Source organism: Nematolebias whitei, chromosome 3 (genome assembly GCF_014905685.2).
Source record: "Nematolebias whitei isolate Nwh7 chromosome 3, NemWhi1, whole genome shotgun sequence".
Lineage (NCBI taxonomy): Eukaryota > Metazoa > Chordata > Actinopteri > Cyprinodontiformes > Rivulidae > Nematolebias > Nematolebias whitei.
Genome location: NC_056500.1, coordinates 21,070,331 through 21,142,419, shown reverse-complemented (window position 1 = coordinate 21,142,419; position 72,089 = coordinate 21,070,331). Strand labels below are relative to the sequence as shown.

At 37.5% G+C, this 72,089-nt stretch overlaps 1 protein-coding gene across 1 annotated transcript; it reads left to right on the top strand.

The window, feature by feature from the left end:
• The first annotated feature begins 35,771 nt into the window (after nucleotides 1-35,771).
• cep350 (centrosomal protein 350) lies at nucleotides 35,772-65,428 on the top strand. Its single transcript, XM_037698088.1, has 38 exons — nucleotides 35,772-36,128; nucleotides 38,270-38,358; nucleotides 38,532-38,575; nucleotides 38,722-38,830; nucleotides 38,981-39,143; nucleotides 40,524-41,113; nucleotides 41,264-41,377; nucleotides 41,623-41,751; nucleotides 44,073-44,192; nucleotides 45,587-46,296; nucleotides 46,415-46,533; nucleotides 47,716-48,716; nucleotides 49,001-49,148; nucleotides 49,440-49,513; nucleotides 49,690-49,864; nucleotides 51,334-51,485; nucleotides 51,581-51,744; nucleotides 52,071-52,181; nucleotides 52,302-52,442; nucleotides 52,635-52,768; nucleotides 53,060-53,158; nucleotides 53,246-53,466; nucleotides 53,694-53,911; nucleotides 54,020-54,298; nucleotides 54,411-54,560; nucleotides 54,691-54,854; nucleotides 56,298-56,420; nucleotides 57,976-58,232; nucleotides 58,791-58,987; nucleotides 59,333-59,477; nucleotides 60,092-60,252; nucleotides 60,404-60,537; nucleotides 60,671-60,732; nucleotides 60,842-62,721; nucleotides 63,076-63,606; nucleotides 63,757-63,903; nucleotides 64,618-64,740; nucleotides 65,079-65,428. The coding sequence occupies exons 2-38, from the start codon at nucleotides 38,274-38,276 to the stop codon at nucleotides 65,244-65,246; spliced, it is 9,342 nt and encodes a 3,113-aa protein (XP_037554016.1). The 5' UTR covers nucleotides 35,772-36,128; nucleotides 38,270-38,273; the 3' UTR covers nucleotides 65,247-65,428.
• Nucleotides 65,429-72,089: the final 6,661 nt, after the last annotated feature.

Below are 72,089 nucleotides of genomic sequence, written 5' to 3'. Positions count from 1 at the left end.
ACAGAATCAAGTTTTTGCCTTAATCTTTACTGACAGCAAAGAGTGACAAGAACAAGGAGACATCCAAGCAAACACATTAAACATGTGCTTTTTAATTAAAATACCACAATTTTAGTAATATCGTTATGGTGGCAGGTGGTAACCACCATCATCTCCTGACAGATCTCACATCTTTGGAAGTCATTATCTCTGTCTGTCTCTGTGATGATGATCGACAGTGTCAGCTTTCAACAATTTGACATCCAAACACATTGAAACAGACAGCAAAGAGAAGAAGAAAGTAAGCAGCGACAAAAAGTTATAGAGTAAATGCAAGGGCTTTTTTAGTCTTTTAACAAACAGCAAACAACAACAAAGCTTTGTCATAAAACAAACCTGAATGACACTAAATGAATCCTGTGGAGTGTCTGAGTGAGCAAACAGCATTAAACAACTGCTTATTCTGCCTCAACAACACCACCCTCTCTTTTCTGTATTTGGTTTGACAGACACATGGTTTTGTGGAAAGGAAAAGGGCTTTTCAGTGTGTCATCATTAATAATTCAAATGTGACAAACAGCTCTGACATTTACACTGCGCTGGGGTGTCTGTCTGACACTGACAGGGAGACAATAATGAAGGAGAAGAAGACGGAAATGGATCAACACTGACTCTTTCTCTCTCTCTCTCTTTCAGCTCTGCGTTACAGCAATTAGAAAGATTTAGACCTTAAAAGTGTTGAATTTTGCTTTGAAAACACAGACGGAGGAAGCCAAGATGACCTTTATACATCATGCACTGTCCTCCAGTCGAGAGTAAAACTACACTTAAGAGCTCTAAAAACAAGAGTGGGTCAGCTGAAGTGAAACTGGGATGAATGAGCAAACAGGTTTCCAGGACATTTAGATTTTATCCTGTCCAGTGTGGTTTCTCTTTACAGTCTCATGCACATTATCATCTTTTAAGGAACAAATGGCAATCTGCAGACAGACCTTATTTTTAAACACTTGTTTGTCCCATCATGGGTATTTGTAGATCTGTATTTAAAAAAATAACTGAGTGAAAACTGATGAGTGAGGGTCTCTGAGGGCAGAAAAATGTACTTTCTAAGAGTTAAATTGTTTTTTGTGTCATATGACAGCCGAGAGATACAAACTAAGTAAAGATCCACTGATGTGCATCTACACCTGATTAAGTTTTGCTGTCGACCTGATTCAAGATGACCACCACAGCAAAGCAGTCTTAGCAAACACAACAATGGCTATTGCCCCTGGTAGGGTCTGTCAAAGCAGATTGGGGACAGGCCAAACAAAGTGATTCCAAAAACTCAAATGGACATAAAACAGCAAGGAGCTCAGTATCCCTTGCCCAGATGTGGGTTACCAGGGCCCCAGCCTGGAGCCAGGCCTGGGGGAGGGGCTCATCGGTGAGTGCCTGGTGACCGACTACACCTGAGGCCAGGTCAGTCCTGGTGGGGCCTGGTCAGTCTCAGCCTGAACTGGTAACATGGGTTTGCCTTCCTGTGGGTCCACTGCAAAAGGGGCCATACAAATCAGGTGCATGACTCCATGGGCAGTGGCCAAAGGCGGGGGGCCTTGGTGCTCTGACTCTGACTTACCAAAGCTGGCTCTGGGGACATGGAATGTAACCTCTCTGGTGGGGAATGAGCCTGAGCTTGTGCATGAAGTTGAGATGTACCAACTAGATATAGTTGGGCTCACTTCGACACACAGCATGAGCTCTGGAATCAATCTCCTTGAGAGGGGCTGGATCTTATTCCACTCTGGAGTTGCCCATGGTGAGAGGCTCCGAGCTGGTGTGGGTCTATTTTTAGCCCAACGACTTGGTGCCTGTCTGTTGGAGTTTTCCCCTATAGATGAGACGTAGCTTCCCTGCGCTGTTGGGTGCGGGAATGATCTCTGACAGTTGTTTGTGCCTACATGCCAAATGGCAGTTCAAAATATCCAGCTTTCTTAGAGTCCTTAGCAATGGTGTTGGAAGGTACTCCAACTAGGTAGTCCTTTATTCTGTTGGGGGACTTCAATGCCCATGTAGGTGATGCCAGTGTGACTTGGAGGGGTGTGATTGGGAGGAATGGTCTCTCTGATCTGAACCGGAGCGGTGTTTTGTTATTGGATTTCTGTACTCGTCATGGTTTCTCAATCATGAACACCATGTTTGAACATAAAGTTGTCTAAAAGTGCACTTGGCACCAGGACACCATTAGTTGTAGATTGAGGATTGACTTTATGTCATCTGATTTGAGGCTGTTTGTATTGGACACTCAGGTGAAGAGAGGAGCTGAGCTGTCAAATGATCACCACCTGGTAGTGAATTGGACCAGATGGCGGGAGAAGATGCCAGACAGACCAGGTAGACTCAGATGTGTAGTGAGGGTTTGCTGAGAACTCATTACAGAAGAACCCATCAGAAAGATCTTCCACTCACACCTCCAGGAGAGGTTTAAGAGTTCAGTGAGGCCTTGGATAGAGACTCTCGATTGGCTCTGAGGAGATTCTGGTAAACCATCAGACAGCTAAGGAGGGGAAAGCAGCACTTTACTAACATTGTTCAGTGAAGGTGGGGTGCTGTTGACCTCAACAATTGATGTTATCACCAAGTGTAAGGAATGCTTATCAGACTTTCTCAATCCCACCAGCACATCTTCCATGGAGGAAGCAGAGTCAGGGGACTTCGGGGTTAGTCTGTCCATAATCGTGGCTGAGGTTGCTGAGGTAATTAAAAAGTGCCATGGTGGCAGGGCTCCAGGGGTGAATGAGAGCCACCCTGATTTCCTTAAGTCTCTGGATGTGTGGAGGATTCTTGGCTGACATACCTTTGCAACTTTGCATGGACATTGGGGGCAGTACCACTGAATTGGAAAACTGTGGTGGTGGTTCCCCACTTCAAAAAGGGGGACTGGGGTGTGTACTCCAATTATAAGGGCATCACTCTGCTTAGTGTCCCTGGTTAGATCTATGCAGGCGTACTAGAGAAGTGAGTACAATCATTGGTAGAACCTCAGATCCAGGATGAACAATGTAGGTTCTATCCTGGCCCTAGAACACTGGAACAGCTCTTTACCTTCACTAGGGTCCTCTAGGGGTCATGGGAGTTTGCCCATTCAGTCTACATGTGTTTTGTGGACTTGGAGAAGGGACCCATTGCTATGGGCTGTTTGGTCCCTATACAAGTGGTGTAAGAGTTTGGTTCACACTGCTGGCAGTAAGTCGGACCTCTTCAGGGTGGGAGTTGGACTCCACAAGTGCTGCTCGTTGTCACAGATTCTGTTCACAACTTTTATGGACAGAGTTTTTCTGTGCAGCCAATGGGTGGAGGGACTCCAGTTTGGTGGCCTCAGGATTCCTTCTCTGCAATTTGTGGATGATGTGGTCCTGTTGGCTTCATCATGTCGTGATCTTCAGCTCTCGCTGGAGTGGTTTGCAGCTGATTGTGAAGCAGCTGGGATGAAAACTAGCACCTCCAAACCTGAGACTATGGTCCTCAGTCAGAAAAGGGTGGATTGCTCTCTTCAGGTCAAGGGTGAATTTATGCCTTAAGTGGAGGGGTTCAAGAATCTTGGAGTTTTGTTCACGAGTGAGGGAAGAATGGAGCGTGAGACTGACAGACAGATTAGTGCAGCATGTGCCAGTCCATTGTGGTAGAGGGAGCTGAGCTGTACGGTGACACTCTTTGTTTACTGGTTGATCTATGTTCCCACCCTCACTAACGGTCACGAACTCTGGGTAGTGACTGAAAGAACGAGATCACAGATACAGGCAGTTGAAAAGAGTTTTCTCCACAGGGCAGCTGGACTCTCCCTTAGAGATAGGGTGAGAAGTTCAGTTATCCAGGAGAGACTCTGAGTAGGACCACTGCTCCTCCACATTAAGAGGAGCCAGTTGAGGTGGTTCAGGCATCTGGTAAGGATGCTCCCTGGGCACCTTTCTAGGGAGGTGATTTGGGCATGTCCGACTGGAAGGAGACCCCGCGGAAGACCAATAACACACTGGAGAGACTATATCTCTTGGCTAACCTGGAAACACTTTGAAATCCTCCCAGAAGAGCTGAAAGAGGCAGGTGAGGAAAGAGATGTCTGGGCCTCCCTCCTTAACCTGCTGCTCCTGCGACCTGAACAACAAGAAGCGGAAGATAATGGAAGGATGGATGGATGAATTTTCTAAAGTAACGTAACATGATTTTTCTTCAGTATTTCAGTGTTTAATAAATGTCTTTCGAAGCGGAAACAGTTTTCTCCATTTTGCTCCGCATGCTGTCAGAGACCAAGTTTCTGTGAAGTCTTGAAAGAATCCACAGTGTACACATGGACTTTGTTTTATCAAAATATACAATAATATTTACAGTTATACAAATAGGCTAGGCTTACAGTTGAGCATGTTGAGATTCTCAATTCTTCAAAAAGTTTTTACATAATTTGTGTTCATTTCTGTCAAACTATATTAGCTTTTAAAATTTCAACAGAGCCTTATTATCTCATGATTCAGTGTCGCAGGAACAACAATCGGAAGTCCGCTGTCCACTGAAAACCTTTTTTTATACTTGTTGTCTTCTAAACAGTTAGAGAAATAAAAATAAAAATTAGTTTTATGACAATATTTCTTTACTGGTAGTCAGAAGGCTATGACAGTAAGGCAGGTTATGAAAGTTAGCGTATAAATTTACTTACATTCACACATTCACATAACTGCAACTCATTATATATAATGTCTTTGAATTCATTTTGTGCTGTTTGTGTATATCTGTGTTAGAACGAGAACAACAACAACCACTAGCATAGTTAAAATATTTGATTTTATTACAGCCTCATGTTGAAGTGCTTCACCTCGACTGTAATTGAAGTAAAATATAAAGAATCTCCTTTATTCGGTTTGCTGGTGGGTAAATAATGAGGCTTGTATTTTGTGTGTAAAGAGACAGACTTTGAATCTGCAGCTTGGATCAGTGAGAACAGTTGGACACTTTACGGACGGCCAAAGACACAGTAGGTTTGCTCCAATCAGACCGTGATCACAAGAAACACGATCACAGTTTATCCAACATAAACACACTGCTGTCAAAACTGCACCAACAAATGACACACACACAGTCACACACACACAGTCACAAACATGATGGCTCCAGCACTGATGCTCTGCTGATGTCTTCATGTTTCATCAATAACATCAGAAAACTGCAAGATTTCCAGAACGCAGCTCCGGTGAAGCATTACAGGCATTAGTGATGTGGCATCCCTCGGTAAGTTTTCAGTGTTCAGATTTTAAATGTGTTTTTTGTGAGGCTACCTTCATAGCAAGATCCAGCATGCTGGGTCAATGACAAATGCATACACTTCCCTCATGAATGCTCACACTGGTTATTAGTTGGGATTGAAAAGTTGATGTGGGGTTATTTTGATTAAAATAAAAGGGGAATTCTATTTTAAATTGGTGTAAAACTGAAAAACAGTCTGTATTTTCAGCTGATTGCGATCAGCTGTGTTGTTTTTTTTGGAATGAGAGTTTTTTTTTTTTATGAACATCCTGCCGGTTCCACCACATGAGCTGTCAAAAAATTGAGAATGATGTACATATGGCCCATTTTTATACATAAAACAATACTTTTAGGAAAACGGTTAACAAATTAACTAAAGCAGGCCATTTCTGATCAATTTGTGTGGGCTAAAGAAGGAAAATAAAATGACCAATTCCGCTCCCCTCACAGTAACAACACTTAGCATAATTAACTCAAACTGATTCTGTCGTGAGCTGCTTTTGCGTTTTGTCACAGTGCTTAGCAGGTTTCATCTCATTTCTCCTGCATCATGTTTGCTGCAAAGTAATGCTGAGGGGCGGCACTGTGGCACAGTTGGTAGAGTTGCTGCATCTCAGTGAGGTCACTGGTTCAAATCCCACCTTTTTGGGTGGAGTTTGCATGTTCTCTCCGTGCATGTGTGGATTTTCTCCGGTTTCCTCCCACAGGCCAAAAACATGCATGTTAGACTGATTGATAACTAAATTGTACCTTGGTGTGAGTGAGAGAGTGAATGGTTGTTTCTCGTTTGTCTCTATGTGGCCCTGTGAAGAACTTGCGACCTCCGCCTCTGTCACAGTGACTGCTGGATATAAGCAACAGACACCCGTGACCTGAATAGGAAGAAGTGGGTAACAGATAATGGATGGATGGATATGCTGAGAAGTTTTTGTAAGAGCTCTCAAACAGAAGAGCTCTTAAAAAACAGAAAAAAGATACATGGCACGCAAATGCTGGTGTGACATCTGGGAACTCGTACGATCTGAAATCGTTTCAAATCAAAAAAATAATTCAAAACACAACCCCGCACCTTACGTGGAGTGTGCACACACATGCCACCTGCATTAATCGTTGTTCCTTCAACAAAGCAAACACTGTCACCTGGAAACTGGTCTTGTACGTTTGCTGGAAGGTCTCGCATTTCTCCCAGAAGTCAGCCCTGTCGTACTTTCAAAGTTCGGCTTAATGACTCATGGATGTAACATATGCTGCCAGTAGTTTAACAGCTCTAACTGCCTTGAATCTCTGCCTCGCAGCATTTAAATGAACCTTGACTCCCACACAACCAGCAGCTTTCTCTTATTGTTTCTTTCTTTCTTTCAAGTGGCACCATTTGGGAAATTAGACCTCTGTCTGCACCTGACATGAGTCTGGTGCAGAAAGTCTGTCCAGGACATCACTGGAAAGTCAAAGTGAATTATTACATAACTTTTTCAAGCACTGTGTATCTTATATCATTATTATCAGATGTTAGTAGTTAAATTACATATTTCTTTATTTGTTTCAAAGTTTAAGCTTAAGGTTTGTGGCATGCAACTTATTTTTTTATATAAAAGTGAACTGTTTCTACGCGGCGAGGACAGATGGATGGAAGCGTCCTGTCATGTAACAACAGTAATAGTGGGCAAAATACATAAAGGTCAGCAAAGAAGCTTACTTAGCATCAAACCAAACAACAAACAGTAAATACAGGAAAATATGAAGAAGTTGTTTTAACAAGCAAATCAACGTTTTTGAGGCATATTTAAACCAAATTCTCAAATAAACAGCTCAACAATGACGGTGCACTGAGTCAAAAATTCTCATCTTATTTTTTATTTACATATTTGCCAGAATGCATTTATTTAAAGCCATTTCTACTAGTTTAAAACAAGAACAATAATGAAATAAAAATTGTTTTTTTATTTTTTATTGTATCTGTTCATGTGGATCTTTTGTTTCTGTTTATGGTAGTTTAGTTTTTCAGACAGTACTTCGATCTGTTTTCGTTATCATTATTATCATTATTATAATCATTATCAACATTATCATTATCATCATCATTATCATCATCATCATCATCATTGCTATTGATATTATTATCATCATCATCGTTGTTGTCGTCATTGTCATCATCATCATTATTGTCATATCATCATTGCTATTGATATTATTTTCATCATCATTATCATCATCGTTGTCATCGTCGTTGTAGTCATCATCATTATTGTCATACTCCTCCTCCTCATCATTGTCATGCACATTGTCATCATCATTATTGTCATAATCATCATCATCATCGTTATCATTCTCATCATCATCATAATCATCATCATCATTATTGCTATTGATATTATTATCATAATCATCATTGTTGTTGTCGTTGTCGTCATCATCATTATTGTCATAATCATTGTCATCATCATTATTGTCATCATCGTTATCATTGTCATCATCATCACAATCATCATCATCACCATCATCATTGCTATTGATATTATTATCATCATCATTATCATCATCGTCATCATCATTGTTGTCGTCATCATCATTATTGTCATACTCCTCCTCATCATCATTGTCATGCACATAGTCATCATCATTATTGTCATAATCATCGTCATCATCATCGTTATTCTCATCATCATCATAATCATTATCATTGTCATCATCATCCCTATTATTATTATTATTATTAGTATAAGTATTAATATTAGTATTATTAGTAGTATTAGTATTAGTATTAGTATTAATATTAGTATTAGTAGTATTAGTATTAATAGTAGTAGTAGTGGTAGTTGTTGTAGTAGTAGTAGTAGTAGTAGTAGTAGTAGTAGTAGTAGTATTAGTTGTATTATTATTATTATTATTATTATTAGTTGTAGTAGTAGTATGATTGTTATTATTATTATTATTAGCAGTAGTATTATTAGTAGTAGTAGTATGATGATGATGATTATTATTATTATTATTATTATTATTATTATTATTATTATTAGTAGTAGTAGTAGTAGTAGTAGTAGTAGTAGTAGTAGTAGTCTTTTTGACACATTTTGTCAGCATTTTCTTCATGACTTCACAGATAACAACAAAAAAAGGTCAAATGTTTTGCCGCTCCTGTCGGTTTGTGACCAGCTGTAGTCAAAATGCCAGATTGGTTCAGTCTGATTACAATCATCAGAGCTCCGCAGATGCCATCTCCAAACACAGCTGTTTGAAAATGCATTTCTGGAAGGACGCTGTTATTTAGATCCTAAATGTTAAGTGTTACAAATGTACACAGACATGCATGTATACATAGAGAGAAAACACAATTCACCAACAGCTAAAACATAAATACAAACACTGGATGCTAAAAATAAATAAAAAAAGCTAATTTATAGAAGCTGAAATTGCTACTAAGCATCAGATTAACAAATAGCAGTAGATAACTTCCTGAATATGGCTCATTCTGGATCAGCTTTTCTTCTGAGGAGCATGAAACACTTGAAACATCAGTCAGGCTACAGTGCTCTAAACTAGATGTGAATATCAATTTCAGAGTACCAAACATGTATAAATCACAAGATCACTAAAGGGAATACAATTTAACCCCCTGGGGAACGAGAATATCCATAACAAATTTCTACTCTCAGTTTATCTTCCATACAACACTGACAATTTGCCCCAAGTGTGTGATAGAGAGAAGAGCATGTGAAGGCCAAATTAGAAAGAGACTCCCCGGGCGCCGAAAGGTATTCAATACAGGCAACGACACATTTTTTTAGAAGTCTGACTTGATGATGATGATGTTCTAAAATAGGAAGAATTGCAAATAAGTTTCTTCTGAGAGTCATGAATGATTTAAATAGACATAATGGCAACCTGGACGTTTACTTTTAGGATAGTACCGTAATTTTCGGACTATAAGGCGCACTTAAATCCTTTAATTTTCTCAAAAATTTACAGTCAGCCTTATAATCAGGTGCACCTTCTGAATTAGTTCTGCTTGTGCTTATTGACCTTGAACCAATTTTTTGTGGTACAACTGAACAAAGTTGAGTTATTGTGAATGAGTTGAATAAAGTTTGACTTATCTGACTGTTTTATTTCACTTAATACGCCTTAAAGTCAGGTGCGCCTCATGGACTGAAAAATACGGTATGTGCAACAAAAATATATGGTCTGCAGTGGCTCATTGGTCAGTGCCACGGTCTTGTAATCCCGACGCTACAGGTTCGAGCCCAGGTTCCATCAGGGAGGGTACCCGGTGTAAAACAGTTGCCAAATATGAGTTTGCTCACTGTGGCAACCCTTGCAGCTGGGAACAGGCTAAAATAAAAACAACACGTGAAACTCACAATTCAGAATTTTTAACCAAGTGCAGCTGAAATGAATCCATGTGCCAAGTTGGCTTGAAAAATAATCCAAGCAGCTCACAATTACAAGGTTTTTTTTTTGCATTACTAGACAGTTTAGTTTTGCCAGAAATCAAAATAGTTTCCTTTTGAAAAAACTACAACAGGTGCAACAGTTGGCTCTGGGTCAACCTCTCACTGTTAATACTCTTGTCAGGTAGCTGAGGTTTGCTGCTAAGTGGCCATGAGAGGTGGATGTGTACGGTTGTAATGCATTCTGACTCACTGTGGTCACTGTCCCCTCAGCAGCTGAAGTCTTCATCAGCCATGACGTACTGTAATAATTATATTAGGCAGAGCAGTGGACATTTATTCTAGTCCATGGCCAACCATCTTCACAGGCCTGATGATCCACAAATCAACTACTTATACACCACTATCACAGGAAACTTGATATCAAATGCAGTTTGAATCACTAAAAGTTCTCATTCATTCTCTTTCTCCTCATCTCCTCCCCTTCGTTTAATGTACGTCATATCCTCCCCGTCTCTCATCCAACATCCCACTCTTTCATTGTAATCAGTCTCCACCAACCTCCAGCACTTTATACTGAGCTCAGGGGAGAAAATGTGGCATCCTGTACCTGTGGTGAAAAAAGAGGGGGAACAGAGGGGGCCAACACTGCCAGAGTCGAGGCTCAGGATTCAGCGGGAAAAGACAGCAGGAACATCTCAGCTAAAAATTCCAGCACGCTGCAGGACAGGAAGCCAGTAAACACACACACACTCGTGTTTAGCTCCTGAACTAACCATTTCAATTACAACACAGCTCAGTTATCTTAACAAGCATCAATCTACAGATTGCTGATGAATTGTCATTTGTTTTGTTGCAATGGAAACATAAATAAGTACTTAGACATTCAATATTAATATTTTATTGATGTCTTAGCCAATAAAATTACTCAGTGCTTATCCTGAACAAATAGTGCAGATTGAAAGAAATGATTCCAGTAGTTTTTCAGCCATACTGAATGAAATTCTGAAATGCGGGTCCACATTCCACATCAACAAGGCACTCAGCTGATTGGCCAAAACCAAAAAATAATAATAATAAAAGAATAAAAATAAATAAATAAATAAATAAATAAACAAATAAATAAATAGACCTATAACTTTAGTTTACTTTAGCTGTTTCCATAGGTAAACAAGCACATATTATATTATGTAGAATTTGTAAATCAAATAGTTATTTACACAGAAGACTGTCCATGCTACAAACACAATTTGGGTCAATTTGGTAAAAAATTTCTATGATGAACATTGTTTTACAAGAAAACTGTGTTAGGTTTATCTGGTCAGATGCAAAGGTGATGCCAGGTTAAAAAATATTTTACACCCTGAACACATTCTGCTGATTTTAGTGCATTGATATGACCACTAATAAATGGCCCATGATCGTTAATGAAAGGTCTTGTAATACTGAGTTTGCAAGTTCGAGCTCTGGGTGAAACTTTAATGAAAATTGATAAAAGCTATGCATAATAATTTTCTTTACTATTTTTTTTAAATATATATATATAATTACTTCACATGTGTTTTTTCCCCAATTTAACTTTGTTCATCTGGAGTAACATTGCAGAATTATTACTTCTAAACAAATTATAAACCCAATCCAGAAACATGTCCATCTGTTTTGCTTCACACAGGTAAAATTAAAACTATTCATGTTTTAAGTGAGAATAGATGTGGGTGTGTGGAGTGTCTGTTTCTTTGATTTATTTATTGGCCTAGACTGTTTTTACAAGACACAACCTTGACCCGTGGGAGGGAGAATAAAAAGCTGACACCTTTGTCCAAAAAAGGCAATAACAGTATAGTTTTTGCTTTACAGAAAATGTTAAACAAAAATTAAATAAAATTTGTATGGTCATTGATTCAGGAAATGAATATCCGCCCCACTAATATTTATGCTCAGGAGCCGCTGCTGACATCCACTATAAAACATTTGAGGCTTGAGGCAAACTGAGATATCTCTGCTGTGCACTACAAGCGTGACACCATAAGAACTCCTCAGACCTGTTTCAAAATCTCTGAACTGTCTTTTTATAGTGTAGGGGTGAGATTTTACATGGAAACCAGTAGCTGCCATATTTAAATCTAAGCCTAATTAAAACTTTCAGCAGCAGATATGCCACTGTAGAATTAAAAAAAATCTTGTACAGCATATTAAAATCTGATGTTTCTGGTTTCTAAAGAAAAAAAACCTTTTTGCTGCAAAGACTTCGGAAAAGTAAAATGGACAAGCCTAAGAAACAAAAAAAAAAAATACTGACGAGTGTTTCAATCAATCTACCAGTTTTAACAGCGACAAGTGTAAATAAATAGAATGTACTTATATAGCACCTTTCTATCTTATCAGGAAACTCAAAGCTCTTTACAACACATTTACCCATTCATACAGCACTCTACTAGATCTCTACAAAGCTAATCTGAATTTGTAGAGACTAATCAGTGCTAATGAGAGGTTCAGTGTCTTGCCCAGGGACACTTCAACATGTGGCTGCTGGTGGAATCGAACCCCCAACTCTCTCATTGGAGAGCGGCTGCTCTAACCACTCAGCCACATCTGCCCAGTGTAACACCTTCATGAAATAACTGGATTAAACTGTACAAAATAGATGTTAAAAACAAACCTGACAAGCTAAATAAGTTTTACAATAAAACAAAATTATCCTTGTGCCATTAAAACATAATTTGGTTTCATGCAACATCTCTGCTTACAGAAAGACACTTGGTGGCTCAGAGGTAGATTTTCCCAAACAAATCTCACCCAGTTTTAAAATCAAGCCAAACTGGCTGAATGTTGAAAACTGGAACAACACAACAAGAAAACTTGTAGCTCACAATCAACCCAGAATAATCTACAATTCAAGGTATAATTCTGGGTTGTGAAATGCATGGTGCACTGTCCTTTGTTATTTAAAATGTCAAAGATTTACTCATTTAAGAGTTGTAAACTGATATGAGATTTCAGAGTAGCTTCTTTCTCTGAGGAAACCTTGCCAGGTAAAGACAGAATTGAAAGAGTCATGGTTCTGAACCAGTAATACTTACTCCCACTCTTTGCGCCTCGCCTGGGGTGTGCTGTGTATCTTATGGGCCTGGTGTGCTTTGATAATGTCTCTTTGCTCAATCAGGCCGCCCCGTCGTCTCTTGATTACATTAGGGCTGACTGCCAAATCTCCATCCACCCCCAGCATCCCAGCTCCACCGTCAAAACTCTGGGCCACATCGAGAGATAGTTCCAGTCGGTTTAGGTGGAGAGAAGGAACCTGGCCAGGTGTCACGTGAGGGAGGTAGAGGGTGTCATAGCTGGTGGACAAACTCTGGGGCTCCAGGAGAGAGTGGGCTTCAGAATACAGCGCTGAACCTCCAGCCAGGCCAGTGCGATGCTTCTGCCAGCTCTCACAGTCAGTTGGTGATGACTGCAGGATGTGTCGTCTGGGCGTGCTGCTACTGCACATCGCTGACATGCCCATACCAGTGACCAGACGCTCAGGCCCTCCTGGGGACTGAGGTAGCCCCGAGGCATTGTGGTCATCTGTCAGAGACTGAGAGCTGACCGAACATGAGCCCAGTTCCAGCATGGTGGTGAAGCTGCCCACAATCTCAGCATACTGCTGCAGGAGGGGAAGAAGAAAAGAGAAACAGTAACAAATATGATAATGATTTCTCAGCATGTAACATGAGATCATCTAAATGAAAAATGTTCCTCCTCTTTAGAAGTCACACATGATCACTGAAATTAAAGCTATTGCAAAATTAGAAAATTAGCTACTTAGAAAATATGAAATTAGAAAATGTCTCATGATGATAGAAATAGAGCTACATTTAATATCACCAATTTATTGAGACATTACAAATCCAAACTCGGGGCTGAGTACACCAAGTTCACTCAGGTAACTCTCAGCAGTAGTATGGCTAAGCAACAAACTTTAGAGGAAATTCTAAATAGAAGAGACAAGTTTCCATAAGGTCAAAATGATTACAGAGCGGGTGACTGAGTTTATCACTGAATGACAAGCCTATCACTGCTATGGAGAAAATGGGGTTTTATCGCCTTTTGGAGCTGTTGGAGCCACAGCACATCAAGCTGTTTTATTAAGTGTGCCTTCATCTGTTTTTTTTTTTCTTGCTGATAATAAAAAACAATATATAAACATATATTGTTTTATTTGCAGTGATGTAGATGCACATGATGGCATTGATTTTAATAGATTTATAGATTTAATGTACTTATTGTTTCTAATATGCAAGCCTGACCTTAATTAAAATACAAAATAAAAATTGGGACTCTGTAATTGCAAATTCTTTTTTTTTTTTTTTTTTTTTTTTTTTTAAGTAAATGACTCCAGTTGCTAATAGGGACAGAAGAAATTTGATCGGGACATCCATAATTAGAAGTGTAAAACTAATATGGCTCCTGTCCACTAAACTGTGAGGTATGTATGATTTAAATTGCATAATCTGTACATGTCAGAGTCAGTCAGAGATTCTTTATTGTCATTTGCATCACAATGTGGTACATGTGGTGGAACGAAATTATGTACACAGGGTCCCAGTTACATCCAACAATAAAATGTAAAAGAAAAACAGTAATAACATCTAAGATATGAACTAAGAAAAACATCACCTAAAAATACACTAAGCACTAATAGCAAAAAACAATACGTCGAACAGCAGCACGAACATGCACATGAGTCTGTGTGAGCAGTTGAGCACGAATGAACACATCAACATGAAACAGATCAGCAGCAACATGAAACAGATCAGCAGCAACATGATGTGATTCTTCACAGTGATTATTCTGGTTAAAGATTCATGAGTCTAACAGCCTCAGGGTAGAAGCTGTTCCTCAGTCTAGTGGTTTTACACTTAATGCTCCTCAACCTCCTTCCTGAGGGGAGCGGGGCAAAAAGTGTGTGTGCTGGGTGAGTGGGGTCCTTCATGATGCAATTGTCTCTCTTCCTGCATCTGGAGGTGTAGATGTCTGTGATGGTGGGGAGGCTGACTCCAACAGTCTTCTGTGCAGCCTTCACCACTCTCTGCAAAGCTTTTCTGTGCAGCCTCCATGCCACATGTTGATGCTCGAGCACAGGATGCTCTCCACTGCACACCTGTAGAAGGAGGTGAGGACTGAGCTTCCCAGTTCAGCTCGTCTCATTCGTCTGAGGAAGTAGAGTCTCTGATATCCTGATGCATGCTCAGGTCTCTGATGAGCTTTCTTGATCAGGCTGGAAGTGTTGTTGCCGAGGTTGTCATTCATGTGTGCACCCAAGTACTTGTAGCTGGAGACCACTTCTACTGCAGATCCTCTTATGTTCAGGGGGGTGTAGATGTTTTTGTTCCTTCTGAAGTCCACGATCATCTCCTTTGTCTTCTTCACATTGATGTGAAGGTTATTCTCTTTGCACCAGCTCTCCAGGTGTTCCACCTCCTGCCTGTAGCTGTCTGCATGGATCTGTCTTGTCCTACAAGTGCAGCCTAAACTTTTGTGACTGTTCAGAATGTGCACTTCAATAGCAACATGTGCAGCAACAAAACTCCCATTCAAAAGATGGATGAGAGATGGAGAAGACTAACGATGAGCTGAGGAAGAAAAACATTAACAAAGGCTTGGTCTGAGAAAATACAGAGTAAAGAGAATCTTTTTTTTCCACATTTGGAAATTTATTCTTTCTTCTTTTTTCATATGCAGACTGTTGACAAACCAATGCATTATACCCATTAGCCTGGTCTGTAACACTGTAGACACACGAGTCCAACCCTGTGGAGCAGCTGGCCCCAAAATAGCATGAACACAAGCGCATGCACGTCCTCAAGGTCCCAATGGCTTGTGCATGTGAACACAAATAAATATGATGAGACTTTGAAATGATAACGCCATGTTTGATGCTGATGTTGTATCAGTGGGCAAACCAGCTCAACTAGCATGCTTCACAGCAGCCATCCAGTCATGACAACATTTTTATCATCTAAAAGCCTTTCATTCCACTTCAACTGATTTCAGTTCAATCAAGGTATTAAAGGGTTATAAGACATTTTTTGTTGAAAAAACAGTTTCAAAATCAGGACTTTTTTTTTCTGTATGACCATTTGGGCACATGTTAATCATGCAATGTTGCTAATTGTGTGTATATATTCAGCCATAGGATTTTGATCACTGACAGAGAAAATTACTCAGTTTGTTTCAGTTTTGCTGAAAAAAAAAACTGGATCCAGGTATTTAAAAGGAGGTTACTTCACACTTTACATAAAAAAAAAAAAAAAAACATTTTTGCTAACCAATCCAACCCAACACAACAACATCCCATGACAATGACCTTCCACTGCAGTCCCCTTAGCTAGAAAGCTGCACCCACAACTGCTCGATGGCAACTGGAGAACGTAAGCCCAACCAGCAGAGAACCCATTTTACAACTAATAGGGCCCAAAGGTTACATTGCTAAAAACATTACAACACACTCTCATGTTCTTTGTCTGACTGATCAGAGCTGTTTTAGTGACAAAAGGATGACTTACTCTAATATTAGGTGAGCGGACACAATATTTAACTTGTTCACTTCAGGCAGAAAAAATACCAAATTATCAGTTGATCAATATGCCAAGAATATGTACTGATTTGCATCTGGTTCTGGGGATAAATTAAGATGTCACAACAATTGGTTATTTTAGTTCTAAATCTTTGTAATGTAATAAAACTGTGTTTTTGTGTGGAGATTTCAATATCGACTTACATAAAAATACAGACTCAAATAACATCAGCACATTTATTAATTCAATGACTAGTTTAAATCTGTATCCATTAATATCTAAACCGACAAGAATTACCACTCACAGTGCCACTACAATTGACAATATCTTCACAAATATAACTAGTACAGAGATTATGGGAGGAATTTTAATTACTGATGTAAGTGACCACTTACCAGTTTTCACAATTTATGGTAAAATTCATTGTCATATAAATAGTGATACAAACAAGAGAAAAATAATAAATACATCACAAAAAGCCTTGAATAATCTAATTAACGATTTACAGGAACAGAATTGGAATATGGTGTATGTTGATGATGTTAACATAGCATATGATGTATTTATGAATACCTTGGTAGCATTGTATGAAAAACATTGTGTGCAAAAAAAATATACAAAACGAAATACTGTTGATAAACCATGGATGACGAATGGGTTGAAAAATGCTTGTAAAAAAAAGAACAATTTGTACTCGCACTTCTTGAAATTGAAAACAAAAGAAGCAGAAGAAAGGTACAAAAAGTATAAAAATAAACTGGTTTGGATCATAAGAAAACATAAGAAAGAACATTATAGTAATTTATTATATAAAAGTCATGGTAATATGAGAACAACATGGCAAATAATGAATAGCGTTTTAAAAAATCATGAATCCAAATCAAGTTTCCCACAATATTTTGTAAAGGATGGTAATGATATACATGACCACAATGTGATTGTAAATGAGTTTAATAATTATTTTGTAAATGTTGGCCCAAGCCTTGCAAACAAAATACCTAAAGTATATACAAACGTGAATCACAAAATTACAAGTAGTACTAATAGTATTTTTTTGGAAGGAACTAACAAAGAAGAGGTAATGGATGTTGTAAATAACCTTGCAGATAAAAGATCTAAGGACTGGGTTGACATGGACATGATGTTTGTTAAAAATATAATGAGTTATGTCATCGAACCGTTTATACACATCTGTAACCTGTCATTCAAATCAGGAATATTTCCAAATAATATGAAAACAGCCAAGGTGGTTCCACTTTTTAAAAATGGGGACAAACGTGACTTTAATAATTATAGACCAATATCACTGTTACCGCAATTTTCAAAGATTTTGGAGAAACTATTTGGGATCAGATTGGATCGATTTATTGATAAACAAAACATACTAAGTAATAGTCAGTATGGATTTAGAAAAAGCAATTCAACATCAATGGCACTTGTTGAATTGGTGGATCATATAACAAATCCAGTTGATCAGAAGAAGAGTTGTATTAGTATTTATGTTGATTTAAGAAAGGCATTTGATACTATAGATCATGGAATTCTTCTTGATAAACTATATAAATATGGTATTAGAGGGACAGCATTAAAGTGGGTAAATAGTTATTTGGAAGATCGAAAACAATTTGTTCAAATACATGACATAAGATCCAGATTTAGTAATATCACATGTGGAGTGCCTCAGGGCTCCGTACTTGGACCCAGGTTATTCAATTTGTATGTAAATGATTTGGTTGATGTGTCAGACCTTTTTAAATGTATTTTATTTGCAGATGACACAACATTTATTTGTAAGGGTGATGATGCAGAACAAATGCTGGAGATAATACGGTCAGAATTTGTGAAAATCCAAAATTGGTTTCTTCTAAATAAGTTATCATTAAATCTGGATAAAACCTATTATATGATACACACTAACAGAAAAACTGATGTTCACGCACAATTTTTGATAGATGGAATTGAAATTTGTAGAGTTAGTGAAGTTAAATTTTTGGGTGTTATTATTGATGAGAACTTAACATGGAAACCTCATATAAACAATTTGAGAACAAAAATATCTAAATCGATAGCAATTCTGTATAAAGTAAGAGAGTTATTCAATGATAATGCAATGTTTATGTTGTATAATGCAATAGTTGTTCCTTATTTGGTTTACTGTATTGAAGTCTGGGGTAAAGCGTGTAAAACTATAACTAATCCTTTGTTCATTTTACAGAAAAGAGCTGTACGAATTATTATGAAAAAAAACAATAGATATCCGTCGAATACTTTATTTCATCAACTGAAAATTCTGAAATTCTATGATTTGGTTAATTATAACATTTTGTTGCTTATGTATAAGGCACATATAGGCATTTTGCCCGTTAATATTCAGACGAATTTTGTTAAAAGAGAGAGTGTATATTTTCTTAAAGGAATTGAGATGTTTGTGAAGCCTTATTTTAGTACCAGTTTGAGAGAACGATCCACAATAATTCAGGGAATAGGATTGTGGAATGGTTTGGATGATAACGTTAAAAATGCCAGATCACTGTTTACATTTAAGAGATTGATAAAGACAAGTTTCTTGAAAGAATATGGAAATCATTAATATAAATCTACTTAAGTTGTTGTCTGATTTGATTTAGACGTTTGAGTTTTATATTTTAATTTCACTAAATCGTTATTGTCTTTGTGAATTACATTTAAATTTAATTTTGTAAAAATATCTTGATTTACATTAGAATTAAGTAAAAAAGGGGCAGTTTTCATAAGACTAGTTCTTCTTCTGCCACCTTTCATTTTATTTAAAAAATTTTTTTTTAAATTGTATGTATATTTATGTGTATGTGTATGTATATATGTATATGTGTATATATGTATATATATATATATATATATATATATATATATATGTGTATATATATATATATATATATATATATATATATACAGTATGTATATGTATATGTGTACATATATGTTTATGTATACTGTATATGTGTTTTTTAAATGAAATGAATAAATTAATAAATAAAAAAAATAAAAAATAAATAAAAATAATGTATGTGATATCAAACTGTTATAGAAATGAGCCAATAATAATAATAATAATAATAATAATAATAATAATAATAATCTGCTTGATAAATTGGGCATCAATTGTCTTAATTTCTAAAGACCGACGTCAGCCACTCAACAACCCAAATCAGTCAACCTCAAGTCTAAGCTGCTGTTTGAACAACAGAGATGATGCACCCATACCATTGTTCTTCCAGATGTGAAGCTTCAAATAGCCTCTGCTTTGACAATCAGTCAAAAAGCTAAAGACATCTTTTGTGTGACTAAAAATGTCTTCATCTAACTCTGTGGTAATTTACCAATAGCGCTCACTTTTATCAGTCAAATTAAAATATCACCAATCCTCCGAACATCTAAACCAATTAGATAAGCTGTGCAGCCCCTCAAAACAAATAGCTGACTGCCAGAGCTGTGCCGAGGTAAAGAAGAAGGAAGAAATGGAGGGGTTGTATAACAGGAACAAGGAGGGTTTTGCTACATTTGGTTTTGTAAATACAAAACACATACCATATCTTTCATTTCCAAATGTGCTGCAACAGACTGTACTACTGCTGCTCCTGTTAAAACCCTGTGTAGTTAGCTGAATGATAAATTTCAGCTTTTACAGTCCCTCTGAGAGGAAAAGGCTTTCGATGTCTGGTGAGGCAACAACATTGAGCTACAAAAATATGCTGAATTGCATGAAGCTCTAAAGATGGTACAGTTAATCTGGTACATGAGCCTGGTTTAAGAGTTCTTTGTTTTGCCATCAGTAAATTAAATTGGTACAAATGAAGCATAAGTGAACAAGAATGATAAAATTGACAAAGATCCTTTTACACATCAAATGTTTCAGAAAGTGAATAAACACACAGCTTTATTTGCTAATATCCCCACACCTTTTATCAAAACACTTTAATGTTAAAGACTGTTCTTTTTAGAAAAAGATGAAAACAAATCTGTTTCAGAAAATAAAGTGAAGACTGAATGTTGTTTTTATATTCGTCAAATCACAGAACAAAACTTGAAATAATACTATTTGTTCTGAACAGTGCACAAAGTACTTTATACTGTGTTAGGGTCAGACATAGCATGTCACTGACCAGTGAAGGTTAAAATAATATCATTATTGTGTTTACATATTTTTGTGTTGTCTCTAAATTGCCGAAAATAAATTAATGAAAGCTTAACAAGACAAAAATACTGAGTTTAATGAATTTAAAGGCAGCTAAATGTTCCAAATAATGCTAAAACCCATCCATCCATCCATTCATTATCTTTAACAGCTTCTTTCTTTCCAAATCTCGGGTGTTCGCTGGTGCCTAAGTCCAGCCATCACTGTAAGAGAGGCGGGGGACACCCTGGACAGTTCTTCAGTCCATCACAGGGACACATAGACAAACAATCATTCACTCTCTCACTCATACCTAAAGACAATTTAGAGTCACCCATAAGCCTAGCATGCATATTTTTGTCTGTGGGAGGAAACCGGAGTACCCGGAGAAAACCCATGCATACATGAAGAGAACATGCGAACTCCACCCAGAAAGCACCAGGCTGGAATTCAACCCGGCAACCTGATGACAGCTGTAGCAGGTGACAGCTCTACCCACAATGCCACCGTACCACCCAAATGGATATGTGTGTGTGTATGTGTGTGTGTATGTGTGTGGGGTGGGTGGGGGGTGGGGGTATAATGTATTAATCTGTTGAATAAAATAGAATTTAAATGTGGGAAATCTTAAAGTATTTATGCATTACCATTACCTTCTCATCAAACTTTAAAAATTGAGCTTCATCCTAATATATATAAAAAAAGAGTTAAGAAAAAAATACTTTTTGACCCAAATTGATTAAGTGATGTCTCTATGTGGCCCTGTGATGGACTTGCGACCCGTCCAGGGTGTACCCCGCCCCTCGCACAGTGATTGCTGGACACCAGCGACCCCCGTGACCCAAAATGTAATAAGCGGGTAAAGATAATGGTTGGATGGATGGATGGATGATTAAGTGATAGTTCTGATCTAAACAGTATAACAGCTGTTCTTTTATTGTGTGAAGTTTTTACTGTTGTTGTTGTTGTTGTTATTGTTGTTGCCTTTGATCGGTTGTCCTGGGGAGCCCTTTAGTTTTCAATAATGCAAGAATGGCATTCAGTCAGAATGCTTGTGTTACATTGTAGAGTAAATAAAAATCAATCAGAATAACCTATGCTTCCTAAATTATCTTCAGTTATAAAAATGGACACAATAGATCATTTTTTAGTTTACTTGTAAGGTAAAGAAAACTAAATTGTTTCTGTCATAAACATCTGCAGGTGAACATGTTTTTATATTTTTTTATATTTTTCATTAAAATGTAAAAAGTAATCTTTGCTCGAACATCTTTAAACAGTTTGACCACTGATGGACCAAAGCAATTACATAATAATAAATCTAATAAGTGTTAGAAACTAATTCGTCAATTATCAAACCAACAAACTGGACAGGTTGCTTATTCAGCATGATAATAATTTAAAATAAAATGACCAAACCTGACGCTTTTTCTGATTGATATAGCAGATCAAAGATTACGTGACTGTAATTCAATTCTTGTGGCCACTTTCTACAGCTTTTGTTTACGAGACAAACAAGCAATAAACAGTGTTTCTGCTTTGTCCAACTGACTGATCCCTGAACATCTGACATCTTAAATTATCTATTCTCTCAAGGGATGGATGCTGTAATGCTCGTGCTCTAAAATCCATAGTAATGGGGCAAAAGTTAAATTGGCTTTAAGTGAATAAGAATGATGAAGATGTGTTTCCAGGAATAACAGAGTTTTTTTCCCCACTGGTATTTCTGTTTCAGTTTTAGTGAACAAAAATAATATCCAGAGTTTGCCGGCATGAGGTCAAAGGAAACACACAAATACAAATCTGCAGTAAGTTTTTCTGGAAAATGGTCCATTAGGTGGGTTCTGACAGGAGGAGGTCCGTGTGGGAGAAAAATGCTGAGAGAACTCTCATTGATCTGGTGCTTCTCGAATCCATTTGCAAATTATATTTTCCGAACGAGAATGCCAACACTACAGATGATGTCTGTCGTCTGAGTTCAGACAAATGGATATGAGCACGTTAGTCTTGGAAACCTGTTATGTTCCCATAAAAACACAACAATCTACAATCAAGTTCTAAAAATTAATCTTAAAAAAATATAACAAAACACTGATGAAATATCAAAGCCTGCCACCTCCAAAGTTTTAAAGTAATATCACCTTATTTTAAATATATATCTCAAGTTTTAGCCTTTTTGGTCAAATATTGAAAATAACGTTTTGCACAACCCCATTACCGCACCATGTTTAAGCTCAATGTGTGGGAAATTCATTATAACAGACATTTGTTTCTAAGGCCAATAAGCTGTGGCAGCCATCTTGAATTGGGTTGACCCAAATGTTAATCACTTGTAATGAACTTTGATGCTTTGAACCACTTTGGCTATGGCTGCCTCAAAGGAGTCGACGGGGGAGAGGGCGGGCCCCAGAAACCATCTAATCACCAGCAAACTGGTTGGTCCACTATGGGAGTGTGCTGCTTGTGGGGCTAAGTTTGTTGTGGCTTCTCAGACTGATGAAGTCCTTTGGATAAGGACAAAATGTCTCAAAAAAAAAAAGACAAAGAAAAGAAACTGTCCAGATGACTTGACTGAACTTTGTTGCATTTTTTTACCTAGATTATTGAGCATGAACTTTGATGTTAATCAGTTGTAGATGTACAGCCAATGATTACTTACTGAAAGTTTAAACAAAGATGTCGAGCAATCTGCAGAGCTCAGAAAATATGTTGGGGATGACTCAACTACAACCACACCAGTTTTTTTATAGCTCAAAACATGTCAAAGTCACTGAGTTATGATAATTACTTTTTTAATTTGCTAATATCAGTAGAGATGCTAATACATCAGCTGGATACTTTAATGACAAAATCTGACAGTAAACATGTCATAACTTTTCATTAAACCCTGAGGAAACTTGTTTATTCTGTATCTTGTCATTTGAAGTAAAAGCTGTTTGTACACAGCTTAGAGTTCCTGATCACGTGATGATTTCCGTATAAATTATTTAAATATATGCAGAAGGTTTTATGATTATCAGCCATCTGCTATAGAAATTAATTCAATGAGATAAAAAAATAAACTTCTTATGTATTGTTAATTTTCTCTCTGTATGAACACTAGCTGTATAGCTGCACAATATTAAGAACAAATAATATTGTTTTATGCAACAATAGCTATATCAATTTAAAATCAATTGCATGTTTACTCATCTTCTCTTAATAGTCTCTTTCACAAGACTCAAAATAACTCTGCTTGTGCTCCATGATTCTGGACACTGTCGTGTAAAAAGGCATGAGCGTAAGGCGCATGGAGGGTCCATCTGATTGGCAAAATATTAGATCGTGTACAAAACCTGGAATACAATACCTTATAATTTACTGCAGAACAAGAAGTCCTTTGTGATACAGATATTGTACATAATGATATTGCAATAACAACATTTTATATACAGTATACTGTGCAGCCCTAGAAATCTTTAAATTGTATTTTCCTGTTCTCATAAAAGAAATATGGTGACGAGATCGATACCACTTCCAGTGCCAGTTAACAAAGGTGTCACATACATGGCTCGTGGTAATGAAGTCTAACTTCCACACTAATTAACTTTTTGTGTTTAATTTGAGCTTAAACGGTTTCAGGTGTATTGGTAGGAAGAATCTTGTAACCTTTAAAACTATGTTCACAGCTCTGTTCTTGCTCTTTTTCATCTGTGTGTAAATGTAGCTATTGGGGAGGTTTATGGCTTCAATTAGCAAAATACCAAACTTACCTAACAACACAGTCATAAAAATAGAAACATGGCGCTATTGGATAGAAAAGAAGCTATTTACTAAGAAAATACGTACTTTAGGTCAAGTAAGTATACAGGCCTTGAGTTGTAAAATGTTAATGTTAAAAATCTTGGTGTTATTTTTGATCAGGACATGTCTTTTATCCCCCACATTAAAAACGTTACTAGAACTGCCTTCTTCCACCTGTGTAATATCACTAAAATTAGAAACGTCTAATCTAAAAATTATGCAGAAAAACTGGTTCATGCATTTGTCAAGTCTAGACTGGACTATTGCAATGGTTTATCTCGGTGTCCAAACACTTCTGTTAAGATATTTATCTAGACTGGTCGTGGGGTTTTGATCTGCTCAGTGATGGGATTATAATGAAATTATGACCCAGTTCTGACTGGGTTAAACTGGGCCAGCAACTCTAAAAAGAGTCTCCCTGGGATTCAATATCTGTCAAGGAATAGAGTTTATTTCTCCTTGCTACATCACGTAGAAAGGCTTTTGAAGCAACGTCTCATATTTCCTCTCACGTCATAAGATGGCAGGCAAAGATCCATTGAGATCACACTTAGTCACGCCCCCTCATACACTGACAGGTTGAGCTCCCCTTCTGTGACGGAGGAGTCTAGGGCCTATAAATGAGTAATGACACGGGACATCTGGGCTCTTCTGGTTTTATGATCGCGTCACGGAGAGGCCAGCGCTGTAAACTGTAACCCTTTCCTGTCTTGATTTTAATACAATTGATAAACATTAATTGATGTTTCCTTGATTCATTGATAGTGTGGGTTACTGCTTCTGAGGGAGGTTGGAGCCGGAAGAGCAACGTGGGCTGGAGGTGGGTTTCTGGGTCTGGTGACCCGCAGTCAGCTCCCGTCCTAACACTTCTTTAAAAAGTCTTCAGTTAATTCAAAATGCTGCTGCCAGAGTCAACTGGAGTTAGTGGGAGAGATCATATCTCTCCAGTTTTAGCTTCTCTCCACTGGCTCCCTGTCAAACCCAGAATTGAATTCAAAATCCTACTTCTAACCTACAAAGCCCTCAACAATCTAGCTCCATCTTATATTACAGATCTTATTGTTCCATATTTTCCTAACAGAGCACTTCGCTCTCAGACTGCAGGTTTACTTGTGGTTCCTGGCGTTTCCAAAAACAGAATGGGAGGAAGATCTTTCAGTTATCAGGCTCCTCTCTTGTGGAACCAACTTCCAGTTTCTGTCCATGAGGCTGACACATTGTCCAGTTTTAAGACTGGGCTGAAGACTTTCCTTTGTTGCTAAATCCTATAGTTAGGGTCGGCTTGGGTTTCCTGAGCGATCCCTTAGTTATGCTGCTATAGGCTTAGACTGCTGGAGGACAAACTGACCACATTTTTTCACTCTGCTACTCTCTTTACTTACTCTGCTCAACCTGTTTTATATTTGTATTTTTTTTCTATCCTTGACGTGTTTTTGTTTTTCAGGTACACCTGGACCTATATCTGAACCTGCCATTCTGTGTTCGTTTGTCTCTCCTTCCTGTCCTCTCAAACCCAACTGGTCAAAGGAGATGGGCGTTTGTTCTGAGCCTGGTTCTGCTGGAGGTTTCTTCCTGTTAAAAGGGAGTTTTTTTCTTTCCACTGTTGCCAATGTGCTTGCTCAGGATGAGAGACTGTGATGAAGTGAAGATTCAAAGTGTCTGCTGGCTTCCTTAGATAGAAAACTTTACTAATTGGCTTTTCTATGAATGTTCCTGTAAAGTGCCCTGAGACAACTTTGTTGTGATTTGGTGCTATATTTGAATTGAACTGATATCCTACTGATGTCTTTTACTCTTGATCAAGACCAACATACTGATATGACCGGCTCCAAACAAGCCAGAGCCTCAAAGCTTTAAATAACACCCACACTGCCGCACACAGACTCAGACATGAAGGCTCGGCTGGTCGCCTCCTTGCTCTGCTGCGGCTGCTCCTCACAATTATCAGGAGCATACAGTCAAAAAGGTCGAGCGTGGTTTGTTCTAATTCTCCTCATTAGCTTTTAAGAGGCTGGCTCTTGATTAGCCACGGTCGCTTTCTGTGCATTCACTGCCATCATCTGCAATTACTCATAAACACCTAATGCACAGCCTTGCGGTGACTTCTTTTAATTCAGTTAGACAAAAAACAAAGTCTGAGAGTCTTCTCTGAAATTCAGCCACAGGGTTGAAGGCTAAATTGTTTTTCATGCTCTTCGCTGGACAGCCAGGTGTTTGCAAAGCCGATAATGTGAACTGAAGGCAGTCAAAGTACTGCCTCACACCTGCTGTCCCTAACAGCCCTCACGACTGCTTCATTACACATCGTACTTCTCCCGTCTCACCCTCAAACTGCGTGTCAACCTGCTGAGTGGCCAAACGTGTGTCAGGACGTGTTATGTCGCCTAAAGCTAATGGGTAAAGTGTTTGAAGAAGAGTCATGTGTGAAATTTCTGCCGGCTGAAAATAACCATCTATGTTTTAGTGAAATAACAGGAGGTCCAGAACAATGAATCTTAAGAGGTTGTCAAGGAAATTCATTTGATGCTACAGAGGCATGAACATGTGGAACTCCGGGAGTCATAAAAAGGAGTTACATTTCTCAATGATTTACACATTCTCCTTTTATTTAAATTATCTAAATATCTTTCTTTCTCAGACTGAACCTACAATTTATTCATCTAAAACGGACTCTGTGAGTGGATGTATTCTGGCTCAGACTCCTAACTCGGAGCACCTACTCTCTGTAAAATACTAGCACTCAATATTACTGCACTGTGTTAGACAGAGCGGCGCTGGCAGTGCCAACGTCTACATATTAAATTTACAACTTTCAGTAACACTCTGTGCATTTTAATGAACGCAGAGAAGCAGCTAAATATGCAAATAAGTAAAATGATAAGGTCCAAACTTAGGCTCATTTCACCCACAGCCATTGTTATCACTGTATTGTTAATTTCTCTGCTCAAAACAAGAACGTGTAATAAATGACAGGCATGCTGTAGGTTTCTGCTTTCTGAGCGCCTTGTGCGTTTTGGAAACAACTTTGTTTTTAGCAAACAAGCATTTACTTTTATTCTTTTTCCTATTTTTGTGCTAATTTTAACAAACATCTAACAGGTACAATTAAAGACTTTTATTGACAAAAGCCCTTCTTAAAGAGATGTCATCTTCCAGAGTTTTAGATTGAGCTTTTCTGACATTGTGAAATGGCAGTGTCATAGCTGTTTTGGTTTTAACCTTGAAAATAATGTTATGCAAACTTTCGAGGTGCCATGCTCAGAATAGTTGTTATAAACGACTTCTAGCTACTACCATACTTAACTTTAGCTGAATATCTACCAACAACAACAACAACAAAAATGATTGAAAGACATTTTTGTGTTTGCTAATGTGGATTAGCTCTGTTTGACCAAGATAAATTGGTTGTAAATGTTTGTAGACAAATGTCATTTTAGTGTTTTTCTAAGATCAATTGGCTGCGGCAACCATCTACAATTGGGTCAACTCCAAAAGCTAATTAGTTGTAGAGGAATATTCAATTATTTATTTTAAAATGTCGTTAAACTCCATGCAGTGGTTTATTAAAAGTTTTGCAGACAGATATACAGAATTGACTCCAAACAGTTTATTCTAACGTTTTACCAATATCTTTTGCAACGTGTCAGTAAGAATGTGTGTTGATCAGTCTTAACTCCTACCACACATAATTTGAAGTTAATATTTGTAAGACTGACTGAATTATAACTATATTGTGATTTTGAAGGCCCATTAGCTGTGGCAGCCTATAGAACTTATTATGGCAAGACAAGACCTGCCATTCTGTGTCTGTTTCTCCTTCCTGTTCCTCTCAAACCTTGTTGATCGAAGCAGATGGCCGCTCATCCTAAGCCTGGTTCTGCTGGAGGCTTCTTCCTGTTCAAATTGAGTTTTTCCTTTCCACTGTTACCAGTGTACTTGCTCAGGATAGACTGCGACGAAATGAAGATTCAACACAATCTGCTGGCTGCCTTAGATAAATAACTTTTACTGCTTTTATAAAGTATGTGACTGTTTCTGTGCAGTGCCCTTAGAGGACTTCTGTTGTGACTTGGTGCTATATAGATAAACTGAATTTAATTTAATTTAATTTAATTATCGCTTGTAGATGTACATCCAATGATTACTTTCTACAAGTTTCATTAAAATTCATACGGTGACTGATGAATTTATTTGGTATAAGACAGACAAAAACTCAGACATGAACAAAAACATTTCTGTCTGCCTTTAGTTTGTGACAGGAGATAATTCAGATGTTAATCTATTTTTTTTTTCAACTGTCTTTGTGCTTCTTGGCTGTCATTCAGTGAATTCAGCCTAAATGCAGATGTTGTTTTTGACACTCCCTGTGTGCACCCTGAACTCTATGTTCATTTATTACACCCAGTTACTGTTTTCATATTTTTATTTCATGATTTTCTGAGCTGTTTTCCACCACTGTATTATTATTATTATTGTGCAGCAGCAGCAGCAGCCCCATGTTCCTTCAGGGTTCATTAAATTTTCATACTTTCATTATGTAAGTATTGTGCTGTAAACATTGAACAACCTTGAGTTTGAACAGATCAAAGCGTTTGACGTGAACATACTGGGTTAGGTGAGTTTATTTCATTTATCAAGTTTTATATCTCAATTAGCTTAAGTTAGGAAGACTGATGAAGAGGGAGTTAATTGTATTTTTCATGCATTTGATGGAAAAACTAAAAGTGCATATTGCTTTGTTTTAGTTTCTCTATTTTATCCAGTTTTACATTCAGCATATTTTTCGTCATATTTAACGATACCACAGTAATAATGATCAATATTTCTAATACAAGCTCAAAGTTGTGGTTTAATCATTAAAAGCTGAAGACCCTTGTTGGGAGTGTGATGAAATTAACTGTGTGGTCATTTAATATATGAATATTTCAAATGTTTTAGTTATGAAAGATGGAATTTTAGATCAAGTGAAAAAATGTCCAACAAGCAGAGGGAAACACACCGAGTCAATTATTTTTGTTGTTTTTGAAATGTGAGTCAACATATTTCAAAAATAAATTTTACAGTATCCAATGCTCCTCATGTGAGTTTTTATTAAAGTTTGAATTTTAGACACGTAAGGGTTTTATTAACAATATACCATAAATTGGCAAGTCAGGACTTTGAATAAAACCAGCAATCCTGGTAAATTTAAACTGTAAATTAATGCACCATTCAGCTGCAGGTGGTCGCCAATAAAATTTTACATGAAACACAGTTTACAACTTGCCTAAAGGAGTGGCTCATTTTGTTACTCAAAATAAACAACACAAAAAGAAAAAGAAAAAGAAAGTTGATCATTTATTTATTTATTTGTTTGTTTGATTGTATGCAACATTTATTTATTTATTAATTTTTTAGGAAAATGCATGTGTGGGTTGAGCAGCAGAGTGTGTGCTGGTTCAAGAATGGGATGTAATCTCTCAGCAGTGTATGACCAAGCTGGTGAGGATTAGGTAATGCCAAGCTGTTGTGGCTGTGTATGGTTCTTCCACATGCTACTGTTTGTTAAAATAATTTTTGTTGTTTTTCTTTGCTCCCTTCCACAAGAACCGCCACAGCGAGTAAACTTGCATGAACAATTTGGCAATTGTTTTACGCTGGAGGCCCTTGATGACGTGACCCAGCTTGAAACTCCAGTTTCAGGACTACAAGACCACTGCACTGACCACTGATCTACAACAGACACTGTGTATTAAATAAACTAATTGTTAAATTACCAATTTGTCTTGTTTCTTCAGAGTTCAACCATCCAATCCAATAAATAGCACCAAAGGAGTGTCAATAGCAGAATAAACTGTTTGGGATGGGCAGAGAAGATTTAAGTTTTTCATGGATCCAGCCCACAACCCACAGCATCTCTGCTGCTCAACTCAAATACATTTTATAATAAACAATGCATTATTTAATAGGAAATAAATAATCTATTAATGGAATCAGATTTATTGCCAAGAAGCATTGTTACATTAAAGAAATAATCAACTATTTACTTTTTGTGATAAGTTGATGAACAAAGTTTGAGTAATACATGAGCTCAGACCTCAGTACAGTTATCATTCAGCAGACTCACTGCATACTTCTATCAATTAAAAAATGAATGTGTTAATGGACTGACTAAATAAGGTATTTTGTATGTCAGAGACACTACTTTATTTCATTTAAGTAACATTGATCTTCAAAACTGAAGCACAGAAAAGAGTGATACCAGTAAAGAGAAAAGAACAAAAATTAATGTTCTACACAACTTAGTTTCTACCCACCAGCCTGAGGACAGAGTCATCAATCAAATGTGTTCAGATCTTTTCTAATCAGAGAATGGGAACGCCAACTTTTTATTTCACTTAAAATATTTTTGTTGCCACGAATAAATATGTTTGCTATGCTGTTTTATTTTTCAGAGATTTCAAACCAGTGGTTCCCAAAGATGGGGTCTTGAACCCACCACGGGGCATTGAACATCAACTTTAGGATCTTGAGATCATTTTCTGAAAACTAAACGATTGTTACTATCCATTATTTTTTTGCCACATTAAAAGCATGTTGTGTGTCGTGAGTAAATAAAAATTGTCTAATTGTTGTTATCATCATGCTCTTTTAATTGACCTGATTCCATGATTTGTTTTACTTGAAGTCAGCTAAACAGAAAAACATGTTAACTGTTAAAATCTGCAGCTAACTCCTGCTCCAACTGCAAAATAACCTCACAGAAAACTTCATGTTTGCATTTAAAACCTAGTAAAGAAACTGAAAGTTAAACTGTTTTTTTTTTTTTTCAGAAACAGATCCTGTCTAACTCTGAATGCTAGGAAATGCCTTGTATCTGTGACTTTCCTTCCCTCCATTACGGTGACGTTATTTACATGAACGCTCCTACAAGAACCCTGCAGATGTTGGATGCTGTCTATCATGGTGCACTAAGATTCATAACTGGCTGTGATTATCGTACCCACCACTGCACCCTGTATTCACTGGTTAACTGGTCATCATTAACTTCACACAGACTCTCCCAGTGGTTCATTTTCATCTTTAAATCACTTCTTGGTCTGCTGCCTTCATACATCTCCTCCTACATGTCTCTGCATGAGTGCAGCTACAGCGTGCGCTCTCAGGACATTATTACCTGCAGTGTTCCCTCAGTGCAGACTGAACTTGACAAAAGAACCTTTTCCTACTCAGCTCCTGTTTCCTGGAATATCTTACAAAAACATTTGAAGCTCTCGACCTTGACCTCTCTAAGTGGCTTTAAGAATCTGTTGGACTCCTGGCAGGGACCAATGCAGACATGTTCATGTTTTTAGTTTTCTACATTTGGCTTATAATCTAGCTGTTTTTGTTACATTTTTGCCATCTTATTTGTAAAAAATAAAAAAAATAAAAATCTGTATGCCTTTTTCTAATTGTCTGCTGTTGTTGCTGTTGTCCACTGTTGTCATCATTCTTTATTGAAATCAGGACTCTCTTGTGAATGAGTCCTCGAGGCTCAATGGGATTAACCTGTCTAAACAAAGGTTGAATGAATGAATGAATGAAAAAAATATAATCAGATGTAAAATTGACCTGAAAAACTCTGGATTTGAACCCAGAACTCTCATTTATCACAGCATCTTACATCTTGCAGAAGAACCTGATATGCTCAGGAATGGGTTTTTCTGTTGTGTGTCCGAGTCCGCTCTGATTACATTCTTTGATGAACTAAATGGATTTCAGCATTGAAATATGTTTAATTTATTATTTTTAATACTTGTCATGCTAAATGGAATGAGCTCTCGAACCAGATGTGTCCCCCGGGCCAACGGGTGATGATTACTGCTTTAGACCAAAGAAAGCCTGAAAACAGATCCTGGTCCCACAGTTCAAATTACACTCTTTTCATTTCCTTTACGAATGAACTAACCTTCTTAGACCTGTGTGAACAGACTGATGTTTCACACTTTGAAACAGGACCTCACACTAAGGTGGTTCTAACTGAAATCTTAGTTTTTCTTCAGTTCTCCAGGTTGTGGACACCCTTCACTTTGCAAATATCACTAACAATGTCAGCATGAAAAACAATTACCGTTACAAACGCATGTATGAAGAACATTGTCCTTGTTTCAAAAGACAAATCAATCAGAGGCTTTATCTGCCAGCAGCAGATGGTCAAACAAACATAAAGCTTGTTGTTGAAGCCGAGAAACAGTTCAAGAGGTTTAGTTAAGTTCAGTTTCTGCGGAACAGAAGCACTAATTAATACACCCTGAAAACCAATTTACACCCCTGCCAAGCGGACTGGCGTTATTTACCCTGGCCAATCAGCGCACTCAACAAGAAACAATTAATAAAACAGGAAATAAAGAGACTGGAGGGGTGGCAAGTGTTAGCATGATTAAATAATTAACAAGACAGTCCAGAGAAGAGGGATCAATCCTGGACAAAGCTCGTTTTCTCTCATTGCTTTGCCTAAAAAAACACTTAATTAAATCTAGCAAAAGATTTTTAATGAAGGACAACTATTTTAAAACTCCCCAAGAAGACAATAAGAGAAGTATTGAAGTCAGAGTTTGCCTGTAGCAGCTTGTCTTCTCAAACACTGATCATTCAGCTGCCTCTTCCTTTAATGTCAGACTGACAGGAGAAAATTGATTGATGGGTTTTCATTAATCAGTTTACCTGATCTTAGATTTAAAAAGGTAAAGGATATAGAGGAGAAACTCGTCAATACAAGAGAATCACGTTTAAGCAATTTAAACCTTCATCAATAACTTGTTAGACTTTCTCCCCTTGCTGAAATAAATCAAGTCTTTCTCTTCTTGGTCTTTTAATTACCTCTCTCCTTGGATTAGTCAGCCTTTCCTGGGCTCTAATACTTGGACTGAGTAATTTCTTCTCCCAAACTGACAAATTGAGTATTAATAACTAGACCCTGATTAAACCCTGGTTATACAGTGACACCTATTCCATCAACCTGAATATGAAAACTTGATTAAAACAGCAGAAAATTGTAACGTTTTTGTGTTGTGCAAATATATTAAATAAAATAAAATACTTAAAACCCTGCTAATCTGGCTACAGAAACAAGGTTATGAAAAAAAAAAAAAAAAAAAAAAAGCTTTTTCCCCCAAAACTGCAAACGAGACACTTAACAAAAAACATGCATTTCTTACCTAAAAACAAATAACTTCCTTCCATTTCGTTCTCTTTTCCACAGAAGATGAAAATGTGCGTGCAGATGCGACCACGTCTCCCCCTGCCCAGTCCTCAGAGAGAGATGGGAGGAGTGTGTGAGGGGAGTTGGGGTTATAGCAGGTTATTTCCAGGACTGAGTGCATAAGGAGCTGGCACGTGTAATATGATTTCATTTGCACAAAGACCAACTTTGGTGTTAAAATGAAAGCAAAATCAACGGGGAAAGCGTGCATAATTCACTTTTACCCTGAAACATTATACCTACTTGTTGCCTTTTCTGCTCGGTTCAAGAAGCATCTATGAGCTGGAAACAGGAGTCCAGTCTTCATACCGCGCTGCTGCACTGCGGTGCAGATATTCATGACTCACCTGTGATCAGTGAGCGCACATACTGCCATCCAACTATGTCTTTAATGTACAAAATGGACACGTTCCCCACTGAAATAAATTACAGATGGATGCTTTAGTCCACATCATTGACAAAACAATATGTGGTTAAAATAAAAAAATAAAAAAATAGCACGATAGTTAGTGAGTGCTATGGTGGATATATTTGGAAGGCTAATTTATGTGCAGCAGCGTTAAGTGCACATAATTGTAGTTTTTATGTGATACACATTTAAACCACAAGGGGGCAGTAGACGCAAACTATTCACTGATGAAATAATCGTTTTTTATTTGAATAAAGTCTAGTCATCCTTAACATGCTCACTGTTAGTTCACATACATCTAGGGAGATGTAATGTTTACTTTAAGTAAACCTTTTCTTCTATTGTCACAGCTTTTTTTTTTTTAAGAACTTTACATAACAAGCAGGAAACAAAAAATGAGGTTGAGGAGCATTAAGTGTAGAACTACTAGACTGAGGAACAGCTTCTACCCTGAGACTGTTAGACTCATGAATCTCTAACTAGAATATTCACTGTGAAAATCATATCATGTTGCTGCTGATCCGTTTCATGTTGCTGCTGATCTGTTTCAATGTTGATGTGTTCGTGCGTGCACATCCGCTCACACAGACTCATGTTCATGTTTGTGCTGATGTTCAATGTTTTTATGTTATGAGTGCTTAGTGTATATTTAGTTGATGTTTTTCTTAGTTCATATCTTAGATGTTATTACTGTTTTTCTTATACATTTTATTGTTGGATGTAACTGGGACCCTGCGTACATAATTTCATTCCACCACATGTACCACATGAGGTGCGAATGACAATAAAGAAACTCTGACTCTGACTCTGAAAAAGACATTAAAGAAAGTTGCAAATCTTTCTGCAAGAACAAGCAGTGCTCTACTTTAAGTTGGCAGTTCTTGGAATGATTTCGATACAAGAAAATGAAATAAAAACTTAACTAAAAACAACAGTGTCAGATGAAATTTGATTTGATTTTTATAGTATATATACAGTATTATTATTTTTCCAGAAACCTGCATGTTTTTTTTTAACACAAATACAAATACTGAACTGCAAAGTGAGTGAGTCAACATACATAACAGAGCAGCTGGTTTGTAAAGAACAAAGGATGTAAAAACATAATTTAGCATGGAATACTGTAGACACACACACAAAACAGAAGATGAACACAAAAGTAATAATATAGCAACATAAATAATATGTGTCTTGTAATAGCATATAAAACCAAATTAGGACAACATAAAGTCAGGCATCTTATAATGTGAGTTTTTTTTAATAGGTGGAGAATCAAACAAAGTAAATACTATTGATTTTGTTATACCCTTAAAAAATAAAACGTATCCTTTTTTTTTATAAGATACACTTATCTACGTGAAATTCTGCCAAATTCAGAAATTAATCATACATTTCTCTAGATTTTTATTTTAGGCATTTTCTTTAAGATTTTACATTTATGAATGTATAAGTTGGCCCAGATAATTAACAACTTGATTGTGAATTCCTCTCTAGGTTAATTTTTTTGTCCAGCTAGAAGCCAGGTCTCTTTTGTAAATGAGTCCTCGAGGCTCAGTGGGATTTACCTGTCTAAATAAAGGTTGAATGAAAAAAAGCCTAACTGAACATGTTTCCAGAGAAAGTTAAAGTTATTCAACCTTTATTTATACAGGTTAGTCTCACTGAGTCACAAGGAATTATTTTCAAGAGAGACCTGTTTTAGACAAACCACAGATAAGGTACCGACAACATAAAATGCAAAGTAAAAATAATAATAATAAAGCAAATAAAGTAAAAACAATAGTGTTATTAAACAAAATAAAATCAAGCTACATTATAATACAAGGTAAAATACAACAATACTACTACAATAATACAATATTACAATTACAGTATTATTGTTAAAATACTTTGAATGAAGACACAAATTAACTCCATTTTCATAGTGGAACCATGATGGTGCTACACAGCAAATCACGTGACCAAACTATCGCGATATTTCAGTTTCTGTTGCCTACCCGTCCTCCTGGTTACTCTTTCTGCTGTGAGAAACATCAACACAGAAACCCGGGAAGAAAGTAAAGTAGACTTTGGAGAAGCGGGTGGGAATAGTTCTTAAAATAAGTCTTACAGCTCACCCGGATTTATTGTTTCCTGATAAGGCTGACACAATGGATTTATTTCGCTGGAAAAAGTTGGCAGTTTAGTTTCTCTCTTTTGGCTAACATCTGTTAGCTAAGCTTAGCCGGCTAACGCTAACGTTAGCAAACAGTTCACTCAACAAAAGTGAAGGAGGGTTCCAGAGAAGGTGGGACTTTCTTCTTATCATGACGTCGTAAACGCAAATGTGGATATTTAAACATACTGGATCGTTTCCCTAGAGGTAAGCCTTACATGTCTTCTCAAACAGTTGCTAAGCTAAGTTCGTTATTTTTCTGCCATCTAGCGTTAGTAATATCTATTGAGTTGGCAGCGGCTACGACTATTTCCTGGAAGTACATGCCGACATAAATCAGAAGTCAGCTGTTCCTATTGGTTTTATCTTTACTTACGTTTTTAAACATACAGCAGTTGTATTGGAAGCCAATAAAATAGTTGCTATAAGTTCAGCCAGCTTTAATTCTAGTTTGCGAACACCGTATAACTTGCTTTTTATTTTACACTCTAAACCACCGCCGTTACCACCGCAGTTCGTTTCTTTTAATGGGCAGAGTAATTCCTGGAACGCAAAGTAATACCGATTCATAACCACTTCGTTAGAGCGGCTCTTGTTTAGAAATTAACCATTTCCTCCGACTCTCTTTTTGGAGCAAGTTGGGTTGGAAGTTTTTTCGTGTTTAGTTATGGGTGTTTTGTCTTGTTCATTTAGATTAGATTTTGATTAGATGTGGGGAAATAACTAGGTACTAGAAGAGAAAATTTAGGTCATCCCTGTTTCTTTTTTAATGTTATTCCTTCAGCCTTACTTGTTTTTCTGATCAGCTATATACCATATGATATGTCAAATTAACCAATGGATGTTCTAAATCTGCTGTAGCAGTTCACACATTTCTGTTAAAAGTGAAGGTCTGACCTAATCAGACTTCTGCAATAGTCAAATGAAAAGCGCATATGTTAAAGGGATTTTAGTTATCTATCAATACTGGAGTTAGGATTTTGTACTTGATATGCATTTAAATAATTTATCTCTTGGATGGTTTTATTTTTAATGTCTTTTGTTCTTCCACTTGACAACCAAATGATAGAATGGTTGGTTTCAGCTATACAAAATTATTTTTGGAAAAGAAAAAAAAATCCAGTACTTTACTGTATTTATGGATCAAACCCACCATTTACACTCGTACAATTAACAGTAATTGAATATTATAAGTTTTGAAAAAGAAAACCTCTTGTATCTAGTTTAAACAGTGGTGTTGATGTAGTTTCAAAAAGAGAAGTGAAAAATAATGCTGGTGTAAGCACTTTTCAGTCAGCATTTTAACTAAAGGAAGTTCATGTTTGCTTATTTTGACATTCTAAAATACTCAGAATATGTTTGATTAAGGGTTTCCAAATTTTGCATATACCTGTAGTTGTTTAAACTAAATCATTTTTGTTACTTTTTATGTTTCCTTAGACTGTTTGAATGTTATGCCTTTGGGATTCCCAAAAATAACAAAATAAAATAAAAATGTGCTGAATTATTATTTTAATAATAACGGCTTTATTAAGTGACAAGATGTTTTGTTATCAGAGCAGTAAGTGTTCTAGCTATGCTGTTGACCAGTGCCAGTACTAATGTTGGCTCAGACATGATGTCAGAGGTAGTGTTGCTTTCAGTAAACATAACTTTGCTGATGTGTGAAATGTTTTTTACTCGGGAGAGCGTGTAGCAGCTGAATGGGTGCAGTAGTATTACTCTGTTGGTGTATTGGCTTTATTTGTTTAGTTAAGAATTAACTGGGCTATAAAAATTATTTTAAATTAGCAGCACAGTGGTTTAGTGGTTATTACAGTAGCCTCACAGCAAGAAGGTTTCTGGTTTAAACCCCGGTTTGGGCTTTTTGTGGCATTTACACAATCTTCTTGTGTTTGGGTGGGTTTTCTCCAGGTACTCCAGTTTCCTTTCACAGCCCAAAAAATCCCTTCTTGTTTACGCTGCCTTCAGGCTCAGAAGACTTCCATTGAAAATAGATTTGTGATCTCTGTTAATTTACCTGGTAAATAAAGATTAATCAAATTATAAAAATAACAATAAAACTGAGGAAGTTCCTTGAATGCGAAGCAAATCATCTGTGAGTAAATAGTAGTCCAGTTGCCTTTGACTCAGCTTACTAGGGTGACCTCGTGATTTTGTAAGATATCGTGCATTGACCAAAGCTGAAGCTCACCATTTGTTTCTAAAGCTTGTTTTTCTTAAACTTAAAACAACTCATTGCATTTTTTGTTTTGTATATTCAAGATGTCATTTGCAGTTTTGAAATCACATCACATTTATCATCATTCTCCCAATTAGTATACTTTCTTTAAATTTTCTACCTGCAGGTGAATGGGAGAGATGAGGAGCAGCAAGAGGACTAGTGCATCTATTAAAAGCTCTGCTCAGCTGTTGACTGATCACAATATTAGCACAGGTGTGTAAATTGCAGCTTGGTTTTTGATGTTTTTTAATGTTTGGGTTGCTTAATTTTTAAAGAAAATTTTTTACTCTGTATAATTTGAATAATTTGACGTTTACTGATCATAAGATTCTTTATCATATTTAAATCAGATTTCTGAATTATCGTATTTTGTTTTTCTTTATAAGAACTGAAAACTGCATGGAAAAGTTTGGATCAGTCAAAAGCTGCTGTAAGTAAACCTAAAAATTATTTTGCAGAATCATTTTGTTTTGTCAACTTTTTATTTCTTTAACTGTTTTTATTTTATCGAAGCAGAGAAGTACAGGCTTTAATATTTACAAATATTCAGAAGAGTTTGACGTATGTATTTTACAGCTGCGACACATAGAAAACCGTTTAGAGGCCACACCAGGAACTGGGGTTCTTCTGGATTCTGTCTCTGACCCACACAAGAAAAAATTGTCCACAACAGTCCGCAACAAAGGTGACTTACCTTAAAATATAAACCCAAACTCTTTAAATTACACCATTAAACATTAATTTATCAAAAAATGTCTGATTACTTTTCCATAACTGATAACAGTCAAGGTAAAGTTGCCTTCTTAAGATTATAACAGCATCTTTTCCATCACAGATGGACAAGGTGATGTTCTTGAAGGGTCTTCAAAACCTACGGGTGGAAATCAACAGAGTCCAATGAAAAGAAGCTCACGCAGCCCTTTGAGAAACACCACCCTGGACAGCAATGTACGGAAAAACAGCTGCGTGGAGTTCAGGGAACCACTGGCCTCATACAGGTACACATACTGTGTAAAAATATGTTCACAAAACTTTATTAGTTACTGTCAGGGACACAGTCACAAGGTCTTTACTTTTTTTTGGATACTTTGCTGTACATAGTTTAAGAAAGTTTTTTATCTTTGCTTCACTTGAGTGCAGGATGTGTGCATTTCTGGGCAGTTGTTGTGCCTGCATGTGTGTATCCTCACCATCAAACCTTCTGTTGTAGCACTGCTGCACAGCAAATATTATCTCTAATTATTAAATTGTTATTTTATGTTTTTGCCAGTGATATTGTTTTTAGAAGCTCAATGATGACTCTTAACGTGAACAAAAAAAAATCACACAATGGTAGTACTGTGGCTGTTACTACAGCATTAGAAATGAAGTTGAACCCGTGTGTTGCACAGTGTGTGTGCTTGTTAACGTTATCAAACTGACAGCCAAATTTTCAAGCATAAAACTTGTTGGGTGTCAAACACATTTCATCAGTTTAAAAAATAATGTCAGCCAAAAACCTTATGTTGCACATAGGTTTGGAATAAAGTTGACTTTAATAAGACTGTTGTTTGGTTGTATGGCCGAAAGGAAAATAGAATAGGGAAAAAGCTATGTAAGAAGTAATCATGAAGTTTTGGTAATTGCTTTGCTACAGTTTAAGATAATAAGTTGAGACTGTTCATGCAGGTTTACATAATGTGAGAAGTCTGAATATTTTGCTGTAAGTGGTTTGCTTTGCTTCAGTCGAAGAGAAACTGAAAACCTAAACTGTGCTATCACTGTGAGTATCAAAGAAAGATTGACAAAACATTTTAAGTGACCATACCAAAAAAAGATATGATTACATTGTTTTTGTGGCTAAACGCTTTTTTTTTTTTTCCTGAATTATATCAGACAGAAAGTATGCAAAGAAACATTTGCTGAAAGCACATTCTGAATTGTAATTAAACCTTTACCTTTTTGGTAAGTAGAAAATGCAATGGTATTAATATGCTAAATAATCAGTCTTAACTATGACTTGGTTGATTGACCTTTTATATAGCTAGATTGCAGTGTTATTATTGGGAACAAATAATCTGTGGTTCTTGTAAAAACTGATTTTTTTTCCCCCACTGAATTCACATAGCTGTTTTATATGTTGTTGTGTTGTTTAGAGCCAGTTATAATCTGTTTGCTTGGTCAGTAACAGTATTGCGTAATTTGTGTTGTCGTCGACTAAAAGTTTCCAAGTCTTTGTTTTATGATTGTTAGATATTTTCATTATTTTCAACAGTGAACATGTTAAGTGCATATGTTTTCTCTCTTTCTGTCAGCTATAGCCATTTGTAGTTTGAGCAGTGAATTAAGAGTAAATCTTTTTCCTTTTCTTGATCCCATGTAATCTGCTGTATGTCCAGAGAGTCCACCCCTCCTTCACGTCCCTTCTCTCAGCTGGAGACCTACAATCTGCAATCTGTGCCAGGGTCTTCCTACACATCCTCTCCGTCTCACTCAGATCCTTCGCCCAGCCAGCTGGTTTACCAGAGAGACAGACAGACAGACAGGAACCTGGACAGCACACATTCCTCTGCTCTGGAGAGCGCTGAAGTACGCTACCTCAATGACCAGTCAGCCCTGGATATTCTGAAAACAGAGGAAAACGCTCACAAAATACAACTTGGTATGGATGAGTCAAGCTCTTGTGTAGCTCCCACTCCAGGCTCATCCCGCCAAGGGGAGAGCACTCCTTCTACCAGTCCTGGCTCAGCTTCCCAGAGATTAGAAAACCTAAAGCGACATCAGCCGGATGATAAACTGGAGAAGCTCAAAGCACGAATTAGAAGGCAAAGGAAGCATCTAGAGGAGGCTGCAGATAGAGAAAAATTGCAGTGTCTTCTTGAAAAGCCCATTGCTGAATTTGTGGAGAGTGACATTCCTGGTGTCAACAAAATGCCCACAGCCAAGATACGTAAAGTAACATCTGGACCTCCTGCACCTATATACAAAGGTATTTTGAACAAGACCTATTTTTCTACTTTTAGTCTCTTTTTTTTTTCACTGTAGTTGAAGCTATCTGGTATGTCAGATGTTTTAAATAATGCAGATTTGAGCTGTAGTGTTGAAATGTGATGCAGTCTGTGTTTCTTTGTATTTGTAGGTTTTAACAGGACGGAGACAAAAATCAAGACTTCTGATGGAAAAGTTTGGAATGAGGAGGACTTCCATAACTTCAGCAGTGAAATCTACAGAGACATGTCGCATAATTTTCCTGGTAAATGTGCATTAGGACACCAAAATTCTCTCCATTTTGTATTTGCTGGCTTTTATATTACTACATACTTGCATTTGGTTTTTTTCTTGTCACAAAAGGGTTTTAATATGGAACTGAATAGTAGTTTGACTAGTTTGGGTGTTTTTGTGTTTCAGTGCTTTGACCAAGAACATGTACTAAATATGTCAAATATGCATTGTTTATTTTTGTTGTGATTATTCTCTGCATCTGTCCTCTGTGTTTAGAGAGCAGCCGATCAAAGCATCAGCAGCAAAGAGAACGAGGAGCAGAACGATCCAGTGAGAAGAGGCCATCCAAACCAGTTAGGAAAGTTCATAAAGTTCCTCCTGTCTCTGACCGGAATTCAAAACCAGGTATGATAATCTTTTTTTTGTAGAAGCAGACCTAAATGCTAAACTAATTTTAATGTTTGTAAGTAGAACCATCTGTTAGGAACTTGTCATGGTTCAGTGCAAATACAAAAAAAAAAAGTTTATTGCTTGGCCTTATTTTTTTTTCACTTTGCTTTGCTTTTTTTATTTTTTATTTTTTGTTCTCCTTTAAGTCAGTGTTATTTGTCATCTACTACTGAACCCTTGGATCTTTTTTAATTTTGTGCAAACGTTTGTGGTATCGATACATATTAAATTTTGTCAATTTGGAAGGAATTTTTTTTTTTCAGTTTTGTAATTGATATACTGTTTACTTTCTCACTGTTTTTATTTGTATGTTATTGAATCCATGCCTTCTAATTTTATACAGACCTATCTTTGTTTGTTAAAACATGGGTCATCATCATTTTTAAAACACTCAACAGTTAAATTACCTTAAAAGGTTCAAATTAAAATTTCACAGGAGTTCATCGTCAAATGCATAGTTTTAAACACGAGCTGACTTTTTATGTGTTAGTTCTTGGACAACAAATGAAACATAAAAACATGCAAGACAAGATTTAAAAGGTAAAGAGCAATAATAAAAAATATATATATTAACTTAAGAAAAGCACTATGCTCAAATGCAGTTAACATCAGAGAAATGTACAAATGAAGATATTGAAAAGAGAAATAGATATTCAGTTATTCACATGTACACAGTTGGGGTGCAGTTGTCAAGTATGACTAAAGTTTCTCATGTTATGTTGGGTAAATTAGAGCAGGGCTAGGGAATGTTTCCTGAGAATTAACTTCTCTGAGCCATGGTAAAAGGTATCGTTTGGGCTGAACATGTTGCATTTTTAGCCCTTACATTTTGTGATTTAGAGCATGGCTATTGCTTGAAATGAATTGTTTTATAGATTATAAACTAGCTCAACCACATATTCATCAGAGTTTGATGTTCTGCAGTGATGTACCAGTAGTTATTCTAAGATTGTCAAAATCACATTAGAAAAATGTGGCCCTTTGTTTCATGTTCTGTACAGGCCTTTAAACACTACAGCACATAAACCAGAGATAGTGCTCACAAATGACTCAACGTTAAGTCTCTAATCCCTGAAGAAATGTCCAGTATGTGAGACATGCAGTTTGTAACCAACAAGTCACATACAAACATTCACCCTGTAGTCTCAGCCAAATACTGCTGGAACCTGGCCACAGCATGGTTCAGGATCACATTTAGCTCAGTGTTTCCCCTACCATTATTCAAGGAGGGCGCCCCACCCTGTCAACAGAACCGAGTGCCCCGCCTACCAAATCCCCCATCCCCACGCAGCTCCGTCACTTCCGGACGGGGAGCGAAGATTGTAGAAGCTCAGCTCAGACTCCAAACCACACGCAATATAAACGTAACGCTCTGCTCCACTTCCGCTTGAAGAAAGATTGTTGGGGGGCTGCTTGGATTCTTTTAGATTTCTGTTTATTTCAAGTTAATTAATTTATATAGAGCCTATTCCCAGCAAAAGTCACGTAAAAAAAATAAATCTAGAATAAAAATGTAACTGGTCCAATTGCAATTCAGTTATAGTCAACTTAATTCAATTCAGTTCAATTATGAAAAAAAAATACTGTCGTGTTTATTATACCAATAGTTATATTTTCAAGTTTTTAGAGGAATTTATTTTGCCGAGTGGCTAGTGGATTGTATCGAAACTTGTAGGTTGTCTCTCAAGTCTGACTGGTTTCTGTTTCATGTTGGCATGGTACTATAAATAGCCCTCTGAAATCTTTGGTTGGGTTCACTTGGCTCATCCGCTTAGCTTAAACAGCTGCTTGGTTTGTTTATGTACTGCTTTATTACCAGGAATGGCTCTGAAGTACTTATGAAATGTACTCTAAATATTTTGAAATAACATGTTGCTGTTTCTTTCAGTCGATGAATAAAGGAAAAGATTGCTGTGTTAAACGACAACAAGGCATTTGTTTTATATTGAAAGAAGCTCTGAGAAAGTATATTTTTGGAAAGTTGGTAGAGCACAACTGTAACAACAGTTTGTTTGTTTGTTTTTTGATTTATTTATTTATTTTGCTATCCTCCTCTCACACAGCAATTTCAGAAAGATAGAAATCCCACCACTGTGTCCTGCTTTGTTTTTGTGATTATATAAATTTTGAATTAAGTAGCTTTTCAAATCTACATGAAACTATTATCTCATCTGTGTCTTTATTTTCACCAAATTGTTTATTTATGCTTTAGCTGTGATACGTAATGACAATTTGAAGTAGTGACATTTTAAGTTTATTTTATTTTTTCTCCCCAGTAATTAGCCCTGCATCTTGGAAGGAGGGTCAAAAACTAATAAAGATGGTATTGGGTCCGGGTCCTGGGTTTCCCAGAAAGGAGCACAGTTCTCAACCAGCTGGCAGACTGACCCGAACAGGTGGGGCTCATTAACATGAACTCTTACTGCTCCCCCTCAACAAACCAGGACATGATGTTCTGTCTTGAGGCACTTTTTGAAGTGGTAGAAATATAATGTTAGACAAGATAGGTTTTAGGAACATGAGTAGAATTAGAAAACTACATTTGGTCTGTTTCAGCCTACATAGACATTTTGTGGCATATATTGTTTACTGTTAACAAAAAAATTTATTAATATTGTACTTTTCATTTATTTTTATTTTTTGTCATCGTTGTACTCGGATTTAGTTTTTCATGCTGTTGTCAGCTGCACAAGGCACATATTGAGAAATACATTTTGATACTAAGATTTTTTTTTATTTTTTTTTTAATGAAGCAAACCGATATATTTTAAAACTTATTGGTTATTTGTTAATAAGACATGAAAACTTGGTAATCTTTTGAAAGTACAATCTTGTGAGAGTCATGCATTGAACTGGGTCAAGTTATTAAATATCACATCACAAATACAAACATCGAGCCCTGCACCTGTTTAAATATTTCTAATATATTGGCTGTGTAAGCCCTGTTTCTCTTTGTGTTTTCTTTAATATTACATACAGTACTCTCATAGTTATTTTTAAATCCAAAGTTTTACCTCCTTTGTTTTCCAAAACACTTGTGTCCATCCAGCAACATTTCTGTTGATATGAAATTGCATAGACAAAACTGAAACTGGAGTCTGCCACATTGGTTCATATTGTGAGATCAAATGTCAGAAGGGAGCACACAGTCAGACGTCTGACAGTAAATTAGGCAAATATCAATAATTCATAGTTTCCACAACTTTATCACAGTGATATTGCCTCACCATAAAATAACTGTCTCTGTCTTTCTTGATTATATCTGCACATGAGGAATTACTGACCAGAACAAATAGAGATTGACTGCCATTTCAGGCTGAATGCACAAATTGATCTCCAAAGAATGCTCAAAGTGCATGTAGCATATACCATGGGTAATGTCAGGAGTATCCAGAGGAGTTTACTGCAGGGGGAAAAAATAAATTAATGTGTGTGTGTGTGTGTGTGTGTGTGTGTTTGGATTAGATGGTACATGGGAATCTTCCATTTGACCTAGATTAAAGTTGTAAAGCCTCCACTGCGCCTCTTTTTTAAAATTTGTATTTGTGCAATAGTTGTTTTTTTTTTAACTTGTCTAGTAGTCATTTGTAGATCAACCAGGATTTTTTTTTTCAACAGATATAAATGTATCTGTTATAGATAATGTTTTGTTTTCAAAAATAGGTGTATAATATTTTCTTATATTTAGTTGTAAATAAATGAGCAGAAACTCTTAGCAATTTTCCTTTTATATTGAGAGGGGGAAGGCGATGGCCACTACTAACGTTCTGTTTTCCTGAATATTTACCAGATTCCCGTCATTGTTCAGAACCAACCAGAAGCTCTCGTCCAAACAGCACTGAGAGGCCTAAAGAGCAACCTATCAGCAACTCTACAACCACATACAAGCCGTTGTCTTCAGCTCAGGAAAAGACTCCACTGCGAGTCAACACAGATCTGCTGTCAGCAGACACTCGGGGGTTATATGATGACCTTCAGCTGGATTGCGAAGTAGCTGAGAAGGAAGAGAGGGCCCGTAAAAGATCTCGGGGTGGCAGTGTTAGTAGAAGAGGAAGAGGGGGCTCAGGTTCACGAACAAGGACACCAGTCTCTACTTGGGGAACTACTGCAGCTGCAAATACCTCCTCAAGAGGTTGCCGAAGTGCTAGCCCAACTACACGCCAATCTGATACCATCAACACTGTTGACAAAGGACACAAGGGGCGTCACTATGACCCGGATACAGTTCGACAGTACATTGTACGGCAACAAGAGGAAAGAAAGAGGCGTCAGGCAGAAGAGAAGAGAGCAATGAAGGAAGAAGCTGAAAGGAGAAATCTGAGGCTTCAGGAGCTTTACAAGAAGCAAAAAGAAGTTGCTAAAACTATACCTCTTTCAGCTGAGGCACTTGTGGCCCCTTTCCAAAAGCGACTACAGGAGACCTACACCAAACTACTACAGGAAGATACTCAGCTCAATGAGGAGATGACAGAGAGACTTTCTGCACCTTCCATTCAACTGGTAATATAACCATTCATGAAACATGCTCATCATTTTTTCAATACAAAAGTTTCATAGAGTAGATGGATTTACTACCAACAATGTGACTTTTGTTTTTTGTTTGTTTTGTTTTTAACAGAGGCCAGCGTACCAGCCTTCAGGAGAGTCAGACAAAGAAAACAAGCGACTAGAGGTCCCACAGAGCCCCTCAAGTAGCGATAAGTCTTTAAATGATCTGCCACCACCTCCATTATCCAGGTATTATATGCTTAAAAATAATGGAAACCTATGCATTTCCTTTAAGCACCGACCAAAATATTGAGATCATTTCATTTAAGTGTATTTACGGAAATAAAATTCTGCAAGTCTGCAATTTTTTTTTCCTTTTCTGTAATGAGAATTTTAGATAACCACCAAAAGCATCCGCCGTAACCAGCGAAGGTGCTTGTTTTTAGATGTTTTATTTTTCATGGAGATGCATTGCAAGTGTGTGTTAAAAAGAAGAAGTTATTTTCTGCTTTTAAACATACAGGAACAAAAACATGTACAACAAACAAAACCGTTTTTCTAAATTTGATGTATTAAATATTACATATAACTGTCTGGAAATTAACTAAACTATATTATGGATGGATGGCAGGCAGGCAGGCATGCATACTGAAATGGCTATCTAAAGTTGTCCAGTATTTAATACAATCACTCAGATGAGTTTGAATTTATTTTTACTTTGTGCTAAAGAAATCAATAATTTTAAAAATTGTGAAAAAGCTGCAATATTACAGTAACAATGTATTTGTGTCCAAACTCAGTACTGGACCTGCAATAAGGACAGTAGAGTTTTTTTTTTTTTTTTTTTTTTTTTTTTTTTTAGCACATGCATTGGCAGGGAGCAGATATATGCTGGTTTACAGCTGTAATCTTCTTAATATTTTAGTTTAGTTTTATTAGTTATTAACTATCCATTTTATTACAAAGATCATCTTCTCTTACAAATGTGGAAATAATGACAATTTTGTGTTTTTTTACTACTGAGAATTAAATATGACAGGTCAAATATTTAAATTTCATGCTTTATTATTCACAAAGTCTTTGAATTCTCTCTGAAATGTGTGGATCTTAATAATGAAACTACTTGGATTTTTATTTTTTTTTTATCTCAGTAGCAAATATTTTGAATACATTTACAGTAATTGTTCATGTGCTGGTCATAAAATTAGAAAATCATGAAAAAGTTGATTTATTTAAGTAATTCCATTAAAAAAAGTGAAACTTATATATTATATTCATTCATTACACACAGACAGACATATTTCAAATGTTTATTTCTTTTAATGTTAATTATTGCTGTATTTATTATAACTGCAATTTAACAAAATCCCTTTGCATAATTATTTTCTAACTTTGAAACTGTCCTTTTTTTATTTTTACCATCTCTCTCAGGAATGATCTGGATGTTGTAAACTCTTTACTTCACCCAGACCGTCTCCATCCACCTGTACAACCTACCACTGGTCCCAGCTGCATTACACAAGCACCTTCCAATGAACATCTCCTGTCTCAGCTTTTAAGGCTGGAGGCCGCCGTGGCTGCTAGTAATATAAAGTACAGTGAACGTCCAGCCACAGCCCCTTACAGCAGGTCACAGACCAAAATGTCAAGAATTGAGGCTCTAAAAGCCACAGCTACATCCCTCTCCAACCGTATTGAGAGGGAGGCAAGGAAGTTTGCTATACAGGAGGTCAACTATGGTGCAGCAACTTCAGTGGATTTTGATACTATATTGTCTCCTAGAATTTCTAATCTTGATCAATACTGGACAGAAACAATTACTAATGCCACAAAACATGAGGATATGACTCCTAAGATGCATGCAGTTCTAACAAGTACAGGTTCATACATGGGCACAGCACTCCCAGGAGCAGGCAATCTGCATGACCTGAAGGAAAAGAAAGAAAAGAGGGACACTGGTTTCACCAATCCACATAAAATTTCTGTTGATTTAAATGTACCAGCCTATAAAGGTTTCACTCAAGAAAGAAGTAGGATAGTTGGAGGGTTGGAAAACAACGAGAGAACAGAAAAAGCAGCATTGAAAACAAAAGCTCACAAGGAAGACAGTGAGGCTAATCTCCACGATTCAAGTGCTGGTTCCATCAGCGAGGGTCCACTTCTAAGTGAAGGAAGTTTTTCTGAGGATGAAGCAAGCCCTCGTCACTGCTCCGATAATCCTGTACCTCTGTCAGATCGCCTGGAGGCAAAGGACTATTGTGCAAGTCAAAGAAAAAATAAACAAAGACTGTTGGACTTCCAGAGGGAGGCAGCAATGTGCTCACCATTTTCACCGTTTGACAGCAGCAAAACGCCCTGGGAAGAGTTGAACAAAGGAAGCCCACTAAGTGTAATCAACATTTTTACTAAAAATGCCCATGGCCATGTTCAAGGTAAATTCATGCTCATCAGTTTTTGTTGTATTAGATGTGGATAATAATTAATAAGTTGTCTGAAAACTATTTGTGAATTTATCCAAGTCAAAACTGATGATATATATTTTTTTACACCATAATAAAATAAAACATATTGGTAAACATTTAATACTGTTTATGCAGTATTTCTGAAACATTTTAGCCAAAATAGCTACTCAGACGATCTAACATTTGACAAATTATGGTACATGCACACAGAGGAAGTGGCCACTTACTTTTCTCCTCTCTACATTATACGGCAGTGAGTGAAAGAAATTCGGAGGTAAATTCTCCCCCTGCCAATTCTTCACACTGTGGAAATAGCCCGGCCAGTGCAGCGGTTTATGAAGATGATTTGGTTTCATCACATACCAGCAAGACGAGTGACCAGAGAGGCTCCAACTCACCTAGGTAAATATACCAACTCTTTAATATCACAAGTGGCCATAAGGTGGCAATCATGTCATACTTTAAAAAAAAGTCAAATTATTTTCACCTGAAGTCTAATCATGTTGATTCTCTTTATTATTTTTATTAAATAAAATAGAATTTATGCAAAATTATTTTTGTTTTACAAATGTGTTAATGGAAAATGTAATTTTTAAAAGTAGCTTTTACTACTGACCTGTTTTGTCAGTTTAAATAAATGTTTTGTTGAACTGTGCGTAAGTCAATTATTCTACTATCTTTTAATTATTTTAGCTGCTCTCAACATCTTTCTCCTGGTTCAACACCTGGCTCCTCACCTATTTCCAGGCACTTGGCTAGAATAAAAGGTGAGAGATTAATGACATTGCATGAAGTCCTGGTTTGACTGAATTGTGATTCCATGTTGTGTCAGAATACATTTAAATACCAGTATGATTAATGCAATACAATGTAACCCTACAAGTCACATTTAATATTTTAGAGTGTAAAGTTCTGTTTTCTAAAACGTTTTTTCCTCTTGTAGGAACTACATCAGACCAGAGTGACACAACTCTTGTTGAAGAACAGAGAAGCTCTCCTTCAGAAGTTCTATCTTCAAATGGCAAAAAGAGAAGATCAGACAAAAGGTCTAGCCCTACCCAGGTCAAAAGTGTGCACTCTGATTCATCAGGCGAAGCATCAGGACATTCTCCTCAAAGGTAATAACCCTGGTCAGATGGCTTTAAAAATTCAGTTTGATAGAGCTAGTTTGAGTTTTGTGTAAGGTAAACATTTTATCTACATAGAAGGCCTGAGTATTTTTCTTTTTGAAAAACAGAACAATGTCTGAATAGTAAATGCTTCCACAAATAAAAAAAATACCCATTTTTCCAGGTTTCTCTATACTTCTCCCTGGTAGGTTGTACATCATATCAATCGTAAAATATTAGTGTTATATCTGAATGTTGAATTTATTCATTTTAATACATTGAATTTAAAAAGACCAATACTAAATATTTTATTGGTATATGCAACAATGTCCACATTACCAGTGTTGCTTGCCGTTGTGCAGAGGAGAGAAAAGGGCAAGAGAACGTCTCTAATTATAGTTTACCAATGAGATGGAGCTAAGACAGTGGGAGTTTACATTATCCTCTGAGCTATAAATATTATAACTTTAGGAAAGTCTTTGTTACAATATTTTACAAGCTCATTTTTGTAAGTTAAGTGCTTGTATTTAAATCAGGCAGTGAAAAGTCTGTTTTATGTACACTCTTAATTAATACCATTAAAAAATGTTCTATTTCCTAAGTTTTTTTTTCATAAACTGATCATCTAAACTGTCTTAGCCATTTCACAATCTTATCTAGACCCACCTAAGTACTAAGCTACTCTTAAAAGGCACCCAGTTAGAGCCGCCAGTAAACAATCTTGTGTCTTGGTGCTGAGTGCTCAAACATCCATGCAGCTTGTGCCAAGCAACACAATCAAGCTGCAGTTAAACCCAAGAGCAGAAGACACTGGGTGTTTTGTTGTAAGGGCCCACTGAGTGTGCCAACAGACCCTCTCTCTCTCGAAGGGTCTGTTGGCTTTATCACAGCTTCGGCCTTAGGCCAAATGAAAAAAGGGTTTTTTTGTTCCTTTAAATCTAAGTTTGAAGTGGTGTAATCTGAGCCTCCTGGTGATACTCTGAAGCCCAGGTGGCAAATTCTTTAGATTTTGTGGTATCTGTGTGTCCTGCACAGTAAAGGCCTTACATTCAGACAGGAGTGTCTCCTTTTCTCTATAGTCAAGAAGTATTTTTTTCTTTGCTAAGACAAAAACAGTTTACAGGATATGTTTTAGTATGATTTAGCCCCATAGTAAGGAGGTTATCTTCCAGTTGGAAGATCGAGTGTTCGTTCCTCAGCTCCAAAGTGTCCCTCAACAGGACACTTAACATTTCTGGAGAACCTGGATGAGGTGTAAAAGGCATTTAAATAAGTGTGGATTATTTACTATTTAATGTTATGCCTGTATTATCACTGGCCATTAGCTTTTGATAAATTGTTTTTAAATAATGCTTTATATATGACAGATAACAAGGACTGATAATCATAATTAAGTAATTACAGGGACAGTTACTTTAGATGCCAGTTTTAAAGTATATGACAATTTATACATTTTTTTTCTGTTTGTCTTTTTACAGACCAAGAAGGGCTTCTCCGCCTGGCTCTCCAGAGCCTACATCTCAGGAAACGGATTCTCTCAGAGACCCTTTTAAAAGTGGCTCTCTTGATGTAAATAATCCAAACATCAACACCCCAATTTACAATGGTGTGGCAGGGTCTAGGTCCACAGGTACATTAATGCAATTTATATGGTTTGTAATTTTAGTTGCACTGTTAATAAACAACACCACTGAAGTCTCTAACTTTATATTGTCTTTCTCTTAGGGGAGCTGCAATATTCACCTGCTGTTTTGCAACAACGAATGACAGCAGAGCTCCAGTACCTGGAGTCCATCGAGGAGTCCTACAAGCAGATAGGAGACATAGAGAGACTGATGGGTGTCTCCATGGCACAACTGGAGAGTGCATCGTTGGCTCAAATGCTTAAAGTAAAAATAATATTATTGTCTCAAAGTAGTTGTAATGAAGTAATGTTTCAAAGCTTTGTTGTAGAAGTTAAGACATCTTCGACAATGTTCTTTACAATTGATGCGGGATGTTTCAATATTTTGCACATAACTTGGCATTTAACTATATTTTTTATATAAAAATTTCAACACAAGCTGCTGAGAGTTTGTTAATGAAAAGTTTTATTTGCTTTCGCTTAATATTGCTGTTTTTTGTGTAGTAAAGGTGATTTCTGCATTGGGATTTTTTGTATGCAGATTTATTACAAATACTTAAAGCATTTGTTCTTTTAACTGTCCCCCTGCAGACCAAGCAGCAGCACCATGAGCGTGAACTTTATGAGTTGAAGATCAAGGCTGAAAGAGAAGCTTTCGAAACAAAGCTGCAGTTGGAAGAAAATAGGCAGAGAGTTGCCAGGGTACACACATTTCTCATTAATATTATGTTTTTTAGACATTTAATTTTGTTGCTTTATTAATTTCCATGTATGAATGATTGTATTGTTATTTGTATAATATGTTGTATGGTTTTGGTCCAGGCTCATATAGAACTACAGGAAAGCTTGGCAGCATCACAAAAGGAGTCTTTGGAAGTCCTCCAGGAATCAACTTCTAAGATGATGAGTCAACAGGCTGAAGCAACAAGACACACAGCAGAAGCTGCCCGACACATTAAAGAGGTTAATAATAACTTCCTTCCTTTCTGCTTGGGAAGTTGGGAAACAACTTGTGTCTTTAATTTTAAATCAAAAGCTGATTGTTGAGTCAGTGAACTAAAGGAACAATCAGTGGCAGGTCAAAAAAAAGTTAAATAAAACGATAAATAAATTACCAAATCAAATATTGGATCTTTGTATCATGTTGTCTTTCAGATGACAGAACTTGCACGGTCCCAGATAGCAGGAACTTCGATAATCCCACCTGTTAACACTGATTCTGCTTTAATGGATCAGCGGAAAGAACACAAGAACTCAAAACCACAAGACAACAATGCTGACTCTGACAGGTATATTTTGATCATAACTTTTTTTTTTACTGTTTTAGTTTGATCCTAACATTTGTTGCCTCATTTATTGCAACTTAAAGACGATCTAGTAAATGCAATAAGCATCTGTACTTTGATTTAGGAAAAAAAGTCTGCATAGCTTATAAAATTATTCATACTACAGCATTATTTGAAGAAAGGTCATATCAGCCTTTTTAATTTTGTAAATGATGCAAACTAAATTAGTTTTTACCTAAATGTTTTGTCACAAGTACCAGTATTTTTTGTTTGTTTGTTTTACAACCTTTAAAGTGAGGTTTCGAGTCAAAGGACCAGATCTGAAGAACCCTTATCTCCATTACACAGCCCTAGTCTGTCTGACTCACTGTCTTGCAGAAGGCCGAACCTCAGGTACTTGTTCATTTACTATTTTCCATTACGTTTAGGGAGCAGTAAGCAAAAAACTGTGACTGATTTTGTCTTTTTCTCTTTCTTCAGTGTGTCTGTCCCTAGTAGCAGCCTCCACAGCCCATCCTACATTTTGTCTGGTCACAGAGAACAACCCAAAAAAGAGGCATCTTCAGGGAAGCCGAGTAATGGGATTGCCAAGGAAAGGCTGGAAAGGGAAGCAGCAAGCAGCTCAATTGAGGAGGACATTCCATCAGCAGCAAATGGCTCACTCTGCAGTGAAAGTATCCACTCTGTAGTGGATGAGAAAGGTACTGCATGGCAAGCAAGCTCAGACTTTAACAGTCCACAATTTAAATTTCTTCCTATGTGTATTTTTATTACTCAGAGGTTACTGTATCTCTTCAGAGTTTAAAACAGCATAATAATAAATACTGGCCTTTGAGAAAAGGCAAAACTTTTAAATAAGATACCACACCTAGAAACACTGTAACACGTTACAGTTGTCTGTGAGCTAATCTTGTTGCTGTTCTGTTAGACACTACGTCAGTGGCTACAGAGTATTCTTTTAAGTTTGAAGAATCCATGACAGAGGACGAGATAGAGGAGCGCTCTTTCCGCTCTCTGCTTCCGTCTGAGGCCCATCGCCGTGGAACCATGGAGAAGAAATTGCACCACAACGTCCAAGCAGAAGATGATGGAGCCATTCATAATTCAGCATTGATGTCAGAAACAGGGTCACACAGTACTTCTAAGGTGAAGGGTCATTTCACATTAAATATGTATCTATTTTGAACTCCTACTTTGTTTTGTTTTCCCACTCTTTTTCCTTGTTTATAATTTTAACATGTTTTTTTCTTGTAGTTCCACAATGCACATATAGCCTTTTCTGGTGGACAAGACAGCTTTTCTCAGTTCACTATGGAAATGGTGCGTCAGTACATGAAGGATGAGGAGGTTAGACTGCAGCACCAGAGCTCTCTGCTGCATCTTCGCCAGAAGGCCCTAAAGGAAAAAACCAGAGCAGAGCTAGCCTGGCTTGAGCACCAGAAAAAGAAGTTTCGAGATAAGGGGGAGGATGATAAAATGCCACCCATCCGAAAGAAGCAGAGGGGGCTTCTTATTAAACTACAGCAGGAGCAGGTACTCAAAAAAGTGTGGGATAAAAATAATTGCATCATGTAACAGTTTAGTTTTGGGTCATATTGTGATCTTACCCATTTGCAACCAATCTTTTTTTGTTTATTTTACTCAGGCTGAGATCAAGCGTCTCCAGGAAGCCAACAAAGCGGCTAGAAAAGAAAGACAGTTGTTGCTGAAACAGCAGGAGGAAATTGAACGGATGAGAAACTCAACACTCAGACTGAAGGAGCGTCTCAAATGTGCTGGGGGACAAACTCCACCTGTAAATACCACAGTTATCCTCCACAAATGTCCTGCATGATTTGTACTTGAAAAATAGGGCACAAAGCTAAAGAGGGAAAATAAATACTTTATAAATTATTATTCTCTGTGTTTGCTTGTTTTGTCTTTAGGAGACTCCTGTGTCAGAACTGACAGGGTCTGAACCTGCCTCCCCTAACAACTTAAGGCTTGAAGCTGAAATGCGCAGCCCTTCTCCCTCGCTGTCCATCTCCGGAAGTGAGACCAGCAGCATTATGCAGAAGCTTAAGAAAATGCGGTCTCACATGGATGAAAAGTAAAGATTTTCATTTACCTTGTAAAATATTTGGTTGTGATTTTGACAGGTTTATGAATGAGTTGTAGATTCTAGTCTTAATTTATCATTTATCCATATTCTATTTCATTTGATCATAGTTTCAGTACTTTACATTTCATGTGTGCTTGTGCTCAAGTTTGCCTTTTTTTATATAAACTTAGAAACATTTGTATCACAGGAATCTTTTCAGTTTTCATAAAAGTATTTGGTCTTTTTTGCACCCTCAGTGTAGAATGTAGTCATGTAGCTGTATCATCAGAAGTACAGCACAGGTTGAACAACTGGGAGATAAAGTTAGAGAGGCCAAACTGAGATGATTTGGACGAGTCCAGAGGAGGGACAGTGGGTATGTTGGTAGAAGGATGTTAGAAATGCAGCTGCCAGGAAAAAGACAAAGAGGAGATATATGGATGCAGTTAGAGAGAACATGGAGGTCGTTGGAGTGAGGACAGAGTGAGATGGAGGAGGATGACTCTCTATGGCGACCCCTGAATAGGGAAAAGCCGAAAGAAGAAGAAATAAGTGTAGAACTGTAATCATAAAATATATTAGCCCACTTGGCTGTATTTTAAATTTAAAGCCTTTGTCATCATATCGACAGTATCAGAGTAAAATGAAGCACTTTAGGAGAGTGTCAGTTTTTTCTTGCTTATTTGAGAAATTGATATGTTGCAGAGTGCATCAGTCAACAGCTGCACTTAGTGTATAACTGGAGATGGTGAATAATATATACTTGATTATTTGTGTTCCTAAATACTTAACTTTCAGTTTGGATTCACCTCTAGTGCATATTTTTAAATGTTTGCATTGAGTTTACACAACATGTTCAGTAGCAACAAACATACATGCAATTTACATATAATTAAAATAATAATAATAATAATAAAAACACAATTTTAAAAAAAAAATTCATTTACATTTTTAATTAAACAAAGATCATTAACAAAGGTGGCTTTAAAACCCAGCCACCACCATCTAGCATTATTTGGGTGAAGTTTAGTGGGTGACCTGGTAAATGCTCACGACTCTTGATACTGTTGTACTCATGGCATATACAGTAGGAAAAAAACTTAAGGTTGTAGCACATTTTATTGGTCTGATTACAATCAGTATTGTAGATAGGTTAAATGTTTACTAAAGGACTTGAATGATCTTTTATTAATAGTGGGAAAAGTCACAATTTCTAAACGGCAGCTTGTGCAGACTTTTCTAAGCCAGCCTGAAACCTTGGGGGGAATTAAGCCACATTTTCTCATATCACTTTTTTTCTCTCTCTCTCTTTCTATGTCTTTTCCCTCTGTCTCTTGTGTTCTTTGCACTATGTTGGTGTGTGTGCCTGTGTGCGCGCACGTGCATTATTTGTCCAACCCCATGATTGTGTGGCTCTGTTGACGTTATCTGTTGCGTGCTTCTGTGTTGTAGACACTGTTCCCCTGTCCACTACTTCTTCTCTGTGTTCACGGCCCACCACTGGGCCTCCCTCAGTGTCTGTCTTCCCAACCTTCACCCTAAATTCCAGCTCTTTATCTACAACCAGTTGGTCAGGTACCGTACAGTTCTCTCTATTTCTCCACCTAAACCCTGCTTTCCCCCACCCCATGGAACATGCTTGTTTTTATGCACTGGGACTGGGACATTGTGGGGGTGGACTGGTGTTTGATGCCTGATTGAATGCACGTTTCTGATGGGATATTTATGTTAATGTTAATTGTAAGCTGAAAAGGTGCTCAAGAAAAGCTGTTAAGTTGAAATAAGTAAATATTTAATTTTTTATTAATTATATTTATACTAATTTGGAATATCAGTGTTGTCAGTGAGTTATATAATATCTTTGAAGTTGGAAAGAAACGTCATATTTTGTAATATTCAAAGGTTATGTTTATTTAGGAAGGGCCTTCCTTGTTTTATAAAAAATCTCAGACTCAGAGCTGGGATTTCACAAAAGTTAGTTTTATTTGCAACTATTTTTGTATTTATTTTTACTCTTTTTGAATAAATTATAAAAACAGTTTTCAAGTAACTTGCTATGTTGTAGCTGTTCTGCTTGGATCATTATTCGCATAAAACGTTTTAAAGTAAAAAATAATAAAATACCATATATGCACTTTGGAATGGAAGTAAATGATTCTGCAGAGAATAGACCAAAGCTATAGTGTCATCTCTTTAATGAAGACTGTAAATCTTACCTAGCTCTTTATTATGTAACTGTTACAAAGGTTAGGATAATGAGTACTGATGGTCACTGGGCTGTAATAGAGTTTGGGAAGATGCTGAAGGGACTACACAGTCTCATTCTTTAGTGTCCAAGTTGTCATCAGTATGCATTAGACCATAGAAAGGCCTCTAGATTAGATCAAGACTGAATGATTCTGTTAGAATGCACCTACAGCTGTGTGACATACTAATTAAAAACAGCTTTGCCTTTTTCTCTTGACTTTTTACAAACATCTACTGAAATATGTTAAATGTAATATGAAGAAACAAATTGAAGAAAGGGACATTTTTGGCTTTGCAAGACAATCTCATTGTAAGGAAATGCAATAGTTGAAAACAATCAAATCTATGGTAATGCTCTTATTGTTTATTTTATTTTTTATTCCTAAATAAAATTGAGGTTTTGTGTGTGAGTGCATTTATGTTCATGTTCAACACTCAACCCTGGGCTTGAGTTTGAAGCATGATTCTGGCATCTTCTCTCTCTTTTCCTCCTCCTTTTTTGAGTAACATTTCATCACTTTTTATTTTATGGGAATTTGTACATGACTATTTGGATGACTATTTTACGCCTGTCTTGGATGTGTGTGTTGAACAAAGATTGAGTTAAGTTTACAGTAATAACTGAATACCATGGTGATTTGGGTTTTCTCCCTTCTACAAGGTCCTCTATAACATCTTATGCTTGATATATTTGTCTTGCCTCTTCTTTTTCCCTCATTCCTGTTTTTTATTTTTTTTGCTATTACTACATCTGTTCTTTGTTTTATTTTCATCTTCATGTCCTTTTTTTTCCCGCTCTTCATCTCCTTTCTTAATCTATTGATTCACTTCCTCTTCATTTTTCTGTTCTTTTGCATTTTGTTTTTACCATCCAACTCTGCAGGTTTCTTACTAAGCGTGAGCAGCAGCTGATGCAAAGACGTCACCATGCTGAAGAGCTGTTACAGTGGAAACAACGGCTGGACCAGGAGGAGGCAGAGGTCCGTAGGATGGAGAAAGAAGCCTTGGCTGTGTGGGAACAAAAGAGAGCTCAAGATGAGCATCAAGAAACGTCTGAGAGTCAAGGGAGGGATATCTCTGAAATTGGCTCACACACAAGTCAACACCAGAGCTTTGGGGCCTATTCTGACAGTGAGAAAGGTAAGGCTCTAGGGTTTTGCTATACAAGTTTATTCCAAGCTGCTCCCATCTTAAAGTAGGAGGGAAAAAAATTAAAAGAAGCTTAAAGTTAGGTATGCACAATGTTGGAACAAAACAAGTTATTTAAAACAAAGTCTGGATATTGTTTATTATGTGAAAGCAGGAATTTTTTTTTTTTTTTGCGGGGGGGGGGGGGGGTACAGTGTTTTCAGTCAACTGCACAGTTCCTTTCAGTACAGGTACACAACACATGGTTTGGCAATAATGTTGATATAAATATTCATCCATCCATTATCTTTACCCGCACTCTCACTCACACCTAGGGACAATTTAGAGTCACCAATCTGCCTAACATGAATGTTTTTGGTCTGTGGGAAGAAACTGAAGTGCCTGAAGAAAACCCACGCATGCACGGAGAGAACATGCAAACTCCATCCAGAAAGGTCCTGGGCCAAGATTTGAACCGGCGACCTTCTCGCTGAGAGGCAGCAGTTCCACCAACTGAGCCACCTGCTATAAATATTTAAAAATAAAAATGTTAATTTGTATATTTTTCAGATCATGTGAGTGAGTGCAGCAGTTCCTCGGTGACATCCAAGTCTACCATCCACACAGAGGGACCAGGTTCTCAGCATGTGGAAAGTCCTTCAGCCAAACCTGATTCAGTTTCTGAAACGCCTTTGTCCCCAGTCCAAAGCTGTCCTGCAAACTACACCCAGGACTTCTCCTCAGAGTCACAGCCACCCAGCAGTAAGGTATGACAAAAATAAAAGTTTACCTTTTTGTGTTTTTATGTCGTTAAACTTCTGAGTTTGAACGTCACTGCTGTTCATTTTAAACTTGTTTGTAGTTGCTTGATTTCTGACCTTGTAGAGAAGTTTCTTTTGCAGGCAAGAATGTTCATTTAAATGGCTTCATATTCTTTTCATGTTTTGTGTTTGTTGTAAAAGCAACCGTAGGCGTTTTGAAGACTTATTATTTACCTGTGTACATAAATAATTAATGGATACATTGCTTTGATCTCTCTGTCTATGATGCAATTTCCTGTAGTAAAAAGTCTCTGTGTTTCCATCCTTCCGCCCTGTGTCTGTTCTTTCAAGCCTTCTCTCCTCAAAGCCAGCCACAGCCCTGCTGCTTCTCTCGCTGAGGGCAGCAATAAAACAAAGATGCAACTTCATTCTGCCTCCCGGACACAAAGTGAAGTTATCACTCAGCTTCTTGACTCCCCCACAGCCACCCAGTCTGGTGAGTTACTTCTGAAAAACATGCACATTTTTTTGCAGAGTAAAATTGTTACATATAGTATCTAGGACAACAGATAAAATTAGCCATTATACTAACTCCAGGGCATTTATATTCTGTTGGAATATTGATTATTGTGCACTGTCCTTTTAAATAAATACATGAAATAAAATGAATGAAATTTGACAAGATGCGAGAGGTTAAAAAAAAAAAGAGTGGACATAATGCAGCTGTATTGTTGGCACTGTGTGGTGAGGCCTGATGCGTTGCTGCCAGAAGTACATTATGCAAGCACTTTACTGATGCATAACTTGCTTAGCTGTGTGATAGAAGAGACAAAAACTGCAATATACGTAGTTATCATACTACTGACGTTTTGTTGGCCTAGTGTTGTAGTTGTATGTTTCATTCATTTTCATACCACAGTATAAACTGATTAGCTTGTTAATTCTCTCTGTTCATTGTGTCACACTCCTGGTAAAGAAAATGTACAGTAATACCCTAAAAAATGTTCTTGAGTTCGAGTGGGCTAAGTGTGGGATTATCTGTTTCTACACATTGATCAGGCACTGATTCCACATTCTAGCTGTAGTTTTATTATTTTTATTTTCCGACAGAAAACATCTCAGACCAGAGTAACATCGAAAGTCGGATCAAGGCACTTAAGGAGGAGCTAAGAAAACGAAAGCTTATGGCCTACCAGCTGAAAAAAGAGCAGAAGAAGCGTCACAAGGAGCGTCTGAAAGCACAGGAGGCGAGCCTGTTAAAACAACTTCAGGTAAATGTTTAACACCTCTAGAGGTTGTTTGAACATACAATAAAACGTTTTATTTAACTAATGACGCTCTATTTGTTCATGTACTGTTTATCCATAATCTCGTAATTATATATTTTATTTTTTAACTTTTTGCCTGCTGTTTTATTTTTAGAACTGTAACAACTTCATTGAGAAAACAAAGGCTGAACTGAATAAAGAGTTGGGCTCGGTCTCTGATACCAGTTCACAAATCAATGTTTCCAACTCTATTTTGGAGCAGTCATCTATCAAACCTCCTCCACACAGGTACAGAAAATAGCTATAATCACAATACTATATTATAGTACTATATATAGTATTGTCCCAGTTAATGTCTGAAATTATTAACATAAGTTTAGAATGTTAGGTGGTCTGTTTAAAATTACTTTTTTATTTTTAGGTCTGAAACCAGAAAGAGTTCTGACTCTGACCAGACACTAATTGATGCATCATTCAATCGCAGTGAGTGGATTTATTAACTTTTGTGTACAGTACATCGCATACTTTATTTATTCGGACAGCACTGTCACAAATGTGCCCTAATGATTATGCACCTCTTCTGTTACAATAGATGTCTCCCATCAGGCTAAGCACAGCACATCTTCTGAAGCTTTGCCTGAAGACTTGTTTTGTAAAGAGGAGCCTTCTACTCCAGGGGTGTCTGTTCATAGCAGACCAGAGAATGGTCCGCTTGAACAGAAGATGCATGATGCAGAGTCTCCTTTAAGACCTTCATCTAAGGCAGAGTCTGAACCGAAAAATGTGACTGACCTTAGAGCTAATATTGAGGAAGAGCTGGAAGTGGAAGTAAGCTCCAAGTCTGAAGATGAACATTCTCGCCATCTTCTTAAACTTGAAAAGGAACACAGTCTTAACTCCCAGGCGAGTTTATCTTCGACTAAACATGTTTCCTCTGTCCTGGATGAAGAACTTCAGCATTCTTTATCTGTTAGGCCTGAACAGGATACACAAGCAAAACACAGCTTATTATCTGAAGTGGAGGAAGCTGTTTTGGCAAATAGTATCACCTCTGGTGAGCCTCATTCATCTGCTGTGGACCTGGATACTTTTCCACATGGGAAGTACTCGTCTGTCAATGACCACACTCACTCCCCTGACTCAGCAGCCCTCTTTTCAAATAAGAAGACAAAAGACAAAGACAGTGAAACTTCTCCTATAGCAGATGGTTATTATGATGACTTTGAGTCAACATGTTCTTCTCCCAGAGAAGAGAATAAATTCAAGCCTGAGTCTCAAATCTCTTTCTCACATACTTCAATCAAGTTTTCCAATAAGGATTCCTCAAGCAGAGAGCCCACATGTGACAACCAAGAAGAGGTGGTAGAGGAGGAAATAGAGGAGGAGTTGAGCAGACAATCTGGTGTAAGTGATAAAAGCCACTTGTCTGAAAGACTGCTTGATCTCAACCAACAAAGGGAAGATGTAAAACATGATAATAAGGGCACTTACTCTTCTCTGCAAACCTCTCCTCCTCCTGTGAAAGACGAAATGCCAAGTTTTGACATTGGAAGCCGAGTTCTTGTTGGAGGTGTTCAGCCTGGCACGCTTAGGTTTAAAGGTCCAACCAGTTTTGCCAATGGCTTCTGGGCAGGTGTGGAGTTAGACAAGTCTGAGGGGAGCAATAACGGCACATATGATGGGGTTGTATATTTTAAGTGTGAGGAGTGCCATGGTATCTTCGCTCCTCCAGACAAAATCGCACATCTCCCAGGCAAGTATGAACATTATGCTGATACCACAGAAGATGAGGACTCATTCCATGATGATTTGTTCGATAAATGTGGGAATAAACAAAAAAATATTCAAGATAATTCCCCAAAACAAGGAGACCTGGAAAGCAAAAATGAGGACGCGTTTCTAAAAGAGGATAGATCTAGAGATACAAAGGTTGTGGATGAGAAGAATCAGGCTCTGCATGAATATAAATCCTATTTAAATTCACAGCATCATAAAGAGTCCACACTTCTGATTTCTGAAGGCCACACAGAAGACATCGCTTTAGATTTAGAAGATGCATCACACACTTTCCTCATTTTAGATGGGGAGAATAGTGGGCTGGTGAAGCAGACCAACAAGGAGACAACAGCTATCATTGTGAGAAATGATGAAGATTTCCAGAAACAGTCGAGTGCTGCTGATCTTTCCACAGACATCAAGGATGATAAGAGTAAACCAAAGGACAGGGATTTGCTGGACACACTTGCAGACACACTTATCAAGAACTTTGTGAAAGACACTGTTGAGCAGTTTGCTGATATAAAAAAGGTCAAAGCGGAGAAGATTAAAACTGCCCACCAGTTGAATGGAGGCTTCTTCAGTGAAAATAATGAAGAAAACTGGATCTCTTCAATAGAGCAAAAAGATGGCCTACCCTTCTTTCTTCCTTCTGAAAAAGAAGAGCTGTCCTCTCCAGAACTGTGTAACAGACCAGTGAGTGTTTCTTTTTTATATCTGAATAATTAACTGTTGACAGCTGCAATTATGATTTCAGTAATGATGGGTGTGATATGAACTCCTGACAAACAGAGCATGTTTATTTAACCTGGACTTGTTGGGATGTGGACAGTCAAAGTCCAACCTTATTTTGACAGACTATTGAATTTGTTGATCATTGCTGAAAGCTTTTGTAGCTTAAACAGACATAAGAAACTTTTTTAGACTCAAGTCTAATACCGTATATGTAAATAAAATAAAACAAAGTTGTGTTGGTAAAATGCAAGTATTTTAATGAATACATATTTAAAATCTTAATGAAAGTCATGTTTTCTTTATTTATTTAAACAGGAGAGTCCTATGTTGGGAGCCAGTGGTCAAGAAGAACTTGCCAAACGTCTTGCGGAGCTCGAACTGAGCCGTGAGCTGGTAGACGAGTTCGGTGATGATCAGGACTGGTTTGATGAAGACTTTGGCCTCAGCTCACGTAGAAAACAACAGAGAATCAAGCAGAAAGAAGAGGAGGCAAAGTTGGAAAGTGATCTTGGAAGGTCTGCCTCATCATCTGGACCACATATGGGGGGGATAATTTCATCATTAGGAGGGGAACCGCAGGTGAAAACTCCACCTAGACCTGAGCTCCCCCTCCCATTACCTCCTAAACTTCCTGAGCAGCCTGCCATGGTCGTGCCCCACTCAGCCAAAGAGGTGAAGAAAATGGTCTACGCTGCCACACAGGAGATCTGGGAGACCTGCGACCTGGGGAGGGAGGGAGCTCTGGCTCTTGAACACCTGCCAAACCCTACACCTTCACTAGAATATTTCTATAAAGAGTCCAGCAGTCAAGACCAGGAGGCCATCTCCATTCGCAGTTACAGAAAGGTAAAAAATAAAGCATTGGAAACCATTTAAAAATATGTGATACAAAATCTGCTTTACAAACGGAGTAATGTGTATTTGATTTATTTTATTTTCTCGTTTTATTTACTATCTTGCATTCAAGCCTCATTTTGTTGCCTTTTCTTTTTGTAGGCTGTGTATGACTTAACATGGGAGATACTTCAGGAGATCTATACTGAAGACCTCGATACCGATCAACCTCAGTGGGTCAAACCACGTCAAGTCAAATCCTCCTCAGTCCACAAAGTCAAGACGTCTGGAGATCTCAACAAAATTCAGGTAAAGTTCTGCAGAGAAAAACTGTTTTTGACCAACACTTCCTTCTTTTGTGTTTTTTGTTAGTTTTTCCAAGATTTTTGCATCCAGAACTTGTTAACAGCGTTTAAGGCTCTATAAATCATAAACGATCAGGTTTACTGACATAATTAAAAAATAAAAAAAATAAAAAAACTTCTAACTTTGACATTCCAACCATATTTGACTTTGCTTTGATTGCAGTCAAGTTTAATTTCTCCCCATTATCTCCCAAAACAAGTACTGCAACAAATGAGACCGGATGCATCGTATCTCTGTTTCTGCATATTTCATATTGCTGTCTTGTAGGAATCCTTTTTTCCTCCTTTAAACAGGCGCAGTTGTCTTTTAACTATTGAGTGAACAACTGGTGGAAAATCTTTTAGAGCTGCAATGGATGAGTTTACACTGGTTTAACTACATTCTATTTAAATTGTATTTGCCATGCTCATGAACCTCAGAGAGATTTAATAAGAAAATAAGCTTTAGTTCAACTATACAAATGTATTTGGGGTCATCTGTATATTTTAAATCACCTAAAATGCTCTAACAGAAGTAACCAAATCTCTCCAGTTTTCTCCTTTGCTTATTAAAGTTTTGATATATTGCTGATACTCATGTATGCTACATTAATGTAAATGGATTAGTCTTACAGCTAAAATGACAGAAAACTTTATTTTAATTTGTTTTGTCAAACAGGAGTTTGTCACAGCAGAAGTGCTGAAACTGTACGATCTGGCAGAAGATCAGAACCAGAAGTCAGACTGGCAGAAGATGCTCAAGTTTGGCAGAAAGAAGCGGGACAGAGTTGATCACATTCTGGTAGGGATCAAAATAAATGTTTTGACTTTTTAGTGTTGTACTTAAACGAGCAGTTCTTCATCAAATATCACGTTTTTGTTTTCAAGATACAACTTGTAATGTAGATGATTGTATCTATTTTATGTGATGTATCTAGATACATTTAAAGCTGTAACGTCATATTGATTTATGTGAATAATAACTATTAACCAGCTGAAAGCTGTTCATTTTCTCTGTAGGGAAACAAACAATGAAGTTATGATTTTTACTTTAATAAAAGAAAAAAAAAAACATATTTTGAAGTGATTCCGTGTAGTCATCATTTGCTTCCTGTAGTAAACCTTTTTTTGGTTTGTCAGGTTCAGGAGCTCCACGAGGAGGAGGCCCAGTGGGTAAACTATGATGAAGACGAGCTGTTCGTCAAGCTGCAGCTGGCCGACAGCATCTTCGACGCTTTACTGAAGGACACTGCGAATGCCTTCACACTCATTTCTGAAAAGAGAGCCGAACAAGACCTGCTCTCCTGACGGCGTATATGTTAAAGTACAGCTTCTTCTTCAATCCCCGTCTTTCCTCATCGCTGTGAAATCCAAACAACCACATGCACCTCTGCTCTCCACCCGCATATTTTCCATCAGCAACCCTCCGAGGCCTTCACGTCAAGTTTTCTCACCTGAACGAGCTGTAACGCTGTTTGTAGCATTCATTTAGTGACTCGTAGTCTGAATTTGTGTTGACACACAGAATGCCTCCTGAGCAATCCAGCCTCCCTAAACCTGACCCTCATCGAGTCTCCGTGCTCACCTTTTGAACTGGTCGTTCTGTAACCGCCAGCTTGAGGAGGAGTAGATGTTGATGGGATTGACTGTGCCATCATTTGTAGGCATGAGAAAGTCCTTGAATGCTGATAAGCTGATTAATGTAGCATTCATGTGGAACACCGGTGGATTATTAAAATTTGTGTTTTATCTTTGAAAACAGAGATAGGTTTGAAAATTCAAACAAAAAAGATTTGGAGATTACAAAGTGCAATCTGTTATTTATTTGTTGTTAACAATTTTGACTTTCATGCCCATATTCAAGGAAAGAAGTGAGAATTGTCTTTTTACAGTCAGTCCCCCTTTTTGTTAGCCAGTTTAGATTTCTATCTGAACTTTGGCAAAAACAGCACAGAGGTCAGTCAACTCACTACTGCTAAACCTGTAGGACTATTTGTTTTCAGCAAGATGCTAATCGGCATTAGTTTCTTTCTGAGTTGTCTTTTCATTTTCAAGTTAAACTGGAAATAGTCTAAAAATGTTCATTATGAACGTGAAAAACTCTTTAGATAATGATCAGATGTGGTGGGACTGCACATCAGTGAATTCAAATTAGTGAAACCTTTTTTGCATTTTTAATTATTTATTGTGTGGAAATGTTTGATTAGAGGATAAAGGAACATTCAGAATTACAAATGATCTCAACATATAAAAAATATATTTTAAATATTGTATATAGAAAAAACATCTAAAGTTATAGTTAAAGCACAAATTAAAAAGTGAATGTGACTAAAGCAATACATTGTGAATGAAACCAGAGAAAAAAAATGGAGAAATTGTTTAAGTCTTTCGTGTTTTAATGTTAAAAATTTACTGAAATTGTCGTTTTCTGGTCACAGCTGTCTAGTTGGGTAAAACAATCCCCACGTCCCACTTGTGTACTGTATGTAAATACTGTGTGTACACTGTGTATCAGTGTTGGGTTGGAAACGGTTTGTAATGCCTCCAAAGATTTGTGCGTCGTTAGAAAGATATTGTGAAAATGAAACTGAACTATTGATAGTTTTGTTTTCACCTGAACCAGCGTCTGTGTTTGTCGTTTTATCCTCATCGTTGAACATTTCTTGTTTCGCTCAAAAATGGAGCTAGGCTCTCAGAACTTAACGGCTCCGCTTTTTATTGTTAATGAATGCAAAGCAGTTATGATTATAGTATGCAAGTGGGACACAGGAAACTGGCAGGCGCCTTGATATTTTATAACAAAATAATGTAACAATACTGAAATGCTGGATTTGAGCCTTTCTTGATCTGCAGTTCATTCACCTTCTCAGACCACACACAGTGTGTTATTGTCATGTCTTTATCGTCGTTTAAAGGTTCGCAGCAGAACATATTCTCTGAAACATCATTATTTTGGAGCACAGCTACACGCTCCTCCTGCTTGTGAAAGCATTAACGAGCCTCACGCTGCACCCTGTTCGTGTACTCAGCCTTTAATCTTTCTCCATGTTCTATTTAAGTGCCTCTTTTAGTTTTTGATTCAAAAAATAGTTGTGTTGATCTCTCAGCAACCTTTGGACCTGTTTCCTTTGAATGTTTCACCTGCTGTAAACAACCCCTCAAATGGCTGCTCTTCCTTTTTTATACCAGCCCTCAAGTTTCTGCCTTATCCCTTAGTAACAAGTGAAATCTATTTAAACTGTGTTTTCGTCTAAAGCTAGATTAAATGTTATCTGCTGTTTGTCAAGTCACCCGTGTGTTTGCACATCCATGCAGATGAGTCATCTTTATTAGCATGCTGTAAGGAACTAGTTTTCAGACAGCACACACACACACACACACACACACGAGTGGCTCCAGCCTGCAGGTTCCACGGAGCGAGCGCTGAGCAGATGTGGCTGGACACGAGATATTCAAGGGCTTATTTAGTTCTCACTGTCAGTGCTGCTTTGATCCAACAAAACTTCGTACAAACTGGCATGCGCTACATGAACTCACTAATCCTCTCGTTTTGAGCTGAAGTGACCTTAAACTCTTTCTGCTGATCATCTGTTTTTAGGGTGTAGCCAAACGCCTTTAACAATAACTGTTCACTTCCGATATCTCTATGCTGTATGACTCCACGCCTGGTCTCGAGGCTCGTGTGCATTTTAGTGGTGACGTGAAGACGTTTTTCTGCAAAGCTTTATTGAAAATCCTAGAATTGTCCCTTTTGACTTGATTGTATGTGGGGTGAAAAGTTCCCTTTCTGTAACTATGCAGCTCATCTGGTATTTTTAATGTTCGGACCAAACAGCCACGGGCCTCGTTTGTAGTTTGTAAATAAAATGATACTTCTCGTAGCCGTGAGCTGTTCGAAGTCAGGTGCTCCGGTTCACTGGAAACAGTAGCTTCATCTTCAATAAAACATTTGGTTTACTCAGAGGAAAATTTAAAAAGGTTAGCCACAAAATATTGATCACAGATCTGATTTTCCTCCTCTTGTGAAATGTTTTGAGTATTTAATAATAATGTTCTGAGTGTGAACCACACTTAAGATTCGTTTAGTTCTTTATTGGGTGTAAATATCCGATCTGTCCGACTGTAACCCAAACAATCCATGTAACATAAACTCTGTTTACCTTGCAAATATGTGCATAGTATATATTTGTTAACTAAATAAAATTTGAAAGTGTAAATAAAGTTTTTGCTGTTTGTACAGGAAGTTGTGCTCTTTTGTCGTGGTTTTAAAGGATGGTGTGCAAAGGGCTTTACCACGAGTCGTGTTGGTGAGACGGCAGAACAAAGGAGTTTCCCCAAAACGTGTGCTTTCATAACTAGACTTGGATGTTGCAGCGTGGGTTCTGTAAAGTCTTACATCGTGAGTGTTCGGTTTTGCCATGTCATTTTAAAGGCACAGTTTTCTTTATCTCTAAAGGTCTCTTGTAAAGGAGTCCCCGAGGCTCACTGGGATTAACCTGTTTAAATTAAGGTTGAATGAAAGGTAGTACTAAAAAACTACAGCATTAGAATAGGTTTATGCAACACCAAACTTCATATTTGCGCAAGTTAAATAGTTGGAAATTTTAATGTGACATTTGAAATGTATGCTAATTCATTCAACCTTTATTTATACAGGTTAGTGTCATTGAGCCACGAGGACTCATTTACAAGAGAGACTGCATTGATTTTTGCCTTGAACTTAACAGTTGTTTAAAATCCCTTAGAGAGATCAAGGTCAAGAGCTTCAGATCTTTTTGCAAGGTGTTCCAGGAAACGAGCAGAGTAAAAGAAGACCCTTTCTCCTAGTTTGGTCTGCATTCAGGGAACACTGCAGGTAATGATGTCTTGAGAGCGCACGCTGTAGCTGCACTGACAACACGACATAGGAGATGTATGAAGGCAACAGACCAAGAAGTGATTTAAAGATGAAAATGTACCAGTGGAAGAGTCTGCATGAAGTTAATGAAGTCCAGTTAACCAGTGAATACAGGGTGCAGTGGTGGATACTGTAGTTACATTCAGATATGAATCTTAGCGCACCATGATAGGCAGCATCCAACATCTGCAGAGTGCTTGCAGGAGCGTTCATGTAAATAATGTCACCGTAGTCGATGGAGGGAAGGAAAGTTGCAGTTACAAGATGTTTCCTAGCGTTCAGAGTTAAATAAGATCTATTAATGAAAAAGAAACCCATTTTTAATTTAAATTTCTTTATCAAGTTTTCAATATGTGGTTTAAAAGAGAGAGGTGCATCGACCAAGATACTCAAGTATTTGTACGAATCAACAAATGGTAGGGAGGGACACCATGCATAGATAAGATGGAAGGGGCTGCTAATGTTTCTAGCTTTTATCAAAACAGACATGAAGTCACAGCATGTTGTTTTTGTTTCATGTACTAAACCAGGCTACTTTGAGACTTTTGCAGGGTAAGATGGAAGATTTGGAACCTTGAGCTTTTTATTATTTTCTTTAAATTATGTAAATCTATTTTTTTAATTACATCAAAATATTAAATATATGTAAGCTGTACACGTGTCAGTGAACTTGTAAAATTCTCGAAGTGATGAACCAGCAGAGACCCAGGTTATATACTTTCTTGATACATTAGGTAGTTTTGTGCGTTTTGGCCCATTTCTTCCCAAATTCAAACTAAATCATGGGCTCACCCAAAAACTCAGCTTGTTTCTTGTATTTTGTCCATCTGATACAAAGCTGTCTAAAATGTTGGTCGAGTTTCCACACACAGATGATAGAAAACATTTTTTGTGTGAGTTTCAAACAGCAGGTGTGATCCGTGACACATAAGCAAAGTCAAAGTTTTTTTATTTGTCATTCACACCACATGTAGTACATGTGGTGGAACGAAACTGTGTAAACAGGGTCCCAATTACATCCAACAAAAGTATAAAATGTAAAAGAAAAACAGTAATAAGATCTAAGATATGAACTAAGAAAAAATGTTAACTAAAAATACACTAAGCACTAGTAGCATAAAAACAACACGCCGAACAGCAGCACGAACATGAGAGCAGATGAGTATGCATGAACACAGCAACATGAAACAGATCAGCAGCAACATGAAACAGATCAGCAGCAACATGATGTGATTTTTCACAGTGATTATTCTGGTTAGATATTCATGAGTTTAACAGCTTCAGGGTAGAAGCTGTTCCTCAGTCTACTGGTTCTACACTTAATGCTCCTTAACCTCCTTCCTGAGGGGAGCAGGGCAAAAAGTGTGTGTGCTGGGTGAGTGGGGTCCTTCATGATGCAGGTGACCCTCTTCCTGCATCTGGAGGTGTAGATGTCTGTGATGGTGGGGAGACTGACTCCAACAGTCTTCTGTGCAGCCTTCACCACTCTCTGCAGAGCTTTTGTTTCTGCAGCCGTGCAGCCTCCATGCCACACGTTGATGCTGGAGCACAGGATGCTCTCCACTGCACACCTGTAGAAGGAGGTGAGGACTGAGCTTCCCTGTCCAGCTCGTCTCAGCCGACTGAGGAAGTCGAGTTTCTGATGAGCTTTCTTGATCAGGCTGGTGGTGTTGTTGCCCCAGAGGTTGTCATTCAGGTGCACACCCAAGTACTTGTAGCTGGAGACCACTTTCACCGCAGATCCTCTTATGTTCAGGGGGTCGGCGGTAGGTGTGTTTGCTCCTTCTGAAATCCATGACCAGCTCCTTCATCTTCTTCAAATTGATGTGAAGGTTATTGTCTTTGCACAAGCTCTCCAGATGTTCCACTTCCTGACCATAGCTGGACTCATCGTTGTTTGTGATGCATCCAATCTCCGCTGTAGTCTGCAAACTTTACAATATGACAGCCTGGATGGGTAGGTGCACAGTCATATGTGAACAGAGTGAACAGGACAGGGCTCAACACACAGCCCTGAGGGGAGCCAGTTGGGTTATGATGGAGGAGGAGAAGTTGTGGATCCTCACTGACTGTGGTCTGTTTGTTAAGAAGTCTAGGACCCAGTTGCAAATAGAGAGGCTTAGTCCTAGTGTTTGTCCATCAGGGTTTGGGGGATCATGGTGTTGAAGGCAGACATGAAGTCCACAAAGAGCATACGGACGTAAGAGTCTTTCTGCTCCAGATGGGTGAGAGCAGTGTGGACCACAGAGGAAATGGCAGCTTATGTTGATCGATTCTCACAGTATGCATACTGGTGAGGGTCCTCGTTGGTGTTGATGGTTGTTTTGATGTGGTTCATGACCAGTCTTTCGAAGCATTTAGCGACTATCGGAGTGAGGGATACTGGCCGATAGTCATTCAGACCAGTCACTGTAGAGCTCTTTGGCACTGGGATGATGGTGGCAGTTTTCAGGCAGGTGGGAACTGTTGCCAGGATAAGTGAGGAGTTAAAGATGTTGACCAGCACCTCGCAGAGCTGATCAGCACAGTCTTTCAGCACCTTCCTGGGATGTTGTCTGGGCTAGTTGCTTTGTGAGGATTAATCCTCCTGAAGGTACTCGTCCTTACGTCTACTGAGATCCTACTGGGAAACTCCTCTTCCGGTGGTGAGATGAGTCTGCTGGGTGGTCTGTTCGGTTCTTCAAAGCGTGCATAGAACTTGTTGAGGGCATCAGGTAGAGATGAGTCTCTAGGGCATTGTGCACCTCTGCCTTTATAACCTGTTATACACTTAATGCCCCTCCACATGCTCCATGGGTCTTGTGAGGTGAATTGACCCTGGATCCTCTGTGCATATGTGGCTTTGACCCTTTTAATATCAGCAACTGGCTCTTTCCTACAACCATATCACTCATTTTTATACATGGCTCCTGAGCAAAAATTGGATGTGGTAGTAGCTGAGAGTCATTCCTAACTCCTAGCACTGATATGTGTAAAACCACCCATTTAGCGGCTTAGTTGCTGTAAATTGTACATTTTCCCCTTGAATTCAGATTCAGAGTGCTTTGTTTATGTTGGGTGTGGACCCACATTTCATAAAGGCTTGGATTTAATTTAAACAGAGCACCTTTAATAAAAGTTACCTACTAGGTAATTAATAAAACTTGAAACACTCCTGACTGAAGTAAATCTAAAACTAGGTTTCCCAGATTTTAAAGTAAACATTTAGGAGTCAGACAGGTGATGGGGAGAGTTGTGTGCTCCAGTGTCAGTCA

Coding starts and splice junctions, on each gene's coding strand:
- cep350 (XM_037698088.1), top strand. CDS start 38,274: ATGGGAGAGATGAGGAGCAGCAAGAGGACTAGTGCATCTATTAAAAGC. Junction 38,359..38,531: donor TGATCACAATATTAGCACAG/GTGTGTAAATTG, acceptor TTTCTTTATAAG/AACTGAAAACTGCATGGAAA. Junction 38,831..38,980: donor CACAACAGTCCGCAACAAAG/GTGACTTACCTT, acceptor TTTCCATCACAG/ATGGACAAGGTGATGTTCTT.